The following is a 72,089-nucleotide window of genomic DNA, read 5'->3' on the forward strand; positions in this document are numbered from 1 at the left end:
AGCAGGGATCTCTTCTTTGTATTTCTATTTTTGGAGCCAAAATTATAGCAAAGAAAGTAGATCTTGTTAACTAGGTCAAAATCAAAAAGTAAAAAAAGAGCATTTGTGATTAGTTTGCACTTTTTTTGCATATACTTGATTGCAAGACAACTTAGATTTTTGAGGCAACTAATTACTTTGTGTTGCAGGTCTTACTTAGTTTTGATGCCCTAACCTTATTATTTGTAGGGTTCAAGCACACTTGCTTTCCAAAAGAAAAGAAAATAATGTTTGTCAAAGATAGAAGAACTACTAACATGTTTACAGGGCTTCCCATGAAACAAAACAAACAAAAAAGCTTTTGTGTGTCTTCTTTCATTTTTAAGTGTGGAAATATATATATATATATATATATATATATATATAATTAGGCACATTGAACTCATGAGTAAGGGTCCTTTGTTGGTATGAGAGTGTGCTCTTCACCGTTTGGGTGAATCCGAAATATTGACCCTTCATTTGATCAAATAAAGTGAGTGGGGTACTCCACTTTTTAGTGGTTTTAATTGATCTTTTGGCATATTTGGGAGAAGCACCAAGGAATAGGAAAGTATTCTCTTCATCTTCTAAGGTGAATTAGAAATCTTGACCTCTTTGGTGTCAATCCATTTTGTCAATCTCATTATTTGGATTTTTCCTTTAGAGGGTCTACTGTTGGTGGAAAGATACCAATAGGAATGACCCAAAGTGGGAATAAGAGAAACCTAGCTATCCCGACCCACTACAATCACAAACTCCTTGACAAAGGAAAAAGCCTTGGGGGTGTAGCCCATCTTCATCTAGGGAGAGTACTTGTGTGATTGTAACCATGAGGAAATCACTAGGTGAGAATGCTTAAGGTACTATTGTGGCTATGAGGTCCATTACTTATCATATGATAAGGTGTCTTGTTATTAGGTGCAAGAGGAGTGTTACAAATGGGACCCTTACTAGACACTCTAGGATTAGAGGCCACCCTATTTTTCCACTCAATATCTTGGTGCAAGCATCAATCTTAGTGGACTACCTAGATCACCCCAAGATTTGAATCATCATATGTGTTCCTTTAGATATGGGTAACCCATCTTTGACAAAACCAATATCTATTGTGGGAACTACTTTGTGTGAGGCAGGGTAGCATCAAGTTGTGGGGCAAGGTATTGAGTAGTGAACCATGTCCTTAGGTAGCTATTGTTTGATGTGTCTTTGTTTGTGCAAGACCCCTGTAAATATTTTGAACATACACATGAAGGTAGTTCTAGGGCTTCTCAAAACATATGATTGTATCATTCAAGGTTCCTTTATCCCTTGCTTGATTGCTTGAAGACTACTCCATGTGTCACTATATTTCTTGGAAAAAAATTGCTTTTGACTATCAAACTTACTATGCTATCCACTATTGTCAAACTTTGTCAACCGAGTCAAAACATAAAGTCAAAACATTTTTCTCGTGCTTCTTATTAAAATGAGTTCCATCATTTGACTTTTCTTGCTATGCCTCTAGTGTTTGAACATTCTTAAAATGGCTCTTGGTCTTAACACACTTGATCTTTTCTAGCTTCATGGTCTATGCCATCTTACTAGGACCCTCTTTTTCTAAAAGGGTTACCTTGATTTCTTTACTACACTCTTGTGTTGGGAAAGTTGTTCACTTGTCACCCCGCTTGCTCTATCTATTTGGCTATTTGGATTATTTCCTAGCTCTTGATTTGAATCACTAGTGTTGTAATCCTTTTGGACACATTTCTTGACAAGTTACTTTAATCTCTCTCTAATATCTTGGCAAGTGAACACTCCACCTCTCTAGTTTGGACATCAAGTTATCTTGTGTCACCCTATTAACTTCCTCTAGTCTCCTTCATCCTTCATTTTCTATCTATCACCATGGGATTCAAACCTTGTGCTACCAAACCTCAACCAAGTCTAGATGATTATGAGTTCTTCTATGTTGTCAAAGAGTTTCGAGATCTATGCGTTTGATACAAAGAACTAGAAGAAAGAAGCGATCTTGCTTATGTTTATTTCACTAGGTGCATGATAGAGATGAAGTCTAAAACTGAGAAAAAATTAGAGGAAAGAGTGGAATCATCACATGAGCTTCCCTTAAGCTCTCAATATGCACACAAGTCACCTTATTGAAGATCATATTCTTCTTCTTCTTCTAAGTATACACACTCTGTCTCTCCAAGATAGAAATTGACTTCATTTATTGGATCTAAAGACCTCCTTAGAGAGCACGCAAGTGATACCTCCTTTGAGCCTATGCCAAGATTTCATGATAAACCTATCTTTGATTTGTTAAATTTCATGGAATGTTGCAAATGTACTAGACACTGCCATTGTATTTGGTATGTCTTTTCGAGAGGCAACTTTCCTCATATTAATAAGCATAACCCATGTTTGTTAATTTAATAATTAATATTATAATATTTTTATAATATTATTATAATATAAATATTATAACCATAGTTATATATATTATTATAATATTAATATATCTAATATAATAAACACACATATATAATTATACCTCATGATATATATATATATATATATATATATATATATATATATACAAAGACATCCAAATTGACTAAAACTTTAACACTCCCTCTTCGTCAAGAAGCGTAAATACAGTTCGATAATCAAGGATGATGGTCTATCACTATTTTACTCAACTCAGAGATTCAATTTAATGATATCTAAGATCTTAGTTGGTAAAACACTTAGTATGCATTTATACAAAAGCTCAAAGACATTATAATTAATGTCTAATCTCTTAGTTATAAGTCTTACAAAATGCATAATTACCAATATTTGTAATATGTATTTATAAAAACAACTCAAAGATAGTCAATTTAATGACATATAAGCACATAGTTGTAGGTCTCACAAAATACACATTCACATGATTTAAGTACAACACTTACTCAAAATGTATAGTACAAAATTTTAGTCAACTAAAGCTGCCACACAACAACACTCCCTCTTAGCTAAGGAGGATAAACACAAGACATATATTATACCATTGGTAATATTAGGAATGTCAAGTTTTAAGGATCTTTTTGATTAGAAGATATCTATCATTATGATATCACATTTGATATCATGAGTATTGGTCTCCCATAATACATGATATTCACCAATTACTCAAATGTATGATATCACATCTGATATCAAGAGTATTAGCCTCCTAGAATATCAATGATATTCACCAAGTACTCAAATTAAGGTTTGATATCACATAATACAAGTAATTGTAAGATCGTCACTTGACAATAACTTCTGCAAATACAAGTGACATCATTTGGAAGTCATCACTTCATCATGATGTACATAGGTGGTAGGCCCATTAAATCACATAGTCATAAGATATATTAATGAATTGCAGTCCTCTTGGTTGCTCCAATTTACTACAGTATCCATCTCAAAATTATTTACTCCCTTTGAATCAATAAGACTAAGATAATTGAAGGTTAACTGAATAACATCTTTAGTCTTCTCCCTCTCTTTCAAGGTTGCCTCTAATAACATGTCAGACTCCCTTTGAATCTCACTCTTCATTTTCCTGCAATAACATTCTCAGAGGAAAAAATCAAGGTAAATAACTCTTAAATTACATATGAAATTAAATAAAGAGTAGACAAATTTAATACTCAATGATAATAATTTCTTATCTCATTATTTTGAAGCAAACACCCAATGACATCCTTCATGATGTGAATCCTTTCTACATGTCTGTTAGGGTCTGATTTGTAGCCTCTTCTAGTATCTCAACTTAGTACTATGCTATTTTTAGCTTGCATTTGTAATGACATGAAACTCATACCACTTGACCCTCTTGGGAGTCCCCAAGAAATTATGAGTGTTGCAATCTCGAGAATGCTCTATAACTCCTTATTAACCAATGAATCTTTTTCAACATCCAATTTTTGCTAAAAGAAGATGGTAATTCTTCACATGATACTTGATACTAATATTTGAGTATATGTATTCCGTTGCTTGTCCAATAAAATATTCGTTATATTCAAGTCTCTATGTGCAACTCAATTTCTATTCACTAACAATGTTCCCTTCTCACCCACTTCTATTTTATCTCCTATTCCCACTTTGTCAACATCCTCTACATCAAATATTGATGTCCATTAATTGACACCTTATAAATAATCACAACTTTATTTTAATTGTATTGGTTAGTTTGAAGAAGATGATTTCTTTATTAATGTTATAGGCTTATAACATTATCGATCCATGAATGATTTTTTTGGCTTAATCACATACTCCAAGCATATTAACTTTATAAGCAAGTTCATTGTTTGAATGCACATAATAACTATTACATCATGTATTAATGTGTTGAAAGTATCTCTTGTATTATCATTTTTCCATCACTTCTATTAGAATTGCTGATTAACATTAGCCTTCAATCCATTGAAGACTCTTGACGGTACCTCTGTAATGGAATTTCCTCGATGATTTTGATGGTTTTGGCATATGTTTTTCTAATCTTTTTCATGATCATTTTTTTTGTTGAAACATCCAACACCATTATCATTGGGGACTAGCTAATCTCTAGATAAAATGCACCAAAGGAAAAAAAAATCAAACATATATATCTATATATATATATTCAGATTCACGAAAATGCAATGGATTTTTTTTTTCAAATTTTTTGTTGTCTTTGATCACAAAATATGTAGATCATGAAGATCAAATGCTGAAATTTTCAAAAAAAAATCACTGTATTTTTTATTTTTTGAAATTTAGTCAATAGTACATTTTGTAGGGAGGATAGTTGCATCCTTATTGTTGCTCATGGTTGCTTTCTTCCATGCAAGTATAGTTTTTCCTTCTAATGCCTTTTTGATTCATTTGATGTTGAATATAAGTCCACATTTTGATGCCACATTCAGATATACCAAGGACTTCAGCTTGAAAGTTGACAACTAAAGCTCTCCATAGATATAGCATATGGACAACTTGGCAAGCATTTGATACAACTTGATCTATAATTTGGTTTTTGGATGCATTGTGGCATTCATACCTTTACATGAATACATATTTCCACATTAGTGGTTGAAGGATCATTAAATCTTTATTTTTACATATGTGAATTTAGTATACCCTATAGTCGTCATTTCACCATGGTTCAATTTTACATAAGATTGGAAGCTCCTAAATATAGCTATCACAAAGACATCTATATCAGTATGAAAACACATAAATCCCCCATAAATGCAATGAAATATGCACAATCCTCATCCTACATAGGCTAAAAATGATAATTGGATGAATCTAGTAGTACTATCTAATGTGGGTGTAAAATTTGTAACGTGAAATTTTTATGCCAGAAGGGACTCTCCCACGCACAAGGAGAAATGTTCTCTAAAAGATCAATTATATTCCATTTCTACTACTTTTTCATGTGAAAAATATTTCAAAATGACTTAGTCACCCACCATGGCCAAATTCTTTCATATAATTTTAAAGGAAATTAAGAAGTTTACTCCTATGATTGATAGGAAATAAGCTCATATTACAGAATCCCATTTCTCAATTACAACAAGTATGAAAACTCACAGATCCATGACAAGTCTCCCATCCATAGTGAGTTATAATGTAGGGATTGAACTTCAATTCCCACACTCTTAGGGTTTGTTTAGTTCATGGAATTAAAAAAAATGGGATTTCTACAAACCTTGGTTTAGCCAAATCAAGGTTTTGCAAATCTTCATTCCAATTTTAAGTGTTTGTTTCACTCGTAAGATGTGCGTGAAGATTTTTTTTTTTTTCTTAAGCATGGAGTTGAAGAATTTTTTAAAAAAGTAGTCCAATCTATTGTTTTTACACTCCTTAAAAAACATAATCAGGTTTTGAATTTCAATTCGTACTTGCTAGTAGGAAGTTGGAAAACCTAGTTTTGAGGAAAAATTGGAAGTCCAATATGCTAATTCCATTTTGTCAATTTTGAAACAAATGCAAAAAAATTCAAATCTAGATTTTGACAAATCCAATTCTTGTCATCTTCCAAGAACCAAACAGGCCCTTAATGTAGCTAAGCCTTAATCCAATGGGCTACCCTATCACATCACACACTAAGGGAAAAATTAAACTTGAGAAAAAAACAAACTTTGACTATTTAACACTTTTGGTCTAGGAATTAAGCTTAGTGTGTGATGTTTAAGCCGATCCCAATTGAATTGTGCTCTTTGGGTCCTTCGTAATCAATGTTCCTTGGAATCAATTATCTCAGTCCACATTCCTTTAATAACCACTTACTTCCTAAAAAAATTATATCAATTTAATGTGATATAGGAATTCATAACACAAATCTTAGGCACATTTAGACTACGTAGTTTACACCTTATTCAATCATATTTGTTTTCACTGCAACTCCTTTTGTGATACTTAGATTAGATGGGGTATTTTCTTATAGTCTTAGAAAAATTTAGTGTGTATTATCTAACTTTCCTGCTTGATGATTCAACGCTACATCCTCCAATGAAAAGTGACACGAGATTTATATATTCACTCATTATGATCCCATCCAATGCGAGTTCCAAAAACTTAGTATAGACCTAAGCCAACAATGCAATGTGGTAGATGTGAGATTCCCTTAACTCATATACTAGATGTGAATGATGATAACCCCATCAATGTGGATCTGCCCATGAGAGCAACTCTTCCAAGGTTGTAACTAGGCTATGATACCATGTTAAATTTCATGGAGCGTTGCAAATGTACTAAGCATTGCCATTGTATTCGGTATGTGTGTTCGAAAGGCATGTCTTTTCATATTAATAAGCATAAGGTTAATTTAATAATTAATATTATAACATATTTGTAATATTGTTATTATATAAATAATATAACCATAGTTTTGTATATTATTATTATATTAATTTATCTCATATAATAAACACATATACATAATTATACCTCATGATATATATAAGATAAAGACATCCGAATTGACCAAAACTTTAAACATTGATGCATCCTATGCACTTGATGAATAAAAAAAGATCCTAGGCATACTTTTGAGAGGACTTGCACTCCTTGGAAGATTCATATGATGCCATCTTGCAAACACTCCTTAATAATGATCTCATATGGAAACCCATTCTTAGATATCTATTGTGCTTGTCCTCAACATGATGAGCATAGTGCATTAGATTGCATTGAGGTTATCAATGATGGGATTGTTGATACCTCAAATGACTAATGTGATGAGACTACTTCTCTTGAGAAAGATCATGTTGATGAATCTATGTCTAGTGATGGTCTCCTTGATACCCCTACTTCTTCCAACACCCATAAAATTCCCAACACTTCAAATTTCTCCAACTTACCTCCATCAAACAAAGAGCCTAATTCTTTTCACATTGACTATGCGTATTTGATGTAATGTAGCCAAACATATAAGTTAATTAGGACAAAAGTAGCCCTCAAGATCCCCTCCACTAGAGTGTTGATTAAAAGGTGTCTTTCACAAGCCAAAGTGCGTTAAACACTTATCGCAAGTTTTAAAAAAGAATGGTTTAAGGTTATCACAACCCAACCAAACAAGACAATCCTAATCACTAGGATGTTCCAAGTTCTCCAAGACAACTAATCACTAGTTGCTTACAAGGTAAATATGACAATTTTGGACACAAGACCCCTAAAACACAACTAGGACTAGGGGTAACTCTAGGATGGAAATCTAGTCTATTTAGGTTCCATTTATAGTGGGAGAGTGGATAGATTCATACTATGCAACTTTATTCAAAGAGTTTTTTCCCAGTCCACACTTTTATGCTTGTAGCCCTTAATTATGAAAATTAGAGATATCTTTGGAAAACTCCACATAACCCTAGAATCTAATCATAGATTCATATACCCTTTTGGGGCTTATTAAACTTGCCAAAACACTAGGACCTAATGACATAAAAAAATTAGGTTTTACTCACCTTTTCACCTAGGCAATTAGCCCTATTAGGCCTCCAATAACAAAGGAAGTATACTTTATCCTTTTCAAAACCCCAATTTAATAATTGGAAAATGAGGGGGCACACACATACAAGTCAAAAAACTAATTTCAAGTCCTTGTGACTCCTTTGGAGCAAGTTATGGAAGTTGTTGTTCAATGCTAAGGGCATGCAAATGGGACATGCATTCCTAGGGCATCAAATTTCTCCTTGCCACCTCCATATTAATTTTTGAAACCAAAAAAATCTTAAATTACAAGGGAAATAATTGGATTTCACTAGAGGCTATTAGATTCCCATGGTGAAATCCCGAGATATGGCTTATTTTTCTTGAAACCCTAGGTCTAGCAACTAATTATGACAACTTTTACAAAAACAAAAATATATAGAGTTAGGGAATGATTCAAGGCTTCAAACCAAATTCATTTGAAATTTGAATCATCCAAAAATCCAAAATTGAGAACCAATCCTTTTGGTCTATCCATACATGCTCGTACAATCTGCTACAACATTGATTTTGTAGGAGAATTAGTCTTGTTTTATTGATTCAAAAGAAAAAGTACACAATAAGTCCTACCACCCTCCTAAAAGGAATTATGTAGGCATCCCCAATGGTCATAAAAATTTTTAAAACCAAATTTGGCTGTTGGGGAGTGAAAATACAATTTATGCAACTTTTTAGCAACCAAGAATTGTGCAACTTTTGCAATATTTGATCAAATCATGACCAAAGCCCATCTAAATGATCTAAAATGGATCTAAACATGTTGAAAACATTAAAATAAGGAAATATCCTAAAAACTAAGGTTATTTGACTCCTTTGACCAATAGTTGACCAAGGGTTTATAATGTGCCAATCTTGGAACTAGGTCTCACAATTGGGTCAAAATGAATAACCTTGATTCCTAACCTATCCTAATCGTTCTTAGGACCTTGAAGAAGTAGTTGAAGTGTATCAAGGCACTTCTTTTGATGAGCATTCTCCTATACCATACTCCCCTTGAATTTTTGAACTCAAGTTTCCACTTGAGGTTAACTGCTCAATAGAGGTGTCATGTTGCTTTATTTGATCCTCTGTCATCCAATTTGCATTAATGTTGGGGAGACCTTTCCATTTCACTAGATGCCACATATATTTGTTATGTCTTTTTTGTTTGAGAAACTTGGTTTTGAGTATTGCCTCCTACTCAACTAGTTTTCTTTGAGGGAGGTTGGCAACATAGTCTTCATTCACTTCATCATGTTAACCCTATTCACTTGTTGACCCTGTCATACCTTTGTATGGGGTGAGGTCTACAAAATTGAATATTGGAGAAATTTTCAAGGTAGGGGGAAGAGATATTTCATAGGAATTCTCACCCATTTTATTGAGGATGGTACATGGTCTAACCTTCTTTAGATGTAATTTTGTATACTTACCCTTGGGTAGTCTCTCTTTCCTCATGAATGCCCATACCTTGTCTCCAATCTTGAAATGGATTTCTCTCCTTCTCTTACCTTCCTTCTCTTTATACTTCATGGTTAATTTAAGTAAGGCTTCCTTCACTTCATTCTACACTTTGGTCATTAGCTCTGCTAGTTCCTCTTCTTATGCATTAACTTTGAAATCTGATGGTAATTCTACCAAATCCAAGGGACCTTTAGGGTGAAGGCCATAAATAGTTTGAAAAGGTTTTTTTTTCCAGTTGATCTATTCATGGAATCATTAAAATAAAATTCTTCTTGAGGTAAAATCATATACCAACTTTGTGAATGCTCTTTAGTAAGGCATCTCAGGAGGTTTCCTAGTGACCTATTTACCACTTTAGTCTACCCATCATTTTGTGGGTGATAGGCAGAACTATAAGTCAAGTTTGTTCCAAACTTCTTGAAAAAATTCCTCCAAAAAATGTCCTTGAAATTTGACATCCTTGTCTAAAACTATAGTCTAAGGTAGGCCATGAATTCTAAATACTTCCTTGAAAAAGAGGTGTACAATGTGGGATGTATCATTTGTGCTTTTCTAGGGTACAAAGTGGACCATTTTACTAAACCTACCCACTATGAAAAATACACTGTCAATTGCCTATTGGGTTAAAACCATTACAAAGTCCATTGAAATTGATTCCCAAGGCCTTGTGGAAATTGGTAAAGGTTAGATACACCATTGGCTTGTTGGAAGATTGTGCAAGATTCAATGAACTTTATGACATCATTACCCAACTTTGGCCAAAAGTAGCTTCTCTTTACCATAAATGTTGTCTTATCTATTCCAAAGTCACCACCTAAGCCACCACAATGCTTTCTCCTAATGATATTCATTCTCATGGAACATTTAGGTATGCATAATTGAACCCCCTTAAATAGGAGTCCATTCTGAATCAGATAATTAGAAAAAATAGTATGGTATTTTCCTACCATTTGGGTGCATACCTCAAAAGCCACTCCAAAGTTTGAATGATCTACATATTGTACACGTTTTAGTGAGTCTATGCCCACACTGTAGTTGAACTTCTTTCACCAATCCAATTCTTCTACTAAGGGCACCAACCACCTTATTTGTCACTCCCTTTTTGTGCTTAATATTAAATTTATAAGCTTGTAGTTGTTCTATCCATTTAAGATACTTGACTGATACCTTTTCCTGAGAATCAAGAAAACTCAAGGCATGGTTGTTAGTATAGACTTCAAATTCTTTAGAGATTAGATAATGTCTCCATTTCTTTAGAGCCTGCACCATAGAATATAATTCTAAATTATATGTTCAATACTTTTTCTTTGCTTCATTGAGTTTCTCTAAGAACAATGCCACAACTTTACCTTCTTGGCTAAGGACAACACCTATTGCCAAATTGCTTGCATCTGTTTCAATAGTAAACACCTGGTTGAAGTTAGGGAGCACCAGGATTGGGTATTGGGATAATTTTTTCTTCAAGTATTGTAAACATCATCAGCTTCTTTGGTCCAAGCAAACTTGTTCTTCCTCCCTCCCTTGATGGTGTCTATCATAGGAGCACATACATCACTAAAATTCTTGATGAATTTTTTGTAAAAAGTGGCAAGACCATGAAAAATCCTTACATCACCTTGGTTATTTGGTGGAGGCTAATTGAAAATTGCTTCAACCTTCTCAGGGTCCATTTTAAGGGTGTCTTATGAGATGACTAACCCTAGAAACACAAGTTCCTTCTTCATAAATATGCACTTTTTCAAGTTGATCACCGACTTGTGTTGATGAAGTCTCTTCAAAACCTATTCCACATGATCAAGACATTCTTCTTTGTTATGAATAAGGATTAGTATATCATCAAGGTATACAACAATTTTTTTCCCAATGAAATCAATAAATATTTCATTCATGAGTCTAATGAATGTACTAGGCGCATTACTTAACCCAAATAGCATGACAATCATTCAAAGAGGCCTTCAATTGTTTTGAAAGTTTTCTTCCATTGATCCCCTAGCTTTATCCTGATTTGGTGATAGCATGATTTCAACTCAATTTTTGTGAAGTAGCAAGCACCTCCTAATTGGTCTAGCAAGTCCTCAATTCTTGGCATAGGAAACATGTATCTTATATTGATCTTGTTTATGACTCTGCTATCAGTACATAGTCTCCATTTGCCATCCTTTTTAGGGGTAAACAATGATGGTACTACACATGGACTGAGACTCCTTTGTATCAAACATTTAAAAAAAAAGTCATTTGCTTGTTTTGCAATCTTTGCATGCTGGGTTGAGGTCATTTTATAAGGTTCTTTATTGGGTAAGGAAGAGCTAGGGATCAAGTCAATTTGATGACTAATGTCTTGTAAGGGAGGAAGGTTTGTGGGTAAATCACTAGTAGCTAGATCACTATATTTTTTCATCAAGACTTTGATTTTAGTAGGTATTGGTTCTTTATCATTAGAACTAATGTTATACTTTGGTTTAGAAACAAGTACAAACCCTTGGGAGTCAGGTTCCTTCAAAGCATTCAACATTTCTTTCTCTCCCATGGTGGCCATAGTAGATTTTGCCTTAGGATCAAGCAGTGGCTTCATTGTGAAAGTTACCCCATTTTTTTTTATACAGTAGGTGTTATTCCTACAATGGTGTGTGGAATCCACATCAAATTGCCAGGGTCTACCAAGGAGAATGTGGGAGACATCCATCTCAACCACATCACAAAGAACCTTATCCTTAAAACTCTACCCAAGATTGTTCATTTACCAGGGTTTGTTGAACTTTTGTAAGCCAAGAGACATGATAGGGAAAGGGATGGGGATTCTTAGGCAATTTTAGTTTTTCAACCATTTCAGAGGATACTAAATTTTCAGTTGAACTAGAATCAATTAAAGGATTACATAACTTGCATTGGAATTTGATCTTTGTTCTGAATATATTCTTCCTTTGGGGTGGTTCTTGGGTCTAAGGGATTTGCAAGAAAGCCTACCTCATCATCAAGCATGCTACTTCTTTAGGTTCTAGATCCCTGTTATCATCATGCTTGTCTTCCTCAATGAGTTGTTCTCTCTTCTCCCCTTGGTTATTGTTCCTCTTTTCAGGAAACCTGCCTACATGGTGACCCAATTGGTTATAGTTGTAGCATTTGATGGGGCCATTTCCTCTCCCTATGCCTCTGTTGAAGGATTTTCCTCCTCTACAGTTCCCTTTGAAACTTGACTCTCCCTAATCCTTATCTCTTTGGTTTTGATCAGTAGTCTTGTTGCCATTATTCTCCCCCTTACTCCAAGAGTTATTCCTTCTCTTGAAGTTCTTGTCATTTCCCTTACCTTTTCCTTGGTCTTGTTTTATCTTCCATTTCTCCTTTACTTTTTATTATTAACTAATAACATTTATTCATAGAAGTAGGGGTATGTAGGCTTAGTTCCTCTTGGATGGTTACCTTGAGAACATTCATGTATCTAGCAAGTCTTCTTCCTCATCCTCCATAGTATTTATTTTCATACACAATTTTAGGAACTCTTATGTATAGGAGCTTACATCTCTTGAGAACATTCATGTATCTAGCAAGTCTTCTTCCTCATCCTCCATAGTATTTATTTTCATACACAATTTTAGGAACTCTTATGTATAGGAGCTTACATCTAAGTCTTTTTTTTAAGACTCTACTTCCTTCTATGGAGTTATACCACATAGTCTTCAGGCACATAGGTTTCTCTGACTAGTGCCACCATTCTATCCCAAGATGAGATCATACTTCTTCCTTTCTTCACTCTTTTAGTTTGGATGAAGTTCCACCAAGTTAGGGTTGCTCCCTTCAACTTGGATTTTTTCCATTTTAACTCTTTGTTTCTCTGGAATGTCTTCACATTCAAAGAAAATTATCAAGGCCTCAATCCAATCTAAGGCCACATCTGCATTCATTTTTCCATTAAAAGTTGGTAGTTTCAACTTTCCTTCCATGGTTCTCTTTTCCATGGATTTGAGAGTACTCAAGAGAGGTCTCTATTCTATAGGCACCTCACCATCTTGATCGATTTCTTCTACCTCTTCATCCCTGTCATCTTTAGAATGTGCCTCTTTGATTTGGTCCAACTTACATTAAAGTTCCTTTAACTTCTTTACTAGTGCAACATTTGTTTCTCTCTGTTCTCTGATGATCTTTGCAAGTTCAACATTTGTTAACCTTGTAGGTATTTCTTCTTATTTGATAAGAGACATCACTTTGATACCACTTGATGTAATGGAGCATACAATGTAGCAAAAAATATAAGTCAATCAGGACAAAAGTAGCCCTCAAGATCCCCTTCACTGAAGTGCTGAATAAAAGGTATCTTTCACAAGCCAAGGTTCTTTAAACACTTATTAGAAGTGTTGGAAAATAATGGTTTAAGGTTATCACAACCCAATCCAACAAGATAATCCTAATCACTAGGATGTTCCAAGTTCTCCAAGACAACTAATCACTAGGTGCTTACAAGGCAAAAATGACAATTTTGGACACAAGACCCCTTAAACACAAACTAAGACTAGGGGTGACTCTAGGATGGAAATCCAATCTATTTAGGTTCCATTTAGACTATGAGAGTGGACATATTTATACTATGCAATGTTTTTCAAAGAGTTGCTTCACAATCCACACTTTTAGGCTTGTAGCCCTTAATTTTGAAAATTAGACATATCTTTGGAAAAATCCACATAACCATAGCATATAATCATAGATTTAGATACCCTTTTGGGGCTTATTAAAAATGCCAAAGCACAAAGACTTTATGGCATAAAATTTTTTGGTTTTACTCACCTTTTCACCTAGGCAATTTGCCTTATTAGGCCTCCAATAAGAAAGGAAGTATAATTCCTCCTTGTCAAAACCATAATTTAACAATTGGAACATGAGGGGGCACACAATTAAACATCAGAAACCTGATTTCAAGTCCCTATGACTCCTTTGGAGTGAGTTATGGAAGTTGATGTTCAATGCCGAGGGCACGCACATGGGACTTGCATGCCTAGAGCATCAAATTTCTCCTTTCCAACTCCATATTAATTTCTAAAACCAAAACCATCTTAAGGTACAAGGCCAGTTCTTAGATTTCACCATAGACCATTAGATTCCTAATTATGACAACTTTTACAAAAACACAAATATCTAGAGTTAGGGAATGATTCAAGGATTCAAACCAAATGCATTTGAAAGATGAATAATCCAAGATTCCAAAAAAGTGAATCAATCCTTCTGGTTTGTCCATACACATTTGTACAATTTGATACAACATTGATTTTGTAGGAGAATTAATGTTATTTTATTAATTCAAGAGAAAATATACACAATATATCCTACCACCTACCTAAAAGGGCTTATGTAGGCATCCCAATGGTCATAACAACTTTTAAACCAAATTTTTCCATTGGGGAGTGAAAATACAATTTATGCACCTTTTTGTTAAAAGTTGCTTGACAACTTTTTAGCAACTTTGCAAGAATTGTGAAACTTTTGCAACATTTGATCAAATCATGATCAAATATTATCTAAATGATCCAACATGGATCTAAACATGTTAAAAAGATTAAAATAAGGAAATATTCTAAAAAATAAGGTTATTTGACTCCTTTGACCAATAGTTGACCAAGGGCTTATAATGTGCCAATCTTGGAACTAGGTCTTACAATTGGGTCAAAATGAATAACCTTGATTCCTAACCTATCCTAATAGTTCTTAGGACCTTGAATAATTCCTTGAAGTGTATCAAGACAATTCATTTATTAGGGTGCTCTTGCACTAGTATCCTCAAGAACTACCTCTAAAAAAAACTCAAGCTAATCTTCACTTGGCTGCAAATATTTTCCGTTTTACTACGACTAAAGATCTCCAACCTTCATGTACTTCTATTCCTAATCTAAACTCTACTCCATCCCCTATTCATTATCCCTTTTCCTTAGAACTGGATCCATGCCAAGAGGGCTCTAAAAAAGATAAAGCTATAAATGTAAAGAAATATTAAGATCAAACACCCTTTCATCTCCTTCAAGATGTCACTCTTTCATATCCTATGACTTAGCCACCTCTTAAGTATGATGAAGACACCACTTACACTACTTCCATTGAGCTTATTGAAAATTGTGAGAAACTAACTATACCTATGCTATCCAAATAAATTTGTGAAGATCAAAGTATCCCCTCTTGTTCTACTTCTCTATATCCACTTAAAAAATATGCTAAGCTCCAAATGCTCCTATCAAAGTTGTTGTTCCTATCAAAGCTACTCACGAGTCTATCGATGGCCTTGGTCATGTTGCTCACTCTAAAGATGTTGATATCCTTATCTACTACCCTGTTGCATTTTCTAAATCTATTCTTTGTCCCTATCTATCAAAGCTAAAGCCTTCAAACCTTCCTTCCATATTAGGACCTTATGTTCCTTCATCTCCTAAATTTTCCACTCCAATCTCTCCTATCGAACCTAAAGATCAACAAAGATACTCATCCTTGAAAAATCTTCATTCATCCATCCATATAAACCCGCCATGTAAGCTTTCTTCATACAAAAATATCAAGTCTTTTAGAAGTAATTTGGATGATCAACACAAGAATTCACTTACAATGATCACTATGTCCTATCTAATCGACATGTGAATGCAAAGAAAGATAAAAGATTCAAGAGACCACAAAGGTCCACTAAACAAGGAAAATAAAATAAAATATGGGTTCCTAAGTCCATTATTTAAGAAATGTGTTCTAAAGAGTCCAAAGAAAAAGAAAAATCAAAAGCTATATGAATTCCCAAGTCTCTTTTTAAAGACTTGAATCTTGGAAATAAATCAAAGTTGAAATTCAAGCTTCTAAAGGCTTTCCCTCCATCTTCTTCTAAACATCTTCCTCATAAAATTCTGAAGCCTTCTGCTCCATCTTCCTCCAAGATTACTCTACCACTTCATACATCTAAACCTCAAGCTATTTCCTCCATGATCCCTTCATCATTCCATCCCCCTTTAAGGTGTGTGTCAATGTTTATATTTCCCACTTTCTCTACCACCCTTATGCAATCCTTTCAATCCTACACTCACTTGTTATCCATATTCCTTCTAGCTTTTCAAGGTATGAACTCTAATCCTCCATATTCTTTTTCTACTACCATCTCTCTTCCATTACCCTATCAATATAGTTGAGCGTAACTTTCTATGGTCTTGGCTTATCATGACTTATCCTTCCTATAGGAGCACTATCTAAATTTAAAAAGATTGAAATCTTTCTAAAAATTCAAAAAAGGATGAAATTCAAAAAGGATAAAAAAAAAAAAGAAAAAAAGAAAAAAAAAGTACCATGATGAAAACATGGTAAATAGACATCATGAGTAATTCTTCCATCATACATCTATCCCATCTTTCCACCTTTGATCTTGACAAAGTTGAGCTATCCTTGAGCATTTTTTATCTTATCTATTGCTTCCTTTTCATGACCTTTCTTATTTCATTCATAGCCTCCATCTTGAACTTCATCCTTACCCTTACACTCCATCACTATCCTATCCAATTGATCCCTTGGTCTTAATGATATTAAAAAAATAAACATGGTTCTCATATGCCTCTTGACATGTTTACTCTTTTAGATTACACACTTTCATGTTACCTTGCTTATTGGCTTCCACTGCTTATCCTACATGCTATCTCTGTGCTTGGCTTTCTTTTCTTATCCAAAACATGCTTCAAATGGCTATTTTACCTATTTCCCTAGCTTGGGTACTCTTGAGGAGCCAGTCCTTGAGGATCACTTTCACACACTTCATATTCCTTGCCTATTCATCTTTTCTTATTCACTAGCTTGTTACTTCATCCTTCCCTACACCTTTTTAGACACTGGACCAAAATGATGTGATCTTGCTTAAGAGCTAGTCAATCCTACCAAGTGGTGAAAACCTAGGAACATGCGCACTTGAGACCCTTGCACCTATGTCTACCAACATTGTGCTTGTCTCTTTGAGCTAGTCATCCCCTCTTACTTTTCCTTGCCTCACTTGAAACTGACTCTCATCTTGGTCTAGGGGGCATGAATTGCATAGCTTATTAGGGTCTCCTTGTTTCATTGGTATTTATTTGGTAGCTTGCTAAATAGTTTTTTTCAACACTTTCCTTGACATCAAGTGTTTCTCAACACTTATCAGATACTTTACTTGTAGTCTAGGATGTCACGATACTTCTCATTAGCATACTTGAGTCCTAAAGAGATGATCAAATGACTTACACACACACACACACACACACACACACACACACACACACACACTTGAACACTAAAATTGCTAAGACTTGTTGGTTTTATTTTCTTTCTGTCCTATGTATAATGGTTTCTTTGTGAGTGTTCCCTCCTTAATAGTCTCTCAAGGATGTCCTAAACTAGAGGATTGGGGGCATGGGGCATGCTTTCTCTTATTTTCTCCTTGTGGGTGTACTTTGTTAATTGTAGGTGTCTTGAGATTATTGATTGTTCCACTTGACACTTAGGATCTATAATGTATCATCCTTGACTATTTTTTGCAATTGCATGCTTATGGCCATCTCAACATTTTGTGTCTTGATGCAAACATAATTTTGCTACATCAAACCTAGGGAATCTAATTGCACTAGTCATCTTGACTTCTATGTCTTTGATGCATGGGTTAGGTTCCCACATACCTATCTTGTATAGATAATATTAATATCCTCATAGTTATACTAGTGATGATTTTATGATCTTCTGATGTCCCCAATAAGGCTAAATGATAAAAACTAGGACCTACCTATATAACCCTTGCAATTACACCTTTTGATGCAGAGAGTCTAGGGTTCTACCAATTAACCACTTCTAATTAAGCTTCTAATCTTGAATCATCCAATGATTCTTGTATCTTTTCCTTTCCACTAATCCAAGCCTCTCAAACTCTTCACCCAACTTTCCTCCTAGGTGTAGTTAGTTTGGTGTAGACGTAATCTCCCTTTTAAGGCACTAGCCCTACTAGCCCTTTATTCCCTTAGAACCCTAACACTTTCTTGGGATCTTGTGATCACACTACCTTGGAGTATACTTATTTTTTAGATACCCTCCATAACCTTCTTGAACTTATCTAATACTCCTAGTCACATCAAAAAACATATACAACTCACTATCTTCAAATAGGGCTATTTAGGCCTATTAGCTTCTAGATCTAGTAACCCTGTTCTATACCATTACCAAAAATTATTCCAAAAAAACCCCTTATAAGCCATAATAATCTGAAATCTATCACTTATCACTCCAAGATTCCAAAATTTTAGAGCTACAAAACACCCACAACCCTATTCACTCTTAAGCCCTAGTTTCTAGTCTAACTTTTAGGCCTCTAGATAGTCAATATTAAAAAGCTTCTAAATTCTTCCAAAATTAAAATCAATATCCCATTCCACTTGCACATTCAAGGTATCATCCTAGGGCATCTAGGAACTCCATTGGTTTGACCCAAACTGATCATGGGTGTGCTCTGCAACATCATCTTAAAACTGTTGTGGCTCACTTACTCCCAACATTTAGCCTAGGGCATCAATCCATGGAAAAATAACCAAACATAAAAATGAGAAAAAAAAAGTTCATTGTCTAACTTATCATCTTACAAGGTTTCAGCTATTTTCCACCGTAGATTATTAGGTTAGAACCATATTTGTAGAAACAACCCTGTGAAGGAAGTTCTCAAACTAGTTAGCAAGAAAATGCTACAGCTTGCTAAGCCAATAACTTCAATCCAATTTTGAATATGAAAAATATGAAAAATAACAAGGAAACACTATCTACAATAATCATAAGCCTTATCTCCTATGCTAATCCATACACAACCATACTATAATATTAAACTATGAAAAACTCATTAAGTTGTCTGTACAACAAGCCCACGCATGCATAATCTAAATGGAAAATGTTCTAACCTTCCAAAGCATGATCCTCATGCTCAAATACCCAAGCATGGGTAGTTAGAAATCCCTAAATTACCATTTGCAAATTTTTGCAAAAATTGCAAAAGTTGCTCAAGCAAAATTGCAAAAGTTGCTCAACAACTTTGCAACTTTTGAGCAATTTTTGCTCTTTAGAACTTTTGGTCAAATGGGTCCACCTAGGACCATTCTAGTACCCTAGATAAGATACCTAGGAACTATTTAGGCAATCAAACACCTTATTTTTCTATCCCTAATCAGATTTGACCTATTGAGCAAATTTTGAGCAACCTAGGACTTAATGAGCAATTTGGCTCTTACATTTGGACTAGTTTCACTCCAAGGACTCTTGGAACTTATTAAGAACACCCCCCCCCCACCTTAAATAACCTCTAAAAAACACAAAAGCCAAAATTAGGGAGGTGCCCTGCACCACCTTTGCATATTAGCTTGCATTTTAGGGTTCATTCTAGCTTATCTTTTTCATTTTTGAATGTTGAAAGAGTCCTCTTCATCTTTTATGGATGTGTCAACTAACTATGTTCATCTCATTTTGCTTCTTCTTGATCATGTCTTTCATTCTTCTTCAGTCTTATCAACTTAACACTTCTTTAATTTTTGTCATCATAAGGGGTTAATCTTATCATCCTATGCAATCTACTCTTTTGTACCCCTTATATAGAATATTGACCTAATTTTGACATCTTAGATCCATTTTAAGGATCAAAATCAAAATTCAGGTTCATCTTGATGGTCAAAATTGTGCTTTTAAAATTATTCCTTCTTCTATGTAGTTAATTGACTTACTGAGGCTTAATCTTTAAATCTTGTTGAGACAATCATCATTTATTCATTTATTCTTCATTTCTATTCTCTTTCGCTCTTCTTATTCATTTCATTTCATCCTTATTCTTGCTTTGACCTACTTTTGATGCTTTATCTTACTAGTCAATCCAGGGCATATTTTCACTGCTTGGTGGTCACTCTTTGGTCTTAATCACTTATCTATCATCATGGAATTTTTTAAAATCTTTATTTGATCTAGATCCACCTCATTTTTGCATTTCCTCTATCTCATTTTGATTTTAATCCTTAGGGGGCAGGGATATTCTATCATCTATTGTACTTTTTCTCTGTTATGGCTATCTATTTCTTAGGAACATATGATTGACCTTCCCATTTTCTCTTGATTCATTTTCTTGCTTTGGCTACTTGGCTTGGCATATTAGTACTTGTCTTGAGTATTGGTACTATTTATCTCCATCCTAATATTTAGTCTAACTGCTAATAGGCTGTGCATTCAAGATTTGCTATCTCTCTACACTCCAAAGTTAGTTTATGTTGCTTGCTTGGCTTCTTCATTCTTTGACACATAATGTGTTCCAAGATTTATCACACATTAGTCAAAGAGGGTAAAATGTAATCACCCAAAAATTATCATCAAGACTATGAACCCCCATTCTATCAATTTGCACAATTTATCTATCTCTTATTCTTGATCAAAAACTCAAAAATATATTTATTCGATTATAACCTATGGTTTGACCACTATATCCTAAGTCTCTTATTTAATTAAAAGAACATGCTCCCATTTAATTAAATAAAAAACCCCACTTTTCACTTATCCTAAGTGCATAGACATAAAACATTATTCCTATTTTAAAAATAAGAGGAAAATACATTTTTGTCTACACATGAATGCCAAATTTCTATGTGAGAGGAATCTTTTAATTTTAAAATAACTTTAATTCTCCTCTACATATTTCTTTCCCTCTCAAAAGTCAATTGTTGGTTGTGATTGGTGGAGATGCTTGTGCACATGGATCACTCAAGATGCATTCTCCATCCTTGATTATGCCTCTTTTGCCTCTTAATCCCCATCGTCCATTTATCTTTAAAAGGATGTCTCTCTCCTTATTCTTCTCTCCTTATTCTCTAATTTTAGTCTCTCATGCTATTGCTATGCTGTAGGTTTTATTGGTGATTTTGGAGTTTGAAGGGTTTGGAGCACTCTTTCATTTGCATTTCATATTTTGTTTCTCATCCTTGCATTATGGAATTTTAGTTTAGAGTTCCTTCTTTGTTCTAGAATAGCTTACCTAGTTTAAATAGGGATTTTGTAATCCTTCACACTTGTTAGCTTGCATCTTGCATCTCAATTAGTTTAGCTTTCATCTTGCATTGCATACCCATTTGAGGATTCTTGGATATTGGCACTCATTGCCTCTACTCTTTGAATCTCTCACTCTATGGTGCACCTTGCAAGGGTTGCATAACTTTGGTTCATTTGAGATCCACCATTCACTTCTTTCACCTTTGCACATCATAGATAGAGAGTTATAAGCCACCTCTTGAGATTCTCTCTTTCATGGATATTATTCAAGAACAATGGCTTATAGAAGTGTGCCGACACTATTTGTACACACAGGAGGTACCCCTTAAAAAATGATATTCATACCATTAGGGTTTTAAGGAGGAAGTACTCCTTGAAAATTAAAATTTTTACTAGTTTATGACATTGTGTTAGTTGTTACACTATGTGTTTTTAGTAGTCACTAGTATATTTTTCCAGTATGATGGGTTTGTCTTTAAAGTACTAGAGGGCCCACTAAAATTATGGTTTTGACTTTCAAAAAGGGATTTTGTGTGTTATACCACATATACAATTTTCAAATCTAAAATTTATGGGGTGGTATAACTTGTGTTACTAGATGGTAGACTAGTAGAGATTAGGGATGATTGTGATCGTGTAACCATAATTGTCCTATTTGGTTACCCTCCACGGTAATGGATGTGTCAATACTAGGTAGTAGTTTAGTCTTATTTTGAGAAAGAAGATAAAATTATTTATTAGGGTCTATTGATAATAAGGCATTCATGAAAACAAGGTCCTTATGATCTTGTAACCTGTCATCTATATAATCTTGGGTGCAATGTTCTTGAATTTTTTCGAAGGAAAATTTATCATTAAGAGGAAGCAATCTAGCCCATTAGTAGGTGGTTGTTTTTAACTCATGGAATTCTTGAGAGTCAAATTCTAGTAACTGGTAGGATTGAGTGTCAAGTTCTAATTTAGTTCTATTTGTACCTTTATTCTCTTTGATGATTGAGTAAAATGAATCAAGATCAAGTGCAAGTACAAGGCTCTGACAATGCAAAGGCAATGTCTAATAATTTAGCTAGAGTAGCAACTAAGAAGGAAATTATATTTTTGGGATTATGTAATTTTGGGAAATGGTGAGTTAATAATGTAGGAAGATGTAATTTTTGGGGATTTTTTGATTTTAGAAATAATAATGCAAGACTTAGAAATATGATGAATAAAGTGCACAAACAAATCTTTAAGGGACAGTCTTTGAAAATTTTAAGATTTTTAGACTTTAGGAGCAACCCTAAATGATATGGAGAATTATTTTGACTTCTAAATAGTACTAAAAAAGATAATAACTTTTTGATAAAAGGAAATTTTTGATAGGAGAGGTAAATTACAATCTACGAACTACTTCTATAAAGTTCCAAAAAGAAATGGTGTTCAAGAGATAACCCTAAAAGAAAAAGATATACAAGCCTAAGTTATGAAAACCTAATTGGAATTTATGATGACATGCAAGATGCCCCTAAGATGATGACATGTGATGTATTCCTAAAGATAATGACATCCAAGGTAATCCTAGAATGGTGATATGAAAGGTTACATGAAAACTCTAAGCAAAAAAACAAATCCCTGATGCTAAGTACAAAGAGTGTATTTTGGGTTAATATCCAAATTAGTGAATTGACCTTTACTATTATATTATGGAATTGTCTTAATCTAAAACCCCAATTTTAATAGGAAACCACATCAAATGATTTTCAATTGTATCATTTTTTTGGTGATTGGTAAAATGTAACCTGATACATTATTATGGTGACAAGAAATTATGTCGAATGATTTACAATTGTGGCTTTGAAATTGATAATTGCATCAGTTTAAATGATAGATACAATTTTAAATGTTTTAGTTGCATATTATCAGTGAGAATTACATCAATTCTTCTATTATAAAGTTTTGACATATTTTCATTGTTGCAAACATAGATAACACACATGAAAAGTCTAATTGTTTGATGAATTTTGAATCCAGAATGCTTCATGTATATCCTATGATTTTTCCAAGCCACCATATTTTCAATAGTCAGGCAACAAACAATAGTATAAATAGATAGCTAATAGAATAAGATAAAAAAAGATTCGTTATAATTTTCTACATCTATGCTCATAATTTTTTCATCTCAAACAACCCTTTCACACCCTAAGGTGCCCATTTTTTTTTTGGTTTATGTCTAGATCTTGATCAAATAGGATTTCTCCCCATTTCAATCAATTTCTTGGGAAACATGTGATGGGCATCTTGGAAGGGATTCTTCCCTCCACTCAAACTAAAATAATATAATGTTGAAAGTTTAAAATGAGTGACCTCTATCTTAATTTTTTTAGTCATATTTGTAGTGCTTTCTCTATAAGATAACACATGTGAGATACTAAAGTCTCAAATTGGTCATGTCAGCTCCTTTGGAATATAGGCCCAATCCAAGATATCACCAACAATGTTTTCTCAAGTTTAGTCATGTAAAAGACATTCTGGAGTTTACTGCATGTCTTATTTCTATACCATCCAGAGGGATTTTCCAATTTGAGGTCATCCTTTGTGAGGTGATTAGTTCCCCATACAAGCCTCCATAAAAAATGAAAAGAGTTGCAATGATAGATTGTTGAAGCATACCAAGATAAAACAATTTGTTAAATCCAAAACTGAAGTGTTATTTTTTATATGTGTGGACAACAAGGAGAAATGTTAAATTGATTAACCTTATTATAAAAAGGAAATATAAGAAAATACTTGAAATGTTATTCCTATTTTTTTTCTTTTTCTAGTTACTCCATACCATGATGAAAATTAGTAACACATATAAAACCACACAAAGACCACCTAGAAACCAAAAACTAGGAAATAAAATTAAATAATAAATAAAGGAAATAAATTTGTATCAATTGTAAATGAAGATATTACCTTGTGCCAAACCTAACATATTATTGATATGCCACAATAATAATTAATGATGCTAGAAGGAAATAGAGTAACAATCACTTAGTAAGCATTAACTATTGATTATTATGAGTATCAACTATTATTAATTAACCAACTACAATTGACTCTATACGAAAGAATGATCCTGAAGTAGACTGGCATATAGCTATAACAATAAATGGACAATTGGTACAAATCATGATGCCACCAACATAGCCCAGGGATATAAATGATGAACTTAATACCAAAAAAAAAAAGCTTATATGTATAGGAAGATTGTCAACTCTATAGAGCCAACACTTCCTATCATAGGTGTGACCCCTTACATATATTCTATCATTCTATTTGTAAGGTGATGAATATAATAAGGATATGATTCATATGAATCTAGGAGAACATGGTCAAGATGATAGCTTTGCAGTGAAAGGATGCAATTATCATATTAGTCAAATTGATAATTACAAGATTATTGAAAGAATGTGATTAGTGAAAACAACTATTATATGATCTTGGATATGTCCCTTGGATAGTGACTTCGTAATCCAATGATAAGATATAAGAAGACATCCTACACATTCATTGGAAAAGGGAATACATATTTTATTTTAACCATACGAATCACTACTTTATAAATTATTTATGGAAAGGAAGAATCAAATTGAAGTATATCAAACACCATCTCCACTATATAGTGATTGATTCCGTGCACACACATGCACGCACGCACACACATGCGCACGCACACACATGTGCACGCGCGCGCGCGCGCACACACACACACACACAGAATCATATGAAATGAATAGTAGATTATTAAATATATTCGATATTGATCTAGACTCTAAGAGAACCCAAAAATCTTATACATATGGAGAGTAATAAACACACTTATTTATTTCATCAATAAGGATGATGAGAAGGAGATTATAAAAATATATTTGATATTGGTCATATAGGTCAGAAAGGCATTGATCTAGTAGGATCATCAAATAATAATAAATTTAGAATTATATGTATTCAATATGTTTATAATAAATACATTTAAGTAAATTAGTATATATAAATACATGTGATTATAATAATAATTTTAATGGTGCACACACACGCGCGCACACACACACACACACACACACACACACACACACACAGAGAGAGAGAGAGAGAGAGAGAGAGAGAGAGAGAGAGAGAGAGAGAGAGAGAGAGAGAGAGATGCATGTGCGGATGCACACACATGTGTCCAATTACTATTTGGATAAGAAGAGAAGACTAAATTGTTACTAAGGAGGGGCTTGTGTAAATTCCAAGTAATTGACCTTTTTCTTAAGATAGGGTAGGGGTCAATGTTTCATAAGCCTTCATGACATAGACTTTGACCTATACACTTTTAGGGAATCCATTGATAATAGTGTCTAGGCAACTTAGATGGCATTTCCCCCTTCCATCTGGAGCTTAATCAGTAATAAAGTTGGATATGAGTGTTAAAGATAACTTAAATCTAATGAGATAAATGAATAACCTTATCATAGAAATTGAAATCCAAACTTTAATTGAAAAATCTAGTATAAATTGAGTAATGTCCCAAAAGGGGACATTACATAAACCAAGCAATCAAGTTGAGAAATTGAGGATTTGGATTCAATATTTCAAGGTAAACATCCTGTTGGATACAATTGGTTAATTGAGTGTTGTCTCTGATGTTACACAAATGTCATATCAGTCATCAGACAGAGTCTACCAAGCTCAGAAGGTAAGCATAGTAGTTTACAGAGTCTACCGAGCATTGTTGTATATTACATTGTAAAGATAGCTTCTACCGAGTTAACTTGGTTAACGAAGGAAGTTCAATACTTACCGAGATCACTCGGTGATCGAAGGAAACTGTGACAGAGTGTTTACCGAGCTGGGAAGGTAACCGAAGAAAAGTTAGTGTTTACCGAGCTGGGAAGGTAAGCAAAGGAAAGTCAGTGTTTACTGAGTTCACTCGGTGTCCAAAGGGAATTTGGAAAAGACAATTTCTACCGAGCTCACTCGGTCATCTATACTTACCGAGTTCTCCCGACGATTGAAGGGATGTCACAGAGTTTGCTGTATTAACCGAGCTCAGTCGGTTAACACAGGAATTATTTTTTGAACAGTTTTAACCAAGTAGTGTCGACCAGTAAAGGGATTTGTTGGTTTGTAATTTTTTCTAGCCGACTATTGTATTTGTTTGATTATTGGTTAGTGATTAGAGCCGACTAAGATAATCTGTAAGGTATATATGAAAGATCAAGTTGTGAATTCGTAAGACGTAAGAGTTTGGATGCATAAGAGTGCAAATGTATGGATATGGAATGAGTGAATATTGAACATATGAGCGAATGTTGAAGAAGTGTGATGAAGGATCGGATGCGTTGAAGGAGCTGCAAAGTTGTATGTGATCAGTAAGGATCCAGTCAAGCATAATAGAGATCTGCAATCAGCAAAGATAAGTTGCACATTATATCAGGTCACTTCATTGTTGCTTTCTAACCATTGTAACAGTGAACTCAAAATCTCTTAACAGAGTGGGTTTAACAGCCCTATTGTAAATCCTCTAACAAGGTGACAGTTCAGTTGAATTGTTCTAAAGACCTCTAGCAAGGCCACTCCTAACAGGGTGATAAATCCTCTAACAGGGTCACACCTAACAGTGTGTTTTGTAACCTTTAACAGGGTTGGCTCCTAACAGGGCTCACTTCAGAAGAGTGAAAAACAGTAACTAGTTACATTGGTGGTTTTTCCCATATTGGGTTTCCACGTTAAATCTGGTGTCTCTAGTGTTCATGATTGCTGAATTGTTTTGGTTATCAGTTCTTAATAATTATTAGTATTTGCTGCATTATCAAGTTTCAGTAATCTGTAACTAAGATCAAGATTTTAGACATCTAAGGGACTGTGAAATGTTTTTGTGGTAACTGATTCACCCCCTCCCTCTCTCAGTTACTCCATTCTCATTTTCAACACATCCAATTCAAGATCTCCAAGTCTCAATTTCTTCAAGATCTATCAAATTAAAGACAATCTTCTTCGATTAAAGGAATCCTCAATCAAGCAAGAAAATCCATTCACCCACCCTTCTCTCTCCTTTGTCACATATGGTTATCAAGCATATCTATATTCTAGATCTTGGAGTGTCAATTACAAATCTATGTATTTGTGAGGGCATATTTGATCCTACATCATATTCCAAATTCAACTCTTTGGATCCTTGCAAGTGCATTCAAGCATCTTCATGAATATGAGCAATTTCTACATCCATTCATGATAGTTTATGCAAGGCAAGTTAGCAATTTGAATTTTTATATTATTTCCTTAATATGATTTCTATTATATTTCAAGGTTGATTCCTAAGTAGAGGTTTGACCAGGGCAAACCCATTTTCCCAAGCTTTTCCCCATTTACTATGTGCAAGAAAGAGTTATGAAGTTGATATTTTAGATCTAGGAAGTGCAAGAATAGGTGTAGGTTTTGTAAATTTTTTATCCGAAAGTGCCGGAAGCACATTGAGTTTCAAGAACATGTTGAGTTTCAACTTGTCCTTGCCACTTTTGACGATTAGTTCTAGAGCAAGTGCATTTCAACTTTCGGTTTCTATTTTGTCAATTTCATCTCAATATCAATACATATTAATATTTTTTTTATTAGCTTTTTAGTGATTTAACTATTAGATCTATTTAATCACTCAATCATTCTCATTTCATTCATTGCATGCCTTAAGGAAGGATAAACCCTTATCTCCTATTAGTGATTGAATCACCTATTAAGCCTATTGGAGGCATTCTTCCTTCCTAATGTGTAATCCATGAAATGAGGAAGTGATTTATGTAGTACATTATATGTTGCATTTCCCTCCCCATTTCCTATTGTACATATATAATGATTCTTACTTAAAATTATCTTTTATAGATATTTCCTTCATTCCATATAGTTTTCCCTTATACTATTCCTTGCCCTTTTTTGTATGGGATTGTATATAAATAAACATGCAGTTGCATTGAGGCATGGTAGTCAAAAGATTATCAATAAGATAGAGGAGAACAATCTAAATTGATCAACTAGACTCTAAATAACTAAACCCATTTGATAAAAATAAATAGAGGACCAAAACATAGTCTACCTTTGCCTTTGTTTTTTTCCATGTCCCTCACCATTTCCTTATGTGTGCCATGCTTCTTGGATTTACCATTAGGAAAATTTATGACACTTTAGTGCACAAGTGAAATAATATCTATATTTTTAGATTATATAGTCTAAGGCTAAACATTGCCACCCTATATGAGATCATGTGACCATGTGCATACACAAGATAATATTTAGAAATGAACACACACACATTACATGTGATTGACCTTTCTTAGAGGTAAAATTGGGAACAACAATACACACATTATTAAACTTGATTTATAATAAATCAATGCTCAAATATTATCTAGGACCATTACATTTTTGTATGCACATCAATTACCACATTATATCATTGATTTGTTCTCTTATTTTTTTCTCTTTTCAAATGGGCAATGCTAGTGTGTAGTCAATTTGAAGGAAATTTACATTAGTTGTAATATCTATTAGGTGCATGGACTTCAAGGGCCCACATGTTCCAAATTATTGGCCAAATATTAGCGAGCTTACTCTAGAAAGAGAGGTCACATGTTCAAATGCTATCTTGGGGGTAGGGTATGTAGACTTTGATAGTAGCACAAATAGGTGCTTCCTACATGGAGTATGAGATGGTAGTCCCATATTACTATATGTTATAGTGATCCATAAAAGGATCCATTTCCATTTCCATTTCCATTTCTATCTATCATCACACCATAGTATACTTTTTCTTTAATTAGAATGAATTGCATACTATTGAAAAATGTAACAATTTGAAACTTACATAAAAAAAATGCATCCACTCCCCCTTTACATTAATGTATGTATATTAATAGAGACAAAAAATTACATCAATAGAAAATGAATAAGACCATTATAAATCTAATGATCGAACCCCACAACATGAAATAATCTACAACCACACATATCCTTGCCTAATCATATTAAATCTACCTTCTTTATACCAAGTTGAGGTGCATATATTCTAGCACAATGTTAAAATCAACAATAAACTAAATACACTAGCAAGATTATTATCAATTTGTTTTGACCAAAAATATTCATATAAAAAAATATTAATTTCTTCTCAAATTTTAAATAGAAATTACATTATTTTAAATGAATTGTTCCAATGAGCATAGACTAGATTCATTGGATGTTTGTGGGTTGTATGTTAATGCTACTTGACAATGTAATTAAGTAAAAAACAGATAAAATTAAATTCCATTGCAACTCCCTTGGATGTATGCCTCAAACTCTATATTCAAGAACTCCCTTCTTCAATCATAGAGTGATTTCTTCTATGTGGGGATGGCTTGTAAGAAAAGGAAAGGAAATGACTCATACATAGCTTGCCCCCCTATATAATTTGAACTTATGACCTCTCTTTGAAAAACACAAGTTCTCCATCACTAGACCAACTTAAGTTGTACTTATAGAAGACCCGTATCTTCCATTAAATAGAATAATGAAAAATACTTACAAAAAGCTCTTGATAAGTAAACTAATGGATAGACATGTTAGCCCTTGGAGCGTTGTGCACTTCTGATGTTGTATCACCTTCAAGTTTCCTTGCAGGGGTATTGCTAGCTTCAGGAGTAAAGACTCCAGAGGCTATAAATATCTCTTTCTTTTCTGTTCTAAAAGCCAAATATATTAATGCAACCACATACAAAAGCATGAGGGGGAACACAATTAGCCCTATAAATACTGTAGCCACCTTGGGCAGATTATTGTGCACCAGCCACCCTCCAAAACCTGTGCTAAGATAGTATATATTGATGCATATAATACCTATTCCAAGTACCCAAGCAAGAACTGCAATCTGCAATCAAAAATTTCAAGGTACACTTCAGTTTAAAACAAAATGTTGGATCCAATTATGTTAGCATTAGCAATGATGATGATGAACACTTTGTTCTACTAATTTTATCAAATTTCTACAATCTATTAGTGTATCAGATAGTTATTTTTGGATTTGATTGCGTATATTTTATTAGTTTAACATTTCTGATCACACCCTGCAATCTATCATCAAGATATTTGGAAGTGCAAGGAGGTGAATCTTCAAGATTCATCTTGTTGCACTTCCAAATATCTTAATGGATCACGGAATTTAATCTGACATATTGATACAAGAAATATACACAATCAAATTGAAAAGCAACTTAGGGATACACTTTCCTTTAAACAATTTAATTTTGGAAAATGATGGCTTACTGGAAGTGGATTTTTGTGGGGTCCCATCTTTGTCTTGCTACTAGTGAACTTTAGAAGTGGGATCAAAGCAAAAGGTAATTCAAATGACAATATCATCTGCATGAACATGTATATAGAGAGAGTCAGTGAATTTTTTTAGGAACGGCAAAATCTAAGCACAAATTTACCAAATAAACTGTGAGTACATACAGAGGCAATGATAATTAGCTTTCCAGCACCAGAAGATCCACTTATGATGGACACCACTAAGCTTGGTACTATTGCAATGCACCGTGTTATAAGATTACGCTTCCATGTTTTTATTTTAAGGTTCAGAAATCCCTGTGAAAAAAATTGAAGCAAAAAATGGATTAAGTATTTTCGAAATGGGGTTCTTCGGGGGCTTATAGAAAGTTAATAAGGATTATGAAAGTGTTTTGGGCGTTTTAAAGAAAAGCTTCAAATCATCCATATAAACAATCACGACTTTCTAATTCTAGATCTCTAAAGGTGATATCCATCCATACCCAAAAAAATAAATTTCAATTGTTTCAAATTGGGGATTTTTTGAAGAATGTAGAAGTTTGAAGGATTTTTTGAAGAATGTAGAAGTTTGAAAATGTTACGGGCATTTTACCTGCATGACATACTGCCCTGCATATGTTCCTGTGATAGTTGAGCTCTGCCCAGATGCCAACAATGCAACTGCAAAAACCTTTGAGCTCCATTCTCCAAGAACATTCTACACACATTAACATAGATACCTGATTTATATAACTAATTTGAAGTGCATACCAATGACAAATTAACCCAGGTTTCTTGAAAGTGGTTCTGTTGCCGATTTGAATTCACTAATCATTGAATCATTACAAAATGGGAAAAGGTATTTTTAAAACGATGATATGTGGAACAGGAAATACCAATTTCATTGAAAAATGGTTATTGTTGGAGAAATTCAAATGCAGAGCAATTCGGGAAAAAAGAAGGAAGCTAAGATCATCTTACTTTGAGAAGAAATGAAGATTTGTTGAGGTCCAAGTCACTACAGTTATCAACGTCTTCAGGTGATAAGTTGGGTTTTGAACAAACCGCACCACTCACAGACACAATAGACACGTTTATAATGAATGAAATGAACAAAGCAATCGCACTTTCTGAGACAAAATACTTGTATGCTGACTGCAAGATAGAAAACCATTTTGTTATAGGTAAATATCCTCCTTGTATTCAATTAAGTTTGATTGAAGTAAGACATGGGTTTTTCCTCGGTTGGATAAAACTTACATTGATTGCTGGAACAGAACGAGGTACTTTCCGTGAGAGAACTAAGGCAGAATGAAGAAATAAGTTGTGCCTGCAAGTGCACATTAAGTTGTAAATAATCAAACTTTAGCATAAGGGGCCTTAATAGCTTAATAGTTTTGCCTTTCAGCCATTAAAACAGGTTTCTGCATCTTTATGTTAATAGTTCATTGGTTACAAGACCTATGCAGTTGAAAATATTGTTGTAAAATGTGAGCAATTGCAACTACACCCTAAGTTAACAATCAATTTCGGATGAGAGAAATAAGGAATATGGGACGGAAAGAACTACCTGTACTTTTGGTTCTAAGGGCAGGAAGACGGTCTGGATAAACTTTGAAACTCGGTCTGTGAAGATGGGCATTGTTAGAGAAACCATCCAACCCAAGGTCCTTGAGAGAAATGATGGTAAAATTCATTTGGAGGAACTAATTGACCCGGCAATGGTGATTCTTAGTGACAGTGAGGTGCCGTAGAATCTCCTCAACAATACCTGGAACAACATGGTGGATAATTTCTGGTCAATTAAGTGGATTTACCATGAAATGGAGGAAATTAAGAATGAGCTGCAGGATCTGGAGAGGACGGAAGGGGCTCAAGGAACCAACAGAACTAGCTTTCTGGAAACCAGGGTAACAGAGATGGAGAAAATAATGGAAAGAATGGAGAGCTCTCTCCACAGCTCTGCTAACCAGAACCTTAATATTATCAAAGGTTTAAATGGTAATATTAAACAGCTGCATTCTATGTTGGAGGTTAGTACTGGGGTGAAGGATGATACAGATAATGAGGAGAACAGGGTTACTAAAAAGGATGTCATTCCCATGGTGGAGAGCCTGAGCAATAAAACGAGATCCAGTAAAAGAAAGAGGGACACAGAGGACTCTTTAGATGACATCTAGTTGATGACTGATGCGGTGGAGACCATGGAAAAGCTAGAGCTCAAGGCTGCAAAGCTGGTCAAAGATACAGTGCACTGACTTATTTTCCTGGCTTTTTTACCTCCCCTGGTTTTTTGTATGCTAGACTTGCCTGCTCTTTTTGAGGCAGTTTTTTCATATGTTTAGTTCTGGTGGCCTGTTATGACCTGTAGTTTTTTGTTGTTCTGCTTATTGCTCTGGACTTTAAGTTGGCTTTGTTATGTTTACTGTTGGGTTTCAGACACCCGTTAAAACTTGTTTTACTTAATCAAAAACAATTATTTATAAAAAACAGCTGAAATTACGGCATAACAAGGGCTCCAAGAAGTGAAATGGCAAGACCAGTTGCTCCACTTCCTTTTAGCTGAGGAACGAACAACCCTTTCAATATTTCTGTGGCTTCAGGCTTTGCATATGCTAGCTCTCCAATGAAACAGCCCAACATTACGAACACCAGAAGAGCCACAAACATCTCCAATTTTTGGATCTACAGTTCATATATCACTTATATCACTGTCTTAATGTGAACAGATTTTCACAATCTATTATTATATTTGAGAGATGCACTTCTGGATTAGATTGTGTGTTATACTTTTTGAATCAACAATTGAAATCACACACAGTGATCTATCATCAGGATGAGAAGAGAGGGAGGAGATACAAATGATGGATCACTGAGTTATATTTTTATCTCCTCCAACTCTTCTCATCCTGATGATGAATCACTGAGTGTGATTCGGAACATTGTTTCAAAAAGTATAACACACAATCTAAACCAAAAGTGCATCTCTCAAATATAACTATATCTTAATTAGAATTAAAAGAACTGGATGCATGAATGTATTTAGCACGTAAGAAATGGTTACTCCATATCGTTGCATTCCAAGAAGCAGAAGTGTGCTGAGCCCTGTTAGAAGAACCCCAATCCATATAGGTATGTGGAACAACATGTTCAGTGCAAAAGCAGATCCTATGACTACAATACAATTAGGTAACAATTACTATTAGTAGACACCCTAAATTTTTTTTCTTTAAATGCATCTATTCCTTTTCCTTGATTTGTTATATTGATAACAAAGTAATCCGTTGATGTTTCAAAATATTAACCTTCAGGAATGTCAGCTGCAATAACAGCCACTTCAGCTAGGATCCACAATAAAAAGTTTAGTTTCGCAGGATACTCTGCTCTGTAATGTTCAGCAAGATGCATGTCTGAAACATAACCAAAGTCCCATCATTGAAAATAATATATATTGACATCAAAATATATCCAAATCCATTATATTCTTATCAGTTTTCAAACAGAGACTAGACTGACCTGTACTGACTCCAAGTTTTGCTGCAAGAGATTGTATAATCAAGGCAAATACTGATGCCACAAGAATGATCCAGAGAAGCTGCAAGTCAAGGCAAAATAAAGCCATAAATGATCTTTGATAATAGTTGTTTTCCAGATAATATTAAAACCAAACCACTTATATTATTTGAACAAATACCTCATATTTGTACTGTGCACCAGCCTGCAAGTCAGTCTGTACTGAGGCACATCCAAAAATTAGCAACAAACAATTAGTTATCTCAAAATTAAGTTATTAACAAACACAAGTTATTAACACAAACACATATATAGAAGGCTGGTTAGATGTTCACAGTAACTTACAGTTTCCAGGATCAAGATATGCTATGCAAACCAGAAATCCAGGTCCAACAAACTCTAGTAACTTCCTCCACCATGGTTTCTGTAATAGTTTACAACTTATAAATAGTCAGAAGAAACTATGACACTGTTGGTACTTTCTGTACAGTTCAGTCCAGGCACTATAAAAGGACTAAAGCTGAAGCAAAGAGACTGCTTAACACAATTACAAGACAAAGAAGGAAGAGATACAGTAGAAAATATTAATTTAAAGTACTATCTACAAATGAATGTTCATGATTTTCCACCTAACTTTAGGAAAACTTTGATTTCGACTCAAAAGTCTCACAAGAGAGACAATCAAGGCACAAAGAAATTGTATACAGACTCTAGTTGATTTCTTTTTATATAAAATTGCCTAAATTGAAATAAATGATCATTGTTTTTTGATTTAATTATGTGATATTTATTTTTATTATTGTTGGTATCAAATTCTGTGATCCATCATGAATTGTTTTACTTTCCACAACTCTCTTATCTGATGATGATGATGGATCATAGAGTTTGATCCGAAACATAAGCTCTATGAAGTTGTAACTAGAAACAAAGCACAACAATCATTATAGACTGTACAAATCTAATATCTCGGAATGAAATAAATGTATTTCATCCTCGAAATAAATCGCAAACTCTGATACAATGGTGGCTGTCCTATTTCTCAGTCTACCTCTTTCTGGGCCCTAGTGATGGGCAATGTTCCTCTCTCTGAAGTAATCCAAGCCTCAGTACTTTTCTCAGCTTCTTCAGTAATGTCTGTAAACTGATGGTTCCCTGATTGCACTTCCATTTCCCAACACAAGAAACAGCTCACAACTTCAAAATGAATCCTTGTAACAATCTCTGCAAACTGTGAAGAGCTTCAGCTCTTGATGTTATTCTTATAGCATCAGAATTCAAATTCAAAGTATAATAATGGGAGATCAGGCATGAAGAAGGGTTGGGCCTACAAGTGAGTTGGCAGGCCTCCCTGTTTATGGGATTCACGTTATAGATGTCAAAATGAAAGCATCAAATGCCGCCATTTGCAGTCCTCATATGGTTGAAAGAAGGAGAATTTTTAGTTGGTGTACAGTTGTTCTTTGGGCATCATGTTAATAAAATGCAGATTTAAACATTATATATTCTAAAAGTGTTAAATAGTAGAAGTTAACCTTTTTTTTCCTAAGCTTAATTTTTTCCTTTAATGTGTGATGTTTAGAAATGACTGATGAAAGAAAAAATATGAAATTAAGTGAAAACAATAAAATTTTGCAGGACATAAGCTAATCCAATGTCACATCCCCTATCCAATTCAATGTCAATGATCTTGAACGTGCAATTCATGCATGAAAATTTACATTTTGTTTTCACTTGTTGCCCAAATTTTCTTGAGACGGAGATAAAGTCTATTTAAAACAGCAGAGCATTATAATGAACCCACTTGGACTGTTCTTTCGGAGTAGTGATGGGGCCGTAGAGGCGATTACAATACCATCTTTTTACTTGTTATAAATTATTCTTTTCGGAATTTTGTTTATTCATTCCTTTGTTTATCTTATTTCGGACGGATTTTTTAATAATAACCACCTCTTTCATTTTCTCACAGAAATAGGCACGGCCACAAATACCCCTTTCAGCTGACCTTCGGCAGTTTTGTTTTTACTTTTTGTTCGAATTGTTCAACTACTATGAAAATGAACAATACGGCAATAACATGCTTTAACGCGACGGTTTGGCCATTTTGATGTCTTTCATGTTTGGTTTTAGTAAAAGTACATGCACAAATGTGGGAAAGCAATTTTCTTTCTATATTTTATTTTAAAAATTCTAAACTAGCCCTTGCATTCATAGGCGGTGCAATAATTACGTCGATAGAAAGATATATCTTGTTTTATATACTAAGAAATTGAAAGGAGAGAAAATCAATTGTATTTTTCTTTTTTTGAACTAAAAGAGGGGTAAAAATTTTATTGAATACCAAAAAGAATAGAACAATAGAGAAAACAAAGAGTACTAAAGAGCTTTATCTTGGTCAACAAGTTGAGCCAACTTATGAGATAAATCAGGGGGAAGCATCCTATGATTAACAATGTTCCAATCCAGTGCATGCTTGGAGGCCCATTTATCCAAGCAATCAGCTACATCGTTCCACTCCTAAGGGATATGCATAAAAGACACAGAATCCAAAGAATTGCATAACTGAGTGATCTCTTGAATAACTGGAGCCAAAATGCCAGTCCACATCCACCGGGTTTCATCTATTTAATAAATTCACAACCACCTACGAGTCAATTTCACAAGTAATTCTTCTCCAGCCACGTTGGCAACACTGTTCCGTTGCAACTAAGATAGCAAGGTCTTCCATGAGGTTATTTGTATGGTAACCCTTGTAGATAGAAAACAAAAATTGAACATCACCAGAGCTGTCGCGCCCAACTCCCCCAATGCCAGCTGGTCTAGGATTTCCTTGAGAAGAGCCATTAGTGTTGATTTTAAGAACTCTAGCCTGGGGAGGAGTCCAATGCCCCTCATGATTAACACGTTGAGAGCACTGCCTAGCTCTATTCCTAGAGCATCTATGGGGGAGAGAGGGAGCACTGCCTTGAAGAGGAAAGGAGAGGCGTGAGTAAATACTAGCATCTCTAGGGTCCAAACCTTCACCAAAGTCACATTTAGCTAGGAGTCTTTCATGAAGAGAATGAGCAACCATAGGTGCCTGATCCCCAGCTGCACATCATGAAAGATCCTCCTATTTCTCTCAAGCTAAACATGCCATAAAATAAGGGAAGGGCCAATAGTCCATGCAACCTGAAGAAAAGAGGTCTTGGAAGGGGGACTACACATCATGAAAGATCCTCCTATTTCTCTCAAGCTAAACATGTCATAAAATAAGGGAAGGGCCAATAGTCCATGCAACCTGAAGAAAAGAGGTCTTAGAAGGGGGATGGCCTAGATGGTCCCAAAACTTAGACAAGGAAGAAACATACCAACACGCGCATCCACACACATTCCACCAGAAGTGCCAAATCTACTCGACAAAGGGGCATTGGAAAAAAAGGTGGGAAACAATCTCTTCACTATTGCAGCATGAGACACAGATGGAGGGCCCTTAGAAGCCTCTCTTGCAAAGATTCTCCCAAGTAAGACAACAATTGTAAACCAGAATCTAGACGAAAAAGTTACACTTAGGCCAAGAAAAGCTATTCCAAGCTTGCTTCCATCAAGAGACCTCCACCTTGCTAAATAGTTGCTTAGTCAATGCAAGGTACCTTGAAGAAATATAATACTTGCCAGAAGAAGCACCTCCCCAAGACAAAACATTAGGTTCCTACAGAGAGCTGCACTCCTTAGAAGCCAAGATTTGAGAAAGCTCCAACTGATCCCCCAGAGAGCCATCCGACAGCCAATCAGAAGAATTCTTCCATATGTAACTAACAACAAGGCCCAGGTTATGAGCCTCCTTATAATGAGCCACCTTATTCCATCCAGTAGAAAAGAAAAAATCACAAAGAGGTTGTAAGTGCAGTTGAGAGGACAAGAGAGGAGGATGCCCATTCTAGGAATCACTCCAAAATAAAGCCTTTGTGCCTCTGTTACAGATCCAAAATAGACTTCTCTTCACCATGTGAGCACCAATCTTGAGGGTATTCCACACCATAGAGCCTCTTCACTCAAGACGAAACCTGGAAACATCTGAAGGTTCAAGGCCAGGTAAATACTTGTGTGATAGGATACAGGCCCAAAGCTAAGACTAATTGGAACACCAACACCAATAGAGCTTGGCAGCAAGAGCTTGATTGCACAAGATAGTAGAACAAAGGCCGAGGCCTCCTTCCTTTTTTTCCTTGGAAACGGTATCCCAATTGATGAGGCTCCATTTAGTATTTTGCAAATTGCTGCTACAAAGAAATTGGCAAAAAAACATCAAATTTCTTAAGAAAATATGCCAGGGCAGCCTAAACCATGCTTCTATGTATGGGAAGGGCTTGAATCATAGAATACAGGAGAGTCACCTTGCCACCAGTAGAGAGCTAGCTATGAGTCAAATGATTGACTTTTTGTCGAAGCTTGTCAAGCAAGTCTGCCAAAAGAGCCTGGGCTGTCTTCCCAGCACAATAGGGACCCCCAAGTAAGTTAGAGCTAGAGACTCAATCTGAAATTTCAGGATATTAGCAATCCTCTACTGGATAGGCTCAGGAGTGTTGAAGAAAAAAATAGAGGATTTATGGTCATTGATTTTCTAACCAGAGGTAGCCCAATAAGTATCCAAGGTGAGCCGAAAGGCTTTAGCTTCTCGAATCTGAGCTCTCCTAACAAGGACCATATCATCAAAAAATTGGAGGTGAGAAAGAGTGAGCAGACCATTTCCCCATTGCTAGCCCTGAATCAGATTTTGGGAAACATGAGACTTGATAAGTCTGCCAAGTCCCTCATCCATAATGATTAACAAATAAGGAGAAAGGGGATCTCCCTAGCGAAGACCCCTAGAGGCCCCAAAAAGCTTTGACAGTTCACAATTAAGAAGGACTGAGAAGAGGGAGTAGTAACACAGCTCAAAACCCAACTAACCCATTCCTAACTGAAGCTAAAAGGCAGAAGAACTTTTCGCAAGAAACCCCAATTGAATTTGTCATAAGCCATAGCCATATCAAGCTTGATGTACATGGTGCATTCTCTCGAAGTACACATAGAGTGATTGGCTTCAGAAGCAATAACCACCCCATCCAAAATTTGTTTTCCAGCCACAAAACCCCCTTATTCCTTAGAGATAACCATGGGAAGCCAAACTTTAAGCCTCTCTGCTATGAGCTTAGTAATGATTTTATAGACCACATTATAAAGAGCGATGGGCCTAAAGAAGTCTAGCTAATTAGCCTCTTCCTTCTTCGGAATAAGGACTAGCAAAGTAACATTCAAAGCTGGGAGCATATCTTTGTTGGAATAGGACTCCTAAACCACATCCAAAAGGTCATGATTGATAATATCCCAAATTTCCTAGAATAATTTAGCAGGGAAGCCATTAGGCCTTGGAGCTTTTCCCTTACGCAAGCTGAAGACCACCTCCTCCAAGGAAAACATACAAATCGGCCACATAAGAGAGTCATTCATCTACCTATTCACAATAGAGGGAATACAGGACAATATTGTATTCTCCTCAATCTCCATTAGAGGCAAGTCATCTGGAAAGAGAGCAGTGTAAAACTAAATAGCTTCCTTGAACACAACTTGAGAGGATGTCATATGCATCCCCTCAAAAGTAACAAGAAAAGAAATGTAACTCCTATTACGTTGAGCCTGCATAGATTTATGGAAAAATGCGGTGTTCTTGTCCCCTTCTTGAAGCCAGTCAACTCAAGCCTTTTGCTTCCAATAAATTTCTTCTCCAAGATCCCACTTTGCTAAATCACTAGAAGCTTTGGATTCCGCTATACCAAGAGCTTCAGAAAAACCCAAATCTCGAATCTGCCTAGTAATAACATCAAGATGATCATGAGCCCCCTTCTTCATAATGTGGAGATTACTAAAACAATTCCTGTTCCAATTCTTCAACTTCCTTTTGACATACTATGATTTTTTAGAGAAGGAGAACATAGTAGTGCCATAGGCAGGGCCTCCCTATCGCCACTAGTGAGCCATTAAATCATATAGAGAAGAGTCTCGAAGCCACAACAGCTCAAACTTAAAGGGAGGCTTCTTGGGGACAACAACATAACTAGCCATGGGCTTAATAAGCTAGTGGTTAGAGCCTCTCTAATCAAGAATTTCAGAAGAGAGAGAAAGAGAGCCACAATTCCAAAAGCAAGAAACCAGGAACCTATCCAAGCATTCCGAGATGGCATCATCTCCAACACTTCTATTGTTCCAAGTAAAGAGTCCATTAAGAGGTTTGACATCAAAGAGATGTAAAAGATCTATATTTTCTCGAAGAAGCTCAGAAGAAGGACCTAAGCGAGCTAGCTCACTCTGCTTCTCCTCCAAATTGATGGCACAGTTGAAATCCTTGGCCACAATCCAAGGCAAGAATGGGTGATAACTTCTAACATGCCCAATATGTTCCCAGAGCTTAATCTTGCTAGGGAGATCAATAGGGCCATACACATTAGTAACAAGAATCAACTCTCCAGTTTCCAGAGAAGAGGCCACCATTGAGAGAGCTGAGTGGCAAGAGATCCAGTAAAGAGGCACAAATTTGCTAGGATCCCAACAAATGGCAAGACCACTAGAGCTCCCCAAAGCACCAACACACTATCATTGCCCCAGAAACCAAATTTTAGGTGCACATCTAAACATGGAATCCATTGAAATTTTGGTCTCTTGGATACAAAGAATATCTGGAGAATGATTAGCTAGCAGCTCATGAAAAGCTTTTTTTTTGGGGATGTTATTCAACCCCCTCACATTCCATGAGAGAATAATCATTGAGTAGAGTGGAGAAAATGTTCATCCATGGTCTTTACGACCCCAGAATCTACCAGTAAATCTCCTATAAGTTTAATTTTTTTCTTGATCTTACTTTCACCCAACTCTTGAGGGAGTAGAAAAAGAGACTTTCTTGAGTAGTCTTTGCATCAGGCCTAAAGCAAGAGAAGATCCCTTTCCTTTACTAGAGGTAAACACATCTTTGACCAAATTTGCCAAAAGAATATCCTTTTCCTGTGGAGCAGGAGAAACTAGAAGGGCACCAAACTTAGGGCCAATAGACGTCTCCAGCTTCTGCTGAACTACAACATCCTAGTTGCCACTAAGAATAGAACTCCTCCCCTCTAAGCCAAGAACCCCACACTAAGCCTCTGCAGGAATGCCTTCTTCTATGACCATGTTGTTGAGAACCTCAAATTGATTAAACCCTAAGTCCACTGGCCGATCTAGATGAGATTACTTCTAACCCCTCCCCTTGTCATGGTTTCAAGCAGGGATTAAACCATTCTTATCAGGACTAGTAGTATTGGATGGCCCTTGCCCCTAACTTGAAGTGTTCATTTAAGCTTTCCCTTTACTAGTACTATCAATCTAAACTTTCCCTGTTCTAGTACTAATAGTTTGACCAATCCCCTTACCATCATTTTCCATCCTTGGGCCTGAGAACCCACTAGGGGTACCATTGCCTTTAGAGCCTTGAGGGCATTGGCATTGTAAATGACCATATGCATGGAAAATGCGACATCGGAAGGGAAGGGATTCATAGTCTAACTGTTGAATCCAAGAAGAAGAGCCTAGGCACATTTCCAAAGAATCTACCAAAGGATTATTTAAATCAATTTCAACACAAATATGGGCATAAGAAATAACCCTTTTATCCAGTGATTGATGTGCTATAGCAGTTAGCTTGCTAGGCACAACAACAATTTGTTGAAGGATATCCTCTTGCCAAAACTCCAAAGGAAGCCAGAATAGGTGGATCCAAATAGGAACCCTTGACGGGAGATCCTTAGTAGAATTGAAACCCATATGCCAAGGTTTGACAAAAAGACCCACATAGTCACAAAAATATGGGCCTCCCTCAAAGACCCAGTTCCTATCTGACATGCAAGAGAAAGTCACCAAAAAGTAGCTATTACTAGCCAACATAATATCCATATCACCTTCCACCTACCATGAACAATGAATCCAAGCTTCCAAAACTAACAAGGAAATCCAAATACCAAGAAACTTGCATATCAATGCATGTGTGACCAAATAGTCCACATCTTCCATTATTGCCTCCGGAGGGATAACCAACATAGGTCGATCTTGGCTACATGGAAGGCATCCATTAACTTTATTTAACTTTGAGCAACTAACATAAAATGTCTCCTTCTCTTATGAACTCACCTTGGGAGAAGATCCACCACAAGTTGAGGTTCCAACAAGAATGAGACTCTTGGCAATCTTGCTCATGGCCATAAGAGCCCAACAAACAAGCCCCCTCACATATAATCCAAACAACAACACTCAGCCCTCACACACCTCTCTATCAATTTTGCAGCTAAGGCACTGACAAAAGTATAGATAGATATCAATTCATTACTAAAGCCTAAAAATTGTTAGCAGATAGTGAAAATTTCCATGGACGAAGCTTTATGTAAGCATGCTACAATAAGACTTTATAAAATGATTTTCCAGTGAATAAAAAAGGCATATTTTATAAGACTTTTGATATTTTATTAATGTGAGAAAACCCCCAAAAAAACCTTAGCAATAAAGCCAAGGAGATAAACAATCGACCTATATATAATGAAGCCTTGTATTTCTCCTTATTCTCATTCATATATCTTGTTTTATATGCTAAGAAATTGAAAGGAGAGAAAATCAATTGGATTTCTCCTTATTCTCATTCACCTCCTCCAACTTCCCCTTTCTCCTCACTCCTTTTTTTCCTTTCTAGTTTTGTCTCTTCTTCTTCTTCTTCTTCTTCTCCTCTTTCTCCATTCTATTCTCTTCATTCCTTTTAATTTCTTCATTGAAAGGGGAGAAAATCAATTGTATTTCTCCTTATTCTCATTCTCCTCATCCAGCCTTGTAAGGAAACTTGGCAACAAAGAATATAACCGTTTCCACATAGCCCATAATAGATCTGAAATAAACACGGAATTAAAATCTACATGCAAGAGAATAGACAACATACCCACAAAATTGTGACACAAGATATACCCTGGGAAACCCTCATTGAGGGAAAAACCCAGCCTCCAAAAGCATCCATCACCATATATTATTCAGCAAAAATACCATTGCCATACAACCATGGAAGCCTTCATGGCCATAACCACAACCGAACAAACTATGTGAACAAGCATGAATCCACACATCCCATGCCATGCTTTCAACCTTCACAAATGCTCCCTTGGCTAACCTGTCAAGCCTTGTCCCGCTCGACTCTTGCCTTTTTTCCCTTCTTGTCACTCTACAACAAATACCCTTGTGGCTGCTTATATAGTAGCAAGTCTCACAAAACCACTAAGTGGTATTACATAAACCATGTGCTAAAACCATGTGCTACCTAACCCACTGACCCCACATTTAATATTGGGCATTTAATTCTTTTTCCCAATATTAAATAATTACATAAAATATTTTTACAATGTTACAATACAACTCATCAAGAATATTCCATGAGAATCTTTACATGTTGCACGTCCATCTAGGCACAACATTACATAATAAAAATATAACAATATTATGCAATGTGTGCAACACCCATTATCTCAACAATCTTCCACTTGTTGTATACATTGCATAGGGTCAATCCGTAGCCACATAAATGAACAAGGGAACAATCCCTCCCAACACATCCACCATCATAGATCAAAATACACCAAGTGCTCCATCCTGGTACCCGCAACAAAATCGAAGTATCCAACATCTCAAACATGAATGATCTCACCTCTTATTATGCCACTCCCACTGGACATACATAGAAGCCATCCAAAGAGAAAACCACCCAACTTGTCGCATTAGAAGATCATAAAATCCTGTACCAACTGAAATTCCAAGCACAAAAACTTGATCCAAAGGTAATCACATGTATCCGTAGTTGTCAAAATATCCGTAGCTGAAATAGCACCCACAGCAAGTGCCAAACCCATCCAACTATCCATACCTCAAAGGTATAACAAGTGAATCTTATATCACTGACATATCCAATCTGCAACCTACAATCACAAGCCTCAAGAGCAATACCTGCCACATATATACCAAGAAGCTCCCACTGCAAAAGATAATGTCAAATCTATAACCAATCCACTCACAACATCTCAAAGAAGTGAATCCATGTAGCATCAAGGACATCCGCAATACATAAACTAATATCCTACAAGAAAAACTCTCATAACAAGTCTCCAATAGTCTCCCAAATTCTCCACAACCAACAAAGGAAAGAGATAAAGAAATAACCATGTCATCTCTCACATGACATACATGAGCACAAACTAGTGATCACAATCTCTAACCAATCTCAAATCCAATGTAAGCAAAACTGAACATCCAGGAAGATAACCAAGACCAAAGAAACCATGCAAATCATAACCTGTATCATGTCCTTCTACACACACCTCTAGATGTAAACTATGCAAGTATGATCTCCTCCATAAAACCCCACAAGAAGCCTCAACAACACCCAAACCATACCATATAACTAATCATAGATGTAAGCCTCTCACAAGAAGATCAAACTCAATAAACCATTCCTAAACCAAGGAATATGCCCAATATAAAACCATCTCCCAAACTAAACCAGCATAACAACATATGCACATGGAGATAACCAATGCTTAACCATCTCTCAAATGAACCCTCCAGAACTAACTCATGTACCATAGCTCAAGATCCATATCCATGAAAGATAAGCACAAATATAATGCAACTGAGAGAAAACAATGGGCTATACCTCTCAAGTAGCAAACCGCCGAGTAAACCAAGAGTGGGGAATGAGAATGCTTATCAAGATACCCAAGTCTCCAACCAAGACTCATCTAAGAACAATCTCCTCTCAAGTCCATATTAGGTGACTGCCCCTTGGACTTCCTGCTGAAACCATCAACCATCCCAACAAATACTTCTCTAATCTAAGAGAAATCAGCATCACCACCGTCTCTAAGTATCCATGAGCACCTATAACCAATCAATTCATGCCAACTCCAAATGCAACATAGCAATATCATGAAGTATCTAGGTTATGATCAGTGTACTCAATACCAAGAAACTAAACCAAGATCAATGTCAAAGTTTCAACCATGGCCTTAGGAACATAAACATGACAACATGATCTTACCATCTCAACTAAAGAGATAACATGCTCCACATGAACACACCATAACATGTCACAAATCTAAACGCGTATCAAGAGTATACCATGACATAATAATGAAACCATCCTTATACCAAGGATAACATGTCAAATAAAAACATAAACCGCACCTTTGCCAAGAACCCTGTGAGTCCTCAAGATGCAACCATCTCCACACACCATGAAGAAAAACATCTCCTCATACTAGGAAGAACCATCTCCACATACCATGAAGATAACCAAGAACTCCATGAGTCCTCAAGATCTAACCATCTTCAAACACCATGAAGATAACAAGTGCACCATGCAAATGTCAAAGATGCTTCTGCAGCAACAGGATCTAAGACAAACCTCCAACATCTGCAAATACTCAATAAATATATCAATGCCAACAACTCCCACTCAACCGTGGTACCAAGTCACCTATGACATCATAAAATCCATCTCCTACTTGAAGATCCAAACCAAACCAGGAACTAATCCTGCACTGTCACCCCATCACTGTCACAAGCTCCCACTAAATCGTGTATCCAAGCTATCCATGACATCATGATGAAAACCCATCCTCTAACTATGAGAATCAACCAAGACATCAAACCATCAAAGAACTCAAAGTGCACATCATGAGCTCCTCAAAAGAAACCAAATAACCATGATCCTCAACCAAGAAGATCTACCATCATAACTGAATCAAAAAATCTAAGCTAATAAACATCAAGGATGTACCTGTATAACCAATCATGTCATGCCAAAATCTATGATACCATGATCACATCCATGAACCGAGCATCTGTCTCTCAAAGTGTCCAACCTGTCAGCATAGTCAACCACAATCCTCTGCCAAGACTATACCTGGTAACAACATCTCATCCCTTCTACATGAAGATAAAATCATGTGACTTAGGGCATAGACAACCCAAATCCAAGCCACCAATCTGAATATGCATCAATAATGAAAGATCAATGGGCAAAGACAACCAATAACCAAGCTATAAATGCAACCTGTAAGTATAGACTGCTTACAACACTGCACAACTTGTAGACCCAATAGGTCATCATGCATATCCAAACCAAACACTGATAACCATATCATCATGAGACCAATCTGAATATGAACTGAGTATACAATGACATCAAAACTTAAATCTCCAATGTCATAAACTCACAATGTTACCATAGTCAAAACATACCATAAACTGTTCAGATAAATATATCAACAAATAAATCATGCCAAACTTACACCAAATCTGAACCAATGTGTAGAGCTCTCCAAGAGCTTTCCATTGACTACTCGAAGTCCAAAATTTGACTCCGTATGCCCAAGTTATGCCCTAATCCGTGCTCAAAATAAACAACATCTGACTTTAGGGCTCTTAAAACATGACAAAATTTTAAAATAATTGAACCAAACCTATGCCATGTTGTAGTGCTCTGAATTAGCTTTCCAACGCTTGTAAGAACTCTGAAATTCGATATTCTGAGAGAAAGTTATGGCCGTTTTACTAAGACAGTCTTTTTACCATTTTCAATATGATTTTTCATTTTTTATTTTTTCAGTGACGAAAATTTCGACGGGATTATATTTGACGGCCATCATGGGTTGAAACCAAAAAACTCTTTCATTTCCTCTGAACATGGCCAAACTAGGGCATATTATATATCAAAATTTATGAAAATGTTGACTCGGATCCAATGGCGAGGTCTGTTTTTACCCAGGAGGTCATTTATGCAAGCTACCCCCTAAAACCCTCATTTAAATGAAACATCCGAAAAAAATCTTTTGTCCAAAAATTTCCCATGCCCAAATATTTTAACATCCCCTCGTAACAGCAAACCCAAAACCTTCACATCTGCAATAAATCATTCATTTATCTTGCCCTTTTCTTTTATCCTCTCATGCATTCCCATGGATTCAATCTAGGGTTACAATAATAAAACCATAGCTCTGATACCACTTGTAAGGAAACTTGGCAACAAAGAATATAACTGTTTCCACATAACCCATAATAGATCTGAAATAAACACGGAATTAAAATCCACATGCAAGAGAATAGACAACATACCCACAAAATTGTGACACAAGATATATCCTGGGAAACCCTCATTGAGGGAAAAACCCAGCCTCCAAAAGCATCCATCACCATATATTATTCAGCAAAAATACCATTGCCATACAACCATGGAAGCCTTCATAGCCATAACCACAACCGAGCAAACTATGTGAACAAGCATGAATCCACACATCCCATGCCATGCTTTCAACCTTCACAAATGCTCCCTTGGCTAACCTGTCAAGCCTTGTCCCACTCGACTCTTGCCTTTTTTCTCTTCTTGTCACTCTACAACAAATACCCTTGTGGCTGCTTATATAGTAGCAAGTCTCACAAAACCACTAAGTGGTATTACATAAACCATGTGCTAAAACCATGTGCTACCTAATCCATTGACCCCACATTTAATATTGGACATTTAATTCTTTTTCCCAATATTAAATAATTACATAAAATATTTTTACAATGTTACAATACAACTCATCAAGAATATTCCATGGGAATCTTTACATGTTGCACGCCCATCTAGGCACAACATTATATAATAAAAATAAAATAAAATAATAAAATATAACAATATTATTCAATTTTTGCAACACCCATTATCTCAACAAGCCTCCCCTTTCTCCTTACTCCTTTTTGCCTTTCTAGTTTTGTCTTTTGTTGTTGTTCTTCCTCTCCTCTTTCTCCATTCTATTCTCTTCATTCCTTTTAATTTCTTCTTTTTCTTTTCCTCCTTATTCTCGGTTTGCCTTTTATTTTTCTTTGTCTACTTCATCTTTCCCTTATCCTTCTTCCTCTTGGCCTTCTCCTTCCCTTTCTTCCTCATCTTTTCTTCATTTTTCTGCTTCTTGTTCTTCCATTTTCTTCTTCTCCCTCTACTCTTTTGCCTCCTCTTCCTCCTCCTCATCTTCTTCTCCTCCTTGCTTCTTTTTTTGCTCTTTTTTTTTCCCATTTTTCTTCTTGTACTACTATTTCTTCATATTCCATTTCTTCTTCTCCTTTTTCTTATTCTACTTCTCTTTCATCTTCTTCTCCATTTTATTGTCACACTTCTTCATTTGTTGTTCTTCGGATGAAAGGGTGCCCTAGATTATTTTTTCAAATTCGTCCTTCAACTTCTTCTTTCCATTCTTTTATTGAAAAGAGGGAGTGTCCTATATATTTTTTCCAATAACTTTATCGACTATGTTTAAAATCAATTATATTGTTTATTCAATATAGAATGTAAACTATCAAGTTTTTTCTTGACTATGTCCCATCTATCCCTCTAATGATTTCATTATAGTGTCACTTGTTAAATTTTTTTTTTTTGAATATAAAAGTGTCAAGATTTTTAAATAGTTTTCAAATATATAAAATAGTTAGATAATAAAATAAAATTAGTATACTTTTTTTAAAGAAAAATCTATCTCTAACATTTCTAGAAATATCATTATAGAAGTGTGTTATTTTCATTGTTTTCTTATTTATACTATTTTTTATATTTTATTTAAAAATAAAAATATATAATCTAATAAATAAAGAAGTAAATAATGAGATATTATTCAATATATTTGAACTAATGATCATTTTAAATAAAATATTTTTATCAAAAATCTTTAATCACTGAAGTGCTATTTAAGATAAATAAATAAAGGAATAATCATTTGAAATGATTTACTTAAAAGTTATTTTATTCCTAGTTTATTTATTTACTTAAAAGTGGTTTTGTATTAAAAATTCTTAATAACTATTTTATTGCTCTCCATGAGCTTAGAGTAAAAATTGAAAAAGGAATTCTCAATTGAATCCCCATCCTATTACTCTTGCAAAATTAAGGAATGGTAAAGCTTACTCATATTAAAAAAGCTATTCATCATCATTTTCCTCAAAAGTATGTCTTTAATGTTCATTCTCCCTGCTATACAAAATAATAATAAAATAACATATAGTTAGATGTAAATTGATTTTAATAAAAAGGAGCACCCCTTTAGCTATTCAGCCCAAGAAAAGTCTTAAATAAAAAGGAGCACCCTTTAAGCGATTTAGCCCAAGAAAAGCCACTCTTGCTCCCGCTCCAAAATATCGTAAACCTAATCGCTGTTTGTGTCTTGACAAAATTGACAGCTGAACGATAAAATCAAAAAATTCATTAAGGGTGCAATCCCATGGAGGGGGCTTCCTAAAAATATTAAATGGGAGCTACTAAGACTTTTTAGGATAATTTTAAAGTGGGAGATCCCATGAATTTTGAAGTGGAGTTTATGCTTAAAAGTTTAACCTCCACAGTTTATGGAAGTTGGTGGTCTAATGAATTGCATTGTTAATTTACATGACTAAATCATTTAAAATAATATTGATAAGAATTAAAAAATATATTTTATTGACAAGTGGCAGACAAAAAACCTAAGCTGGTGGGGCAATTTCTAGCCCCCCACCTTTTCTACTCGCTCAAATTCGCACCCTAAAATGTAGGGGCAGCTAATTTTTAGGAGAATATTCTATTTAATCCCATAACATTTTTTTGTTTCACTTCATGGGACCTTCCACTTCATAAAAATAGATCTCGGAGCCCCCCTCATTAGACCTCACCCTTAACTTTTTTACTTCTATGAAAAACTCTAGCTCAACAATAGTACCAAATTGCCAGACAAGCACAATTTTGATTTTTCACACTTTTCTGTGACCACTTTTTTATTTTTCCGACATCCTACATTGAAAACTGACAGGCATCGCCACACAAGGTAGCCTATTGGGTAATTAATATAGATATATAACAAATAATATAAAACATGCACATAATACAATATTTTTTTTTGATAAAAAGTGTAAGAGATCTAATAGTCATTCAGGCTAACTTTGTGCATCCAGGTGTCCTAAACTGTATGTCGAATGATGTTGATTTTTTTTAGTGTACCTTTGTAGGTGACTCAAGAGCTTAAAGGTAAAAACCCCATTTGGTTGCTGCTCTTTAATACACCAATTTTCTATGCAAATTTATTGTTTGACATTTTATCAACATTTGGCAAGCAACACTAATACCAAATATTGATAAATAATAAACAAAATTGGGGTTATAAACATTCTCTCATTAAATTTTAGTCTTGGTATGGATTGATCTATGATACCAATCAAAACAAGAGCAATATCATCTTATCATTCACTATATTAAAACATTGTGCAGAACACATTTTATTTAAAATAAAACATTGAACCTGATGATGTCATGGCAGTTAATGAACTTAATGCCACCCCCTTTGATCTTCTCGGTTGTTACGCTATTCTTTAGCTCGGTTGAGGTTCCTAGAATTGTGCACATGATATGATGGTCTTGATTTTTACAATTGATAGAGAAATCACAACACTCTGGATATTGATCAAATCCAATAGTAGGCTTGAAAGATTAAACTTGTAGGCTCCTGTCTTGCAAATGCAGGCCACAATTATTACTCATGATCCACAAATTTAAAATGCAGGATCAATATCGTATCATAGGTCTAAAATGGCAAATTGCAAGCCTTGTGAAATGACGCTAGGCCTTGAAATTAAATGCAACATGTCCAAAAATTGACACATGCCTTTGATATTGAAACGATAGGTCTAGAAAACAAATCATAGCCTATGATATGAACTGCTAGCACTTAGAGAAGTCACACAAGCTTTCTTGTAACATGTACGATGTCAATTAATGCAAAGAACACTCAACGACAATTTGCAATGCAATCTCAAGATAATTCTTAGAAAACTCCACAAAAGCCCTTAGCCAGACTCTCAATGATTAAATATAATTTCCAATGTAATAATCAATATTATTCTTTGAAGCCATAGGAATATAGTAGGAGAATGTTGGCCAATTGTATACTTCAACACAATTGCCAAGAAATTTCTCAGGCGAGACCCTTATACTTCAACAAGTTCTCACAAGACAGAAATCAGGAAAAGCCACAAAGGCACAAAAAGAAAATATTTTTTCAAGCATGCCTTTCCTAATGAAATGAGCTCCCATTTATAAACTTTCATTGGTAAAAGTTTCCATAAAACTCCACTTCAGAAAATGTGAAAGTTCCTAAAAGAACTCAACACTAGAAACTTTCCAACTTGTTTTTTAGAAATATATCTAAAAGTCATTATTATAATAATATAAACATTATTATAATAATGAAACTCAATGAATAATAAATAAATAAGAGCTTATGCAATTATTAGTCCGATCAACTATAGGTGATGGCAAACTGTCAAGCCACCCCTTGCATTGTCAAGAATAACAACTACTAATAATAGACTTACTAAAAATAGTAAATCCATAACTGAGACCCCCAAAATGCCCTATCAGCTCACAAGGGTCGTGACAATGAGCTAACTCTATCAACCACATAGACTGGCCAAAAATGGGGATATTATATTAAAGCTAAGGTTTCAACACTTGGGTATTTACAAATTTCTCTAGGGAGGCCATGAAGTGCAGAGTGGTCAAAAAGTGTCATTTAAAAAAAAACTCACCTAATACCTATTACATTCACTCCTCAATAGTTACTCACTAAGAAAACCAAAAAACACTAGTACTTGTGGTGAAATGTCTTAGTAGTCATTATGAAATGTCCCAATAGTGGTGCACAAATCGGTCAATCACCAACCAATAAAGCTAAAAAATGATTGACTATTAGTACATGCATGATCAACTATTGAGGGTATCTATGAAATCTACTCTATCATGGCTATTGGATCCCTAAAAGCTCTTAGGTATCTTCCCTAATTGGTCAAGGTCTTTCATTATATTTTTTATTTTTTATTATTTTACATCTTTGTTCTATGCTAGTATTAAAGGAAAAGAAAAATCTTTGTTGTAACTTGGGATTTTGGAGGTCTTGTTCAATAGTGACTGTGGGCCAAGATTCAAAGAGGGATGAGCCCCTCATATACAAATATATATTTAAGAAATACTTTACAATCCTTCTTTCATCTCAACACAATTACACAATTACAACTGAGTACAAGAGTTGCATGATGGCTTGCAATGGAAGCCATTAATTTATTTCTTAGTTGTATTATGCTCTAGCCAAATTCTTTAGTAAATCTATCAAACTGACTATTTCCTTTAAAGTTGTTCAACCACTTACCTTCAATTTCCTACATGCATAAGCAACCAACCATTCTAATTGCTAAAACAATGATTAGCTTAAACTGTATGTCTTGCATCACATGGTTTATTAGCATAATGTTCATAAATTACAATAAGATAAGCATATATCACATTATTGTGAGTGTCACCAACCATCTTTTTACCATGAAATGTGAGTTCATTTTCTAGCTGACAACAAGTGATTAGAGAGACTAAGTCATATGTTGTTGCTAAAACTAAAGGTAACAAGAAGGAACTTTGAAAGGAAAAGAACATATTATGAAGTCTAAACATAGTTCTTTATGCTTGCTAATATCTTTGAAAGTAAATTAAATCAAGGAAAACATTTTATAAAACATTTTTTATTGATCAATGTATGCATATGCTCATATGTATCAATTCATATGCCCAGCTATAAATATGAATATAAGCATATGTAGAAAATCCTCAATACATTTTTATAGTTGTCATCATATGCTTACAAATATCATCACACAAGTCCTTCTAATCAACTAGGTATAGAGAAGGTATCTTATGTTAACAACTCAAATTTTGTTTTATCCTCATCCAAGATTAAATAATATATAAACCAAAGTCTTGTTCCTTTTAAATAAAGAAATAGTACAAAGCCAGGATGGGATTCATAAATGATAACAATATTCATCTATGCTTAGAGTGATAAGGCCAATTTTTTTTAAATTTGTACATAACCCACATGGGTCATGAGCATATATGAATGTTATATAAGGTGTACTTTAGTGGTGAATATTCATACTTTTGTGAATTTTAGAAATTGTTTGCTAGTAATTTGGCTAATAATTTAAGATTTAATGCAACCTAAAGCACCACATTTTTATTAAATTTAGTTCTAAAATATTTAAAATTACTCAATATTATTTTATTAAAAAATTTAAACTCAAATATTTTCCACAACATTCGATACATGATTAGATTAGATTCACCTAAATATTATATATTATCAAAGAAATTAAAATTAATTCACCAATAATTATCATAATTATTAGTTATTTTAGGGATATATTACCAATATTTAGTTCTCACTATTGATTTAAAATATAATGTAATCATCCTCATAATTTCTATGAGATAAAACATGTTCAATTTTGATTTGTAATATTCCATGATGATTACCGAACTTCCTATTATTATTGAGATTTGTCAATATTTTTAACTCAAAAATTATGGTTCCAAAATAACCGCCAATGTAAATAATATTTAAAATAAAAAAATTGAGAGATTCGTTGATAAAAATAATTTGGTTTATCAAAATAATGAAAGATTTGCCAATAATTTATATCTATTTCTTGAGGGAGGTTTCTTAAAGTTTACCCTAATGTATTATATATTATCGAAGGAATTAAAATTAATTCACCAATAATTATCATAATTATTAGTTATTTTAGGGATATATTACCAATATTTAGTTTTCACTATTGATTTAAAATATAATGTAATTATCCTTATAATTTCCATGAGATAAAACATGGTCAATTTTGATTTGTAATATTTCATGATGATTAGTGAATTTCCTATTATTATTGAGATTCACTAATATTTTCTACTCAAAAATTATGATTTCAAAATAATTGCCAATGTAAATAATATTTAAATTAAAAAAAATTGAGAGATTCGTTGATAAAAATAATTTGGTTTATCAATATAATGAAAGATTTACCAATAATTTATATCTTTTTCTTGAGGGAGGTTTCTCAAAGTTTACCCTAATGTTATCTTTAGGTTTATAGAACCCACACATGTTATGAGGGAATCTTAGTTTTATACTGCCAATAACCTAAAAAATAACATTGAAACTTTTTTGAAGGTCCCACTACTGTTGCACATGATTTTCTACAACAATAACAAATAGGTTTACAATTTTTAGTCACATTTTACTTTGGAATATTGAATTCATCTTGTTTTTTGGTTTGTTTTCATGTAGTGTGATTTGTGGCATATCACCATGATGTTATGTGTAGGATAGTCAATATTAATGATGGGAAAGAATAAGAGAAGAACGAATGAACAAGAAGAGGTAACAAAGGAAAAACAAAGGAAACATATGAGGAGATTGCATGAAGGTATGTATGCAATGAACCTAATAAAAATAATGAACATATAATAATTCAAATTGATATGACAAATGCACAAATCAAAATGATATGCATGCGCCAATTTAAATTCAATATGATGAACATTCGTGAATTAAAATTGATGTGATGAATGCACATAATGAAATTGTCAAAGATACACCATTCGGATATGATGTGATTAATGTATCTAATAGAAATTAAGAGCATGCACCAATTGTAACAACTCCTACAACAATGTGTAGAATATCAATGCTTCCAACTGACATTAATAAAAGTATATGTGAAGCCAATGCATGATAAATTTCTTGAAAGAACTTATAAAAGAGTGGTTAGAAGTATTTTGAGAACTTAAATCAAAGTGGAAGATGTCATTTAGTTTTTGAAATGATTATAAATATAAATTTTAAAGATACAATGAAAATTTTTGGGGTTAAGAACATAGGAAAGGAAGTTGAGAGGGCTCATGGAAAGGGTAAGGAGAGCACTTTTGAGGCCCTGGAAGAGAGGAAGGAGGAAGAGGGCTTGGTAAAAACTATGGTTTCTCTAGACAAAAAGGGAAGGAAATTTGCATGGAGGAACTTTCATGCTAGTACAATGAAAATAAGGCTTATTAGAGAACATATCAACCCAGAGGTGTTGGAAGGAAGGGATGGAAAATTTTTGGTGGAAGAGCTTATTAACCGAGCTCTAGTGATTCTTAATGACAATGCTCAAGAAATGGGTATGAACCTTCTTAACAACACCCACAACAACTTGGTGGACAATTTTCAGTCCATAAAATAGATCTTACATGAAATTGAAGAAATTAAGTTTAGGTTGTAGGGATAGGAAAGGCCAGAAGGGGTGGATGAGAATGACAAAATTGGCAAAGTAGAGGGTAGGGTTTCAGAGATTGAAAAAAGGGTGGAAAGGATGGAGGCCATGCTCCATAGCTCAACTAATTAGAGCCTTAACATAATCAAAGGTCTAAATGATAACATCATTCAGTTGCATGGGATGATGGAGGAAAATAAAAAGGGGAAGGAGGATAAGGGCAAAGAGGAAACTAGGGTGATTGATGAGGATGTGTCTTTGCAAGGGGAGAACCTGAGTAGAAAAAGGAGAGTGGAAAAGAGGAAGAGGGAAGAGGAGGTTTCTTAGGATGATAGTCAATCGAAGACCGATGAGATTGAGGCCAAGGAAGAGATGGAGTTCAAGAAATTGGAGCTGGCTAAAGAACTTGATCCCTGATCATTTCTTCTGGTCTTTGCTTGTTGCCCAGCTTTTGGCCTTTTGGGTTTTGCTTTGTCTATTGGTCGGGTTAGGCCTGTTGTTTTTTATGTTGCTTGGTTGTTAAACCTGAACTTTTAGTTTATTTATGTTGGTTACTAGTGGGTTTCATGAACCCCTATAAAAAACCTATTTTACTTAATAAAAAACATAGGAAAGTAATAGTGAAAAAACCATTAATGCATACCAAGCCATTAGTATGAAAACATGCACTAAAGATGCTAATGTTACTCATTATGTCCTCACATCAACCATAGTAGGAAAGGAAATAAAAAATATTTCTTAGTAAGAAAAAAAAGAAAGTACACAAGGATAAGTAGAACGACATTACACAATACCTTAGATAGGCAAGAAAAAATTGAAGATCCTACCAATCATTCTCTTTAGTTATTCTTAAGTACATTGCCACAAAACGACACATTTTTTTATATAGATTGAGAATGTTTATTGACAAATTTGGCATGGCAATACAAGGGTTTCACCCAACCAAAGAGATATTTTTAGAAGGTAAATTATAAAAAAAAATCATGAGCCACAATCAAAACATTATTTAGATATGACTCTAACACAATTCAATGAAAGGTTTCTTCAAAGTTTCCCTGAATTAATATAGTCAAATATGTTTGAGATGAAAAAACTATTTTATGTTAAGATTAATCATGCATGTACTACATGTTGTTGTAGGGCCCATGTTGAATTTTCCATGCATTATGAAATTTATTGTTATATATGTTTTACTTTTCACAGTAGTGATGCTTTAGGTGATTGTGGTCTACAAACACCTCCTTAATGACTAATAAAATTCATCTCAAGTGTACTTTGCAATCCATATAATGGCTACACTTATTTTAAGATTGTGTTTTTGAGAGGTATTTCTCGTACATGTGGTGGTTTGCAACAGTTGCATAGTTTCCTACATCTAGATATAATACATGAAATTGGTAAGGAATTGGTTTCTATTGGAAAATACAAGGCAATAACTTATGGTGTAAAAGATGGGAAAAAATTAAGGAGGCACAAGTTAGTGAAAATGGATATATGTATAGCTAATTTTATGAAGATTTTTCAAGAGAAACTAGTTTATGAGTACATATGTCACACTCATAGAGCTAGGTGGTTATATGAACAATTCAAGTTGTTTGAGGAAATTTTTTCCCTTGACACTATTGTCTCTATCATTGATTTTTCTAAGAATTATACACTAAAAATGTAAAATAGAGTAAAAATTATGCATTACCATTCTACACAAGTTAAAATTTTGGTACAAAATATTCATGCATGTACGCGATAGTAACAAGGATGACACTAAGGTTAAAAGAGAATACCAATTCTATATTAGCCATAACCATACTCATTCCTTAGAGTTTGTGAAAGGATTATTTACATTCTTCTATGATATTTTAAGGAAAAGAGATATAAGATACAACCACACTTAATATGGTTGGACAATTTTGCCGTACAATTCAAGAATATAAGGATGTTCTACTAGTTGACTAGGATGTATGTGAGAAGTGGTGTGGGGAAGGGTATAGAAAGAGATGTCATGATACTATAGGAGCATGTGTAAAAAGAGCCCTTACAAAGGCATTGTAGTGTTAATAGATGAAAAAATAATTGTGCAATGGTGACACTCTATGATGGGACCAAGTAATATAGGTATATCTATTATTTCGATATATTTTTGGTCAATATGTATATCTAAAATTGAAAACTATGTATATTGTTTTATACTTACAAGATCAAGTGAGATGCATTCATTTAGAGATTCAAATATTGTTTATATTCGATAGCTTGAATATTTTTTCTCTTTGTGTATGCATTTTGTATAGTATGAATGTGAATTAAAGAGTTGGTTGACTAATAGTCTTCTAGACATTCACAAATCCTAGATACATATCAACTTCCTAGGCCATTACAAATGAACCAATTAAAGCATCAATGGATTTTGACCATGCATTAAACCTATTTGAACCAAGTAATTTCCTAATTTGTAACTTGGGTATAATCAAATTGAAGCTCAATTTATTAGTTCTTTATGCTGATTTTGGTATTAACTTATATACATCTATTAAATGTAGGCCATGTATATGGAGTTTTTGTGGATGAGAAGAAAAAAGAAGGAATGCATTACTTTTTGTGTCATTGTTATAGCCAAAAAGAAATTGACTTCTACAATCATTGATAGAGAGGGTATTGAGTACCTAATAGTATAGGTTGTTGTGCTAGGGACATGGCTTAGAAGGTATCATCATTGTGTCAAGTTATATTAAGACTTCTCAAACTTATTTATTTATCAATTAAACGATATTGATTATGACATTAACTTATATTTCTATAAAAATGTAGGTACCCTATCAAGAATTCTAATGTATGGTTGTTTGAGGACTTTGAGACACATGGACATATTCTTCATTACTCAAAACTATTGTCACAAAAAAATTCAATTTATTAAATATTATGGAAGACCTCTTAAATAGAATTTGTGGAAAGTTAATGAATCTGACCATGGGGCAGTACTTAAATACTAATGGTTAGAGCTGATGTAGAAGTTTCACTTGATTAATTTTGAGCCATCTAGAAGAATAATTCTACACTATGTAATTTTGATAATTTTGTATATCACATTGTGAGTGTTCTCAAGTTATCTTACTTAAGGGTTTACCAATCTAACTTCCAAATGAAACCATGCCTTTGTTTCTTGATCAAATAAACTAATTCTAAAGCCAAAGCATGAAGGAATTTACATTCCAGCATGCTAAAATAATAATTCTTTGAAAGAACAATTCTATTGCATTCATTGGTCCTTTATGGATTGTATGGCTTACCCATGACTTACCCAAAATTTATTTTCTCTAAATGGTAGAATCCTTTGTGCAAAAAAGATGGAAAAGTTGAACAATAATGTAGGATTCTTTTTCTTTGCACCATCCAATCTTACACTTCAGATCACACCTATGTCTACTATTATTCACATACCCACATGTTGACTACACAACCCTTGATGATACTACTGATCAACTTTTCATTTGTGGTGACTATACACAAATTCTATCCTTTCACTCATGTACCCTAGATTACATCATTACTTGCCTCAGGTTCATGATGTGAAGGCTAGTGAATCACAATCATTCTTTATGAGGAAACTACTTCTTCCTTAGCCTATTTTGTAATAACACTAAACGTCCACCTTGAAATGGACCCAAAATCAACTACCTTATATACTTAGACATATAATGGTCACTTTCTTTTCATCTATATTCACTATCCATCCACATATAAACACTCTCAATTCTTATCATGACTTGATTGTGTTAGCATTTACATTGCCCATAACCCATAACTTGACAACTTTATTTTTATCCTATCAACATTTTATATAAACAACCAACTATGAGAATTATAGTATGGTGTCTGACCTACTCTACCATGAAAGATACATTAACATTTTTGAGTCTTTTCTCATACCCTATCCATCCAAATTGACTCATATGCTTGAATGAAATAAACAATGTTAACTATTAATGAAAACAAATCTAATCTATTAATAAATGAAGATGTCTTAACCATTCGACCATATACAACCTTTTATAAGGTATTTGGTAGTTTACAACTTGTAACCACCTTGTGGACTAGCCAAAACCTCTTTGGAAACATTAAGTGCAACTTGCAAAATCTTGTATTTTCAACTTTGTATGAGAAACTTTTACATCTTTGTCAATTTGTAACTACCTTGTGGACCAACTGAATTATTTTTGTGTGCCAATGGTTCTTTTAAAGAATTTTTTCTTCGTCTAAGGATTGAAATATGTTTTAAGGAAAGCCTTGACTTGAAAAATTATCTTTTGGCTTATGAAAAATCCTTATCCAAAGGGGGTTAATGAACTTTCTCTTCAATATTGGAGTCAGGGGCCAAGGTTATGCTTCATTTATTGGGTACCCCATATAATTGAGTGGTATATTGAAATGAAGTTAAAAAACTTTGGTCTCCTCGATTCCAGTAAAGAGAAATCATGTGGATATCTAATGTTGGATGAAGATGCTTAAAGACCAAAAGTTGGTATCCTACCATTTGTACTTGAAAATAATAGTTACAAATTACCTTCATAGATCATAGGACATAACATATAGAATACCTTGGAAATGATTTTTAGGTATAAATAGTGGGATATCATCCTTTAATTGTGTAAAATCCTTATCCAAAGGGATCAATGCCTTTTCTCTTCAATATTGGACTCAAGGGCAAAGATTTCTCTCCATCATTGGGTGCACCACATAATAGAGTGGTATATTGAAATGAAGAAGAGAAACTTATGCACCTTTGATTCTAGTAAAAAGAGAAATAACATGGATCCCTAAGATTGAGCAAAGATTCTTCAAGACCAGAAGATGGTAACATAGAATTTAGAGAGATATTGGGGGGTGAGATAAAATGAGCTTCCACCTTCATGTGCTTGGCCATGTTAAGTAGAGAATATCAAACTATTCTTGAAACTAAGAGAAGCTCAATAAAGTAACACACTTTTCAATATTTCATTAAGCTCTAATAAGACCAATTCATTTGTCTTCTTATGTAATCTCATAATGCATCCAACATATTAGCCATCCCATACATCCATCATAACACATATTAGTGGTGGTAAGATTATTGTTTTGACCAATAATAGGTCAAAATGCCCCAAATGTACTAGTGATTGTTAACTCAGGTTATCTTTTTAATTTATATGCTTTATGAATATATTCATCTGAGAGCTAGATGGACCTATCTTTTTTTTTCTACTAGTTTCTCATTCACAAGAATTCACACCTATTATATTTTCATTGAACTTGCTCTCTTTAATATTTTATCACTGACCCAACCTTAGTGCATTGTTTCTTCATCATGAACACTCTCTTATGGCCAAATATTTAATAGAGCTATGGAAAGGTTCTTTGATTGAGATTTTTATTGCATTCTATGATCACTTCCATATGCTTGATGTTTCCCTTAATGAAATTATTTGAACTTTATTGTCAATGAATAATTTTTTGTCCATTGTGATTCCTCCCAAAATCACACTATTTTTATTCTTTGTTGTTCATTATGATAGAGTCAAGATATTTGAATGCATCCATGATGTCATTCATAGGAAGGAAAAAAGGTATTTCTAGACTAGGCCATCTAGAACACATTACATAATTTGATATCATGTTGTTATATGTGAGGACAACCTTCTGTGCACATTTTGGATTCTCTCATACTTGAACATATTCTCTCATTCTAGGATGACATGAATACCATTGCCCTTTATCATTATTTTACCCTTCCTTTGATGACATGGATATCTTTTCATACCTCACTATATATTGTTTTCATCATAGACTCATGAAGATGACTTCCCTCAATGAAAAATACTTTTACTTGATATCGTTGTCTTTCACGTTGTAACAATGACCTCTTTCCTTTTGAATTCTTATATCTGATATCCATTTAGTTTCATTAAATTATATTTGATCTAGCCTTTTTGTGTGACACAATACCTTCGAGGAAGAAAGTTGGGGATAATTGAAACCTCAATCCATATGCATAAACACTTGGCAGAAATGAAAAAATACAATTTCTAGCATAGGTATGCATGTCTATTAGAGATGACTATAACATAAAAAACCTATAGACATCTCTAATAGGCATGCATACATGTGTTTAACCCTACTTGGAGGCTTATCCCACATGGTAACTAGTTTAATGCATGCTTGACTGACTAGTATTGATTTTAATGCCCGATTGGGCTTACTCCACACCCATGACTCTTTCTTGATTCACTTGGTACATAAATTCATTAGAATTTATTAGTCAACATAATGGTTTAGCTTCCTTTTATGAACTATCTAATTTATTCACAAGGACCCTTTCTTGATATAGCCTATTTAGATCTCTTCGATCCACAAATATCTTTAATGTCATCAACAAATGATGCTTTCCTAAGGAGTGGACTACTAGTTTAATAATCCCTCTTTGTAAGAGTGGGGAGTTAAATAATCCATTTGATTATAGGATGATCATGATCAACCCCTTTTTTGCTAAACTTCTTGGTAGCATGATTACAAATAGGATCAGCAATTGGGCATAAGGGAGAATAAGAAGGCTAAAGGGAAAGCTATTTTTAGACCCTAAGTATTCCACTATTCATTATTGCATGAATTTGAGGCATATTGTTGAAAAATGGTGGGAAGTTAAGAATGCATTATTTTTCTACTTTGTAGATTTACAAAAAGCTTTTGTCACAGTCCCTAGGGAAAAAATGTGGCTCAGGATGGAAGAGCTTGGGGTTCTCCCACACCTTAGAGATGTTGTTCATAGTTTGTGTGATGAGTTCAAAGTCAAAATTAGGACATCTTCTGGTACTTTTGAATGCTTAAGGAGTGATATCAAGGTCAAATAGGGTTGTCCCTTGTCACCTACTTTGTTTGGGGTTTATATTGACAAGTTGGAAGAGTGGTTGAACACACAGGGTGGAGAGGGTGTACATTTGGGGGAATTTGTTATTAGGCTACTCCTATATGCAAATAACCTTATTTTGATTACTAATTATACCTAGGGTTTATAGGAGCATCTATATACCCTTGAGCATTTTTGTACTATGGTGGTAATGCAAGTTAACATCAACAAAACTAAAATCATGGTGTTCTCCACCAACCAAAAGAAGAACCTGTAGCAGTTCTATTTTAATGAAAACACCCTTGAGGAGGTTATGGAAGACAAATACTTAGGCATGGACTTTAACAAGCATCTAAGATAGGAAAGCTATAGGAAAAAAATAAGTTTGGGTGGCTAGAAGGCCTTTTTTTCTCTTCAAAAAAATGTAGAGAGGTTAAGGTTTGGGATTAGAAGACTACTTGAACCCTTTTTAGTCTTTTGGTGGTGCCTATTGTCCTTTATGGGTAGAGGGTGTGGGCTAGCAACACCTCCATTTCCCAATGGAAGAAAATTGAAGGTATTCAAAAGCGTTTGATCACTAGCAAGTTCAAAATCAAGTGCATGATCCTATATGCTATCATGCTAAGTGAAACCTAGGATGCCCCTATTGAGGCTACTGCCTTGATTTATCTTTTATGATATTTTAAAAGAAAATAAAATTGAAAATATTAGATGGCCTAAGATTGTCTTTAACAATATTTTGTACAAAATAAAGGGGACGTGGATGCAACAAAACATCAATTTGATGAGTAGATGGAACATTAATTTCAACATATGTCCTGCTAATAGAAAATAAGTTAAGACTTTTGTTTTGAATAAATTTTACAAGAAGAACTAAGGTAAAGGGATATGAAGGAATGGAAGGTATTACATCAACAATTTTAATCCCATTGGTGATAAAATTCAAAAGCCTTACATTGGGGCCAATATTGCTTGGAAAGCTAAATTTTTTTATCTTAGTTGAGGACTAACTCACATCATCTCCCTCATTTTCATTTTTAATAGGAAAAGTCTTGATTTGATGAAAGTGACAGGCTATCCCATTGACTATGTTTAGTCTTATGGATGTCTTCTTTTTCTTCTTCCTCTTCCTCCTCTTCTTCCTCTTCATCATCATCATTGTCATCATCATCATCATCATCATCATCATCATCATCATCATCATCATCATCATCTTCTTCTTCTTCCTCTTCTTTATCTTCTTATTCCTCTTCTTCCTCTTCCTCATCCTCCTCATCCTCCTCATCCTCCTCATCATCATCATCATCATCATCATCATCATCATCATCTTCTTCTTCTTCTTCTTCTTCTTCCTCTTCTTCTTCTCCCTTTTCTTCTTCCTTTTTCTCTTCCTCTTCCTCTTCTTCCTCTTCTTCTTCCTCCTCCTCTTCCTCTCCCCCCCCCCCCCCCCCCCTCCCCCTCTTCCTCCTCCTCCTCCTCCTCTTTTCCTCTTTGTCTTCATCTTCTTCTTATTCTTCTTCTTCGTCTTTGTCTTCTTATTCTTCTTCATTTTCATCTTCTTTTCCTCTTTTCCTCTTTTCCCCATGTGATCTATAAAAATAGAGTCTACCTTGATCTAAATTTAGGGGAAAGTGATTGGATTGATTTCTTATAAAAGGAATGGAACATATCCTAATTATATATAAAAAAGCCCTTAAAATGGTAGGGACTAGGATTATAGCCTCTGCCCATTGAAGTCAATAATTTGAGTTATATCCCCCTTATTTGTTAGTGTTTGAGTCCAAAAATATTATCTCTCCTTGAATGACCAGATTCTTCTTCTTCTTCTTCCTCTTCATCTCATTCTTCCTCTTCTTCATCTTTTCTTCCCCTTGTTCATCTTCTTCTTCCTCTTCTTTGTCATCTTCTTGCTCTTCGTCATCTTCTTCCTCTTCATCATCTTCTTCCTCTTTGTCATCATCATCTTCTTCTTCTTCCTCTTCATCATCTTATTCTTCTCCTCCTCCTCCTCCTCCTCCTCCTCCTCTTCTTCAATTCCCTGAGGTGACAACCTCATCCCCTATAAATAGGGTGATGTGGGTATGTATGGGAAGTTGTGCCCATGCGACTTTAAAAGGTCATGTCTCAACATTTAAAATAGGAGTGTGATGTGTTGAGTCAATGATGTATATTGCAATTTTTATTATTATTTGTAATATTGTGATGATAAAATAAAATTTAAGTTTATGATTTAACTAATAAGTAACATAGAGTGAATAATCCACAATATCAAACTAATATAGAATCAATAATAATAATATCAAATGACTATTAACATATAATGATATAAATCTCATCAAATGTGATTATTATTAGATTCATATATATATATATATATATATATATATATATATATATATATATATATATATATATATATATATATATATATATATATATATATATATATATATATATATATATATATATATATTGATGATAATACATTGTTGAAGGTTTGTGACCTTATAGTAATTATGTATTCTATATTATTAGGGTCCACAAAAAGTCCTCCTTCCACAAAAATTGCTTGCCCTCAAGAAATCTCTATCTCTCACATGACATTTTATAACTCAAGATATTATCCCACCATAAAGTCAATAACTTTGATTATTCTTAGATAAACATTATCTTATGATTTCTCTTTGACATATTTTCTCTTTTCTTCATCATGTCTATCTTTTGTTCGACTTGTCATTCGTCTCTATATTAAGTATTATTTTTATGTTAGGGGTTTGCTCTCTCTTACTGCATCTATTTTCTTGACTCTATTTCTCTTTACATTTGTAACCCTAGTTTCTCTCCTCCGATTCTATTTGTTGACAAATGTACCATCATCCCCAAGGTTCTTGGAACTTGAAACACAAGTTCTTTCTTTTAAGTTCTTCTTTTTTCAAAGTACTAGTCTTTGTGGAATTCTTCTCTTTTGTAGAAATTATCTCTTTCATAGGATCCTTCCTTTTTGTAGAATGTGTTAGTATGGCTATTTTTTGATCTATTATCTTAAGAAGACTCTAAATTCAATGCCACTTCAAACACACCCTCAATATTTCCTAGTTTTAGTGCACTAACTAATTCTTTAAGTGGTTCCTTTAGTCCATCTAAAAATAGATAAGTGAGTCTATCCTCATCCATTCTTGTCACTCATACTAATATTCTATCAAACTCATTAATGTAACCTTTGACTATCCCATATTGTTTAAAACATGCTAATCTTTTGAAATCTTCTTGGGGATGTTTTCTATCACATATTTTCATTAATTTTTGTGCAAATTTCTTAAATGAGGTAATATTGTCATGACTTACTAGGTGTTTTTCCCATGGCATCGCCATTCTCATGCTACACTAGCTAGATGGAGAATTCTGATTTGGAATGCACCTTCTTCAGTCATGGGGTTGAATTTTAGGTAAATGTTTAGTTTTTTTAGCCAATCATATGTCATGATATTTTATATTCCATCAAAATTTGTGACATCAACCTTATTTTATTCAAGTTTAAGATCCTTATTAACATGTGTCTTGGGTGTTTCCTTTCTCGCATCTTCACAAAACTCCATAAATGACACTATTTCCCTAATATGAGGTTCTAGTTTGACATACACTCTCAAGACATATCCCTAGTTCTATTCAAAGGTTATTCTATCCCTTTTTCCTCTCTTAATAACTCTCTCCTAGGTAAGAATGCAGATTGCAATATCTTGGCCTTGGAAGACATATTATTATTCTTTGAGTGATTTGAGCTAGTATATCTTATATGAGTAGGTCATCCTTTCAAATTAATATTTATTGAATTTACTATAATTTTCAATGCTTAGAGAAGTGATTGGTTAGATTTTTCTATTTGATTAACTAGTATTTGGTTTCTTTTTTCTATTTTGGATCTCATTTTGTTTGCTAGGTTCTTCATGGTAGTTCTTTCTATTCTTCCCTCTTGAGTTTTCATAATCCTCTATTCATAGGATGACATGATTATGCTCTGATACCACTTGTGATGACCCCTACTCAAAGGCTTATTCCATCTAGTAACTTGTTTATTATATTCTTGACTGACTAGTATTGCTTTTAATGCTCGACTTTACTGTGTACCCATGACTCTTTCTTGATTCACTTGGTGCATAATTTTGTTAGTGTGGTGGTAGGAAATGTGAATCAAGGATAAAGTCTTAAGTTCATCACATACATACATATACATAGAGAGGGATGAACAATAAGGAAAAGAGTCAATTCACTCCTAATTATAGAGAACTAAGTTAGAAAGATTAGTGCTAGCCAAATGAATGAGGAGCACTAATGTAAAATAGATCTATGAAGAATATGGAAAAAGATATCCAATTCGTTAGGTGTTCTTTTTGTGTGCGTGTGTGTAAGGAAATATATCTAAGTAGATGTATTGAAAACAAAAAGAGGGTAAACAAATACACATTTGAAACTCTATTTTCTACATGCATTAATGATCAAAAGGAGGGGAATCTTCTAATCCAATCCTAAAATTGTGCAACAAATGAAACCCAAAAGTATTTTGGCAATTTGTCAAGGGTGAAATAATGTTTCAAGGGTAAAATAAATAATCAGGGGTGAAATAATGCATTAGGGGTGAAGTTCAGCCTTGATAGAAAGTTTTCAACATTGATTTTGATTTTGTAGTTATACTAAATAGTGAAAAGTGTACTTTGATTTGCAACAAAAATCTAGGGAAACATGGGTGGGTAAAGGAGATAGAAACTTAAAATTCATTTATAATAGTATTAAAAAAAGGATAAATGTAAAAATAGTTGTAAGAATTATAAATGAAAGAGGAAATGTTTTAGAGTAACTAAGAATAATTGTAAGAGAGATTGCTATTTTTCTTCCAAAAAGACATTGAATAGTTGAGACTCCTTGGATCTTGAGGCACATAAAGAACTACTAGATAAAATTCCTAAGACAATATCTAAAGAACAAAATAAAATGTTGACAATTAAGTTTACATTCTGAAGTTGAAGTGGATTTGAATAAATTGCACCTTGACAAGGCACCTAGCCCATATGAATTTCATGATAGACATTTTTAAGAAATGTTGAGACTTTTTGGGAGAAGAGTTACATGAGGCAATAGAAAATGTGATAAACTTAGGGACAATCATGAAAGAAAGAAATAATATATTTATCACCAAGGAATTCCCCCTATGAACACCATCAATAGAAAACCCAATATACTCTTTTAGAATCCAGACATCCAACCAAGTCTTGTTTTGAAAAATCCATGGAGGAATCCAATGTCTAATTTTAGTTCCATTGTAAAAACTTGTCCTACCCTAGAAATGAGAAGATTTTAAAAAATAATTGTGGAATCTGATGGAATGCGTAGGGAGAGCTTAGGATTTTCAATAATCCAAAACTATCTATAGACAAAATATATTAACCTATGTATTGTTTTGATACACTTGTTGAGGGGTCTAGGAATTTTCTTTACACCCACTCGATGAATGAAGAGCCTTGAGGCTTTCCAATCTTCTTTAAGAATGCAAATAGTGTTAGATAAATGAGAGTAGGATAGGGGGCTAATAAGTCATCCTCATACCATTTTAAAAATTCACAATACTTTTAACAAATTATAATTATCAACAAATCCACCCAGTATATAAATTTAAACTATTCAAATGACTCACAAAAGTAAATAATAGTTATTAATAGTTTTTACATGAAACCATGAAATAACATGTAAAAAATTCATGCACACATTAACACCAATATTATTAACACAAAAAATCAAAATGGGTAAAAATTGTCACCCAAAAATAATTTACTCTTCTAAAGTGAGTTCGGTTAAGAGCCAACCTTGTTAAAGGTTACATACACATTTGCTAGATGTGACCCTTTTTCATGTTAGAAATAGGAGAAACTAAGAGAGAAGGTGGGGGGGGGGGGGGGGTGCGGGGGGAATTAATATTCCACAAACTTTTCCCAACTATGGATATTATTAGCAATCTTTAAACTTGCATATATGATCAAACTAAAAAGTAAACATAACTAATGAGGCATATTAATGTCTCAAATTTGATATAGTTTTTATAGTTTGAACTTACTCTTTAAGCCTTTTGAAAAACATTTCCAAAAATTTATTTTAAATATCTTGTGAACTTATGCCGGATACGGCTAGAACTTATTAAACTAATGGATAGTGGGTATGACATACTTTGCTTAATATTATACATAGAATGTAGTATTTCATATAAATATTTTAAGCTATGTTCTAATATTTGAAGAAGAGTAGGAATGTTATTGTGCATATGTGTCCTGGATGTTTCTAACTTTCAGGAAATGGAGAAGTGGTGCAAAGAGTGGTGATTACCATATTAAAGGAAGAAGATGATGAAGACTGATCATGGAAAAGGAAGCATAAGTTAGTTCCTATGAATAACCCACTCTTCTAGAGGAGTTATTTTTCCAAAAAAATTGGGAAGACCTAACTTGCTATATTTCCTACGAGCTATTATTCTGTTTCTTAATCAATGTTCTATGTCATGGTTGATGTTCTACCTTCTTTTCTAGTGATGTTTGTTCACAACTTTTATGTCATGTTTTTAATAAGTATCCAATCCTCTATTTAATGGATTTGTTATCATCTTTGAAAAGAGAGAGAAAAAGTAATAAAGAAATAGACAATTCCAGTTTAAGATTTAGATGTTAATCTTTTCTATTCTTCATGGATTATTCAGTGATGTAATCAAAGAAGGATTTTAATGAGAGAGTGATTTTGGAATACCTGTTGTATTCTTAGTTAGTTGAAGCCAACCAAGGTGGCCCACTTGGGAGGTGGAATAGATTTAAGTAGAGTAGATTCATTCCTTGCAATTTCCTATTTTAAGATAGATTTATTGTATTAGTCCTATAGCATTGTTATTGTGAAAGTTCTTGCAGCACTTGTGGAAAATGATCATGGTGGATATTTGAATTATTAACTAGTTTAGAATTCATTTTTTGAAGTTTTCTACAATTATTTGTTTTTAGTTTGAGTGTATTTACCATTTTGTATCAGTAGTATAAATTGATTTCATGCATTTTACCTTCCTGTAGCATAGGTGTTAAGACTCTTGAAGGAACTTAGTGCACATATCGTGCTGACCCATTTAAAGTTCTATGCCCCTGGGTTGACAATTCAAGTGTATTTCATGATGGAATAGATAGTTTTCAAAATAGACATAGTGTCCTTGAGAGGAATAATGGTGTGATTATCTTCATCTATTATGGAACCATACATTTTTGGCACCGTTGCTAGGGATGGTGTCAAACTAGGAACCTTCATGAGTTGTTTATTTTCATATTAGTTTCTTAGCTAGAAAACATAAATTGTGGACTTGATTAACAAGTCACCAATTCAGTTTCATGCATCAAAGAGGAAGACAATGAGATGAATATGGGATATTTCTTCCATGGGAGTCTTTTAATTTGAATGAAGAAATCAAAGAAGAAGTTGAGTTGCCTTTTGAGGATGCAAGCCTTGTTTTTCCTATAGAATCATTCTCTAGAGCAGAACCTTTAGATACAAGTGGTCTTCAACCTTTTCCTAAAATTTTGGCTAGTTTCCTTGATAGTACTATTCCAAATCCACCAGTTGTTAACAATATAGTACCCATTGTTCCTTTTCAATAGAAACCCCATAATCAAATACCTCTAGTAATGGCACAACATACTTTTCTATTTCCTCTTCTGAGCCTCATAATCAATGCTAATCTCAAAAATATACCCATAGCTACTCTTCCAAAGTTTTATGGCCTTGCAACTGAAGACCCTTATACTTTCTTATTTGAGTTTGACATAATTTTTCATAGCTTTGACTATAACATTGATGCCCATAAGCTCAATTTGTTTCCAAAAACACTGAAAGAATCAGCCTTACGATGGTTCATGGGCTTAGGAGCCAATGCAATAGGTACCTAGGATGAAATGCAAACTCTATTTCTAGATAAATACAAAAAGTACTGCAAGGCAAATGATTCAAGAGGAGATGATATCTTTAGAATATCACAAAAGGAGGATGAAACATTGGAAGACTATGTTTCACATTTTTTGTATACACTGTAGAAGAACCCTCAGCATGTATTGGCAGAGGATTCACAAAAGCTAGTCTTCTTGAGAGGGGTGAATAATAATTGTCTAGAAGCACTAGACCTAATGGCTGCTGGTGATGTATATCAATTTTCTTGGGATGACCTCAATAAAATCTATCTTAACTACTCGAGGTCAACTATGAAGAAAGGAAGAGGACACCAAACTACATCCACTAAAGGAATTAGTCAGGGTATTTCAAAGCTTGAGATAGCTAATTTGCTCTTAGATTTTAAGTAGGACATCATAAATGATGTCGCTACACATCTTGACATAATGATTGCAAATAAGAAGCATGCAAAAGCTGAGGTGCAACTAGCTGAGTACTGTCCACACTACTAGAAGTAGAAGAAAGATTGCCAATACAAATTGGTCATTAGCGTGGAGAACCAACATCTTCCAACTGAGTACATCAAGATAGATGGAGAGGATGAGAAAGTATTATTTGTTTCTCAATGCTTTCCATGGGCCCAACATCAAGGTATGCCTTACAACTTTACAAAATTCAAATCTATATGGTAATTAATGGAAAAACCATAGTACCCAAGGTCCTCCACAATATAGTCAACCTAATTGGAATAATGCTTGGAAAAATAATCCACAATAGCCTCAATGGCCTTAGAATTCCCAACCTTCCTAGAAAAACTAGAAAAACAATAAATGGTCTAACCAAAAGAAAATCAATGGCAGAATCAATGGCAACCACCCCAAGGAAATTGGCAGTCTACAAACCAACGGAGAGGACCTCAGCAATGGCCTAACCAAAATATTGGTAATCCACAATTACCACCTCCAGTCCAACAACCTAAACTAATGCCACCACCTACAAGTTCTAGACCTCAATAGTAGACTTAGTTTCCAGCACAACCTTAGCCAAATCCAAATAACTAGAAGCCACAACAACCCATGTATTGTGTTGATGCTCAAAAATATCCTACTTATGCTCCAAATGTTGCAGATATACATTTGAGATCTGGTACAACCATACCAGTGCCTAAATTGCCTCTCATAATTGAAATACCAGATACTCCTACAGCATTAGAACCCGTAACTTCTTAGCCACAAATGGTTAACCCAGCCAATATAACTAGCTCAACTCAAACCCAAATAGTAGTTGAAACTCCTTTTCCACAAAAGCTCATAAAAAGTAAACCTGCACAAATAGAGGAACAATCCTTTGACATCATTGATCATTTAAAGAATATGCATGTCCACATACCCTTATTCCAAGCTATTAAAGATGTTCCTATTTATGAGAAATCCATCAGAGAAGCCTATTTGAAAAAAGCTTGGGAGGAAGAAAAAAAACCCAACTATAGTCCATGTTGTAGGACAATTGGCTAACGTTATGTTAGGAAAAATGATTAATCCTAAATATTCTGATCTAGGAAGTCCAATTGTGAATGTGATTATAAATGGTCAGTCTATTAAAAATGCTTTAATTGATCTTGGTGTTGCTATAAATATTATGACTAAGGATACTATGAAAAATTTGAACATAGAAGGATTAAGGGCTACCCCAACAACTTTGTGACTTGCAAATAGTTCTACTGTCACTCTTGATGGGATGATAGAAGACATAGTAGTAACCCTAGACTCTCTAGAGTACCTTGTAGATT

The 72,089-nt window shown here is 34.3% G+C and overlaps 1 protein-coding gene across 1 annotated transcript; it reads right to left on the reverse strand.

Annotated features, from left to right (window-relative positions):
* Positions 1 to 29,735: 29,735 nt before the first annotated feature.
* LOC149549217 (metal transporter Nramp7.2-like) lies at positions 29,736 to 35,443 on the reverse strand. Its single transcript, XM_089794874.1, has 13 exons — positions 35,324 to 35,443; positions 34,621 to 34,699; positions 34,457 to 34,497; positions 34,279 to 34,357; positions 34,068 to 34,172; positions 33,827 to 33,936; positions 33,266 to 33,447; positions 32,023 to 32,092; positions 31,744 to 31,917; positions 31,376 to 31,480; positions 30,949 to 31,080; positions 30,760 to 30,855; positions 29,736 to 30,364 (listed from the first exon to the last, which is right to left on the reverse strand). The coding sequence occupies exons 1-13, from the start codon at positions 35,441 to 35,443 to the stop codon at positions 30,044 to 30,046; spliced, it is 1,614 nt and encodes a 537-aa protein (XP_089651000.1). The 3' UTR covers positions 29,736 to 30,043.
* Between the last annotated feature and the right edge of the window lie 36,646 nt (positions 35,444 to 72,089).

This window comes from Cupressus sempervirens, chromosome 7 (assembly GCF_028749045.1).
Source record: "Cupressus sempervirens isolate cs-2001-9-10 chromosome 7, ASM2874904v1, whole genome shotgun sequence".
Taxonomy (NCBI): Eukaryota; Viridiplantae; Streptophyta; class Pinopsida; order Cupressales; family Cupressaceae; genus Cupressus; species Cupressus sempervirens.

Excerpts from the sequence above, each read along its gene's own strand:
- LOC149549217 (XM_089794874.1), bottom strand. The coding sequence starts at position 35,443 with ATGGAAGTGCAATCAGGGAACCATCAGTTTACAGACATTACTGAAGAA. Across the intron at positions 31,081-31,375 it reads CAGGGCAGTATGTCATGCAG|GGATTTCTGAACCTTAAAAT; the intron begins GTAAAATGCCCG and ends TTTTTTTCACAG. Across the intron at positions 30,365-30,759 it reads CCCACAAAAATCCACTTCCA|ATTGCAGTTCTTGCTTGGGT; the intron begins GTAAGCCATCAT and ends TTTTGATTGCAG.